The 70,736-nt window shown below is 43.6% G+C and overlaps 2 protein-coding genes across 3 annotated transcripts; both read left to right on the top strand.

The window, feature by feature from the left end:
* The first annotated feature begins 18,719 nt into the window (after nucleotides 1-18,719).
* Nucleotides 18,720-30,285, top strand: ZNF425 (zinc finger protein 425). The gene is made up of 4 exons (XM_003983195.5): nucleotides 18,720-18,847; nucleotides 20,213-20,339; nucleotides 23,283-23,438; nucleotides 26,099-30,285. Exons 1-4 carry the CDS (start codon nucleotides 18,830-18,832, stop codon nucleotides 28,051-28,053), a joined length of 2,256 nt encoding a protein of 751 aa, XP_003983244.4. The 5' UTR covers nucleotides 18,720-18,829; the 3' UTR covers nucleotides 28,054-30,285.
* On the top strand, nucleotides 29,462-55,837 carry ZNF786 (zinc finger protein 786). Of its 2 annotated transcripts, none has more exons than XM_011280661.4 (4): nucleotides 29,462-29,587; nucleotides 47,813-47,939; nucleotides 51,484-51,636; nucleotides 53,066-55,837. In XM_011280661.4, the coding sequence occupies exons 2-4, from the start codon at nucleotides 47,906-47,908 to the stop codon at nucleotides 55,126-55,128; spliced, it is 2,250 nt and encodes a 749-aa protein (XP_011278963.3). In that variant the 5' UTR covers nucleotides 29,462-29,587; nucleotides 47,813-47,905; the 3' UTR covers nucleotides 55,129-55,837. The 2 variants fall into 2 exon arrangements, with proteins under 2 accessions (XP_011278963.3, XP_023106468.2); XM_023250700.2 differs by lacking the exon at nucleotides 29,462-29,587 and adding an exon at nucleotides 39,818-39,972.
* The last annotated feature ends 14,899 nt before the right edge of the window (nucleotides 55,838-70,736 follow it).

Raw genomic sequence — 70,736 nt, 5'->3', positions numbered from 1 at the left:
GAGCAGAGGAGGAGTAGAAAGAGAGGGAGACATAGAATCTGCAGCAGGCTTCAGGATCCCATCTGTCAGCACAGAGCCCGACGCGGGGCTGGAACTCACAAACCGCGAGATCATGACCTGAGCCGAAGTCGGAGGTTTAACCAACTGAGCCACCCAGGCACCCCAAAATAAACATTTTTTAAAAATCTAATCATATGTACTTCAACTGACTGTTAGTACAACATATAAAGGACATCACCAAATTTAGCTTTCCAAGTTACCAAGAATTTAGAATACCTAAACTTGAAAGTAGATATTCAGATATTAACAATAAATACAAGTGACATGCCATATTCATGCTACTGAAGATCGAAGCACCAATGGGACATGATAGAAATCTACCCAATTGTACGGTCATGACTCAAGTACAGGTCTAAGAACACCAGCAATGACACTGAGCAAGTATTCAGCTATTCCACCTTGCAATGGCCAAGCCCGGATGGCAGAATTTGGTCAAGCTCTGAGTCCAAAACCAAAGGTCAGCACGCCTCTGGTACAAGTGCATGTAGCTCGCGTCTAGGCATACGTGAAAGATGGGGCAACTGTGCAGCGATCAGATTCCTGGAGTTGTAGATGAAAATTTCCGTAATTCCACCCACAAGAGATACAAACACGAAATGCTTGTACTACAGTAGCTGTAGTATTTCTGTGTTTCAGGGAGTTTCCGGGAAGGCTTCCTGGAGCAGGTGACCTGATAGCTGAGTCTTGAAGGAAAAACAGAAGTTACCAGATGTGCTGAGAAGGGAACACAGTCATTCCAGCAATGCAAAGTCCTGGAGGTGTGCTCGGCAAGGGAGGTCCAGAGAACTCCAAATGGGGCAGTGCTGCTAGATGTTAAAATTTGGGATCGTGGGGAGGAGAGCGCAGACGCACGTGATGAGAGAGGCTTGCAAGCTGTGAACTCACAGAAGCGACAAAAGAGGATGGAAAGAATTAAAAACGGCAATTACCAAACAGGAAGTAAACTAACATTGAGGGGCGCCTGGGTGGCTCAGTCGGTTAAGAGCCAGACTCTTGATTTTGGCTCAGGTCATGATCTCACGGTTTGTGAATTTGAGTCCTGCGTTGGGCTCTGCACTGACAGCATGGAGCCTGCTTGGGATTCTCTCTCTCTCTCTCTCTCTCTCTCTCTCTCTCTCTCTGTCTCTCTCTGCTCCTATCTCTCTCTCTCTCGCTCTCTCTCTCAAAATAAACTTTTCAAAAAGGGATATTTTTAAAAAACCTATCTGTAAAAACAAAAAACTAACATTGAACTGGTGATTCGTATTTATTGAGCACTTTAGACAATCATCTAATTGAATCCTTACATCAACCACATGAGGTAGATGTTGCCGTTGTTACACCTCAGTTTATGTGAAATTTTACGTGTCTCTACACGTGTTGTGACACCTTTTATCCCGGACAAGTTTTTCCAGGATATTTGTCTGGCAAATAATGGGTGAAACAGAGGTAGTGTCTTCCTCTGGGGGAGAAGGCATATTTGTTTCTTCATTAGGATAATAAAGACACTGTCTTCCCCCAGGTCAGAATTTGCACATGTAGGGGAACCTGGGTGGCTCAGGCAGTTGGGCATCCAACTTCAACTCAGGTCATGATCTCACGGTTCGTGGGTTTGAACCTCACGTTGGGCTTTATGCTGATCAAATTCTCTGTTTTCCTCTCTCCCCTCCCCTGCTGGTGTGCTCTCTCTCTCTCTCTCTCTCTCAAAACTAAATAAACACTTAAAAATTTAAAAATTAAAATTAAAATAAAAAAGTTGCACACGTATGCTAGTATCACCCTCATAAGATTAGGATAGGACTGCCAGGTGAAATATAGGATGCCCAGTTAAATTTGAATTTCAGATAAACAACAAGTGTGGACTGTGCGATACTTACACTAAAAATTATTTGTTGTTTATCTGAAATTCAAATTTAATGGACATCTGTATTTTTACTTGCTAACTCTGGCAACTCTACGTTGAGAATTTCCTAAGCTTGCTGTCCCCCTGCTGTGACACAGAACCACACTGTGTACAGCAGCCACCTGAGCCACCTGAGTTGTCCGTATGGGTGAACTGATGGGAACGTGAAGCTTATGCTCTCTGCTGCTCTGTGAGTAATGAAGTCCCTCGTCTCTGACCCAGGAGTCTCCTGTCTTCTCCACTGTCTCTGGAAACTATAGCAGGCTAACTTGTGAATTTACAAATCGGATAAACCCCAGAACCAACAGTGCCTTACTTGACAACAATCCCCTATGGAGAAACACTGAGGTTATTTCTGATCTAATTAGACAATATTACTAATGTAAGCAATACTGTCCCAAATATCCTGGAACATACTTCTCTGTGCATAGGTATAATAATGTCTGTTAGAAACTTTGCTAGAAGTGGAAATGTTTGTTAGGTCAAAAGGTATGTATACATAAAATGTTGAAGTATATCAACAACTTGTAGAGGTCATATCCATAAAGGTATATATCCATGAGGTATAAGAGTATCTGTTTCACTCCCCACGTGAATCCACTGTATCCTGACCTTTTTTGATCTCTGCCAACCTGATGAGTAAAAAGTGAGATCTCATTTAGTATTACTTGTATTTATTTCTCTTATTATGAGTAAAGCTGAACATCATCAGCTTAAAAGCCTTGTGAATTTCCTTTTCTCTGAACTGTTCACATTTTAAGCATTTTCCTGGCTTGTTGGTATTTTCTCTTTTTTCAAGTTTTTATTTTAATCACTCAGTGCTCATCATGACAAGCGCCCTCCTTAATCCTCATCACCTATTTCACATATCCTCCCACCCACCTACCCTCTGGTAAGCATGTTTGTTCTCTATATGTTTTTTTTGTTGTTATTCTCTATATAGTTAACAGTCTGTTTCTTGGCTTCTCTCTCTCTTTTTCCCCCTGTGCTCATTTGTTTTGTTTCTTAAATTTCACATATGAATGAAATCATTTGGTATTTGTATTTCTCTGTCTTACTTATTTTACTTAGCATTATAGCATTATACTCTCTAGCTCTGTCATTGCAAATGACAAGACTTCATTCTTTTTAAAGGCTGAATAATATTCCATTGTGCACACACACACACACACACACACAAACCTAGCTCACATCTTCTTTATCCATTCATCAACCAATGAACACTTGGGCTGCTTCCATATCTTGTCTATTATAAACAATGCAGCTATCAACATAGGGGTGCATGTATCTCTTTGAGGTACTGTTTTTGTATTCTTTGAGTAAATACCCAATACTGTGATTACTGGATCGTTAGGGTAGTTCTAGTTTTAACTTTTTGAGGAACCTCCATGATGTTTTCCAGAGAGGCTGCAACAGTTTGCATTCCCAACAAGCATGAAAGAGGGTTCTTTTTTTTCCCCACATCTTTGCCAACACCTGTCGTTTCCTGTGTTATTTTAGTCATTCTGACGGGTGTGAGGTGATATCTCCTTCTAGTTTTGATTGCCATTTCCCTGATGATAAGCAATGATGAATATCTTTTCATGTGTCTGTTGGCCATCTGTATTTCTTCTTCTTTTTTTAATGTTTATTTTTGAGAAGGGGGGGAGGGGAAGGGGCAGAGAGCCAGGGAGACACAGAATGTGAAACAGGCTCCAGGCTCTGAGTTGTCAGCACAGAGCCCAATGTGGGGCTCGAACTCACGAACTGCAAGATCATGACCTGAGCTGAAGTGGGACGCTTAACGAACTGAGCCACCCAGGCACCCCGATCTGTACTCCTTCTTTAAGGAAATCTCTGTTCATGTCTTCTGCCTATTTTTAAACTGGATTGTTTGTTTTTTGGCTGTTGAGTTTTTTAAGTTCTTTATATATTTTGGATACTAACCCGTTATCAAATATGTCATTTGCAGTATCTTCTCCCATTCCATAGGTTGCTTTGTAGTTTTATTGATTGTTTCCTTCGCTGTGTGGAAGCTTTTTATTTTGATGTCGTCCCAATAGTTTATTTTTGCTTTTGTTTCCCTTGCCTCAGGGGACCTATCTAGGAAAAAAGTTGCTAGGACTGATGTCAGAGAAGTTACTGCCTGCTCTCTTCTCCAATTTTTATGGTTTCAGGTCACACATTTAGGTCTTTCATCCATTCTGAATTTCTTTTTGTGTATGGCATAAGAAAGTGTTCCAGTTTCATTCTTTTGCACGTTGCTGTCCAATTTTCCCAACTAATTTCTCAATTAATTCACCATGTAGTTGAGGGTTTATTTCTGGGTTTTCTATTCTGTTCTGTTGATCTATGTGTCTATTTTTATGCGAGCACCATAATGTTTTGATTACTACACCTCTGTTAATGATTTGAAGACCGGAATTGTGATGCTTCCAGCTTTACTTTTCTTTTTCAAGATTGCTTTGGCTATTTGGGGTCTTATGTGTTTCCAAACAAATTTTAGGACTCTCTGTTACAGTTCTGTGAAAAATCTGTTGGTATTTTGATGGGCATTGCATTAAATCTGTAGATTGCTTTGGGTAATAGAGACATTTTAACAATATTGTTCTTCCAGTCCGTGAGCATAGAATATCTTTCCATTTCTTTGTGGATACTTCAGTCTCCTTCAACAGTGTTTTATAGTTTTCAGGGTACAGATCTTTCACCTCCCTGACTAGGTTTATTCCTAGGTTTCTTACTATTTTTGGTGCAGTTGTAAATGGGGTTGTTTTCTTAATTTTACTTTCTGCTCCTTCATTATTAGTGTATAGAAATGCAACAGATTTCTGTATATTTTGTATCCTGCAACTTTACTGAATTGTTTCTCAGTTCTAGTAGTATTTTGGTGGAGCCTTTTGTGTCTATATATAGTATCATGTCATCTGCATCTAGTGAGAGTTTTACTTTTCCTTACCAATTTGGATGCCTTTTATTTCTTTTTGTTGTCTGATTTCTGTGCCTGGGACTTTCAGTACTATGTTGAATGAAAGTGTTGAGAGTGGACATCCTTGTGCTATTCCTGACCTTAGAGGAAAGGCTCTGTTTTTCCCCATTGAGAATGATGTTAGCTGTGGGTTTTTCATAGATGGCCTTTATTATGTCGAGGCAGGTTTCCTCTAAACCTACTTTGCTGAGGGTTTTGACCATGAATGGATGCTATACTCTGTCAGATGCTTTTTGTGTCTATTGAAATGATCATATGGTTCTTATCCTTTCTCTTATTGATGTGATATATCATGATTGATTTGTGAATACTGGACCGCCCCTGCAACCCTAGAATAAATCCTACTTGATTATGGTGAATGATTTTTTAAATGTATTTTTTTAATTTGGTTTGTCGATACTTTGTTGAGGATTTTTACTTCCGTGTTCATCAGAGATATTGGCCTGAACTTCTCTTTTTTGTGTGTGCTGTCTTTATCTGGTTTTGGTATCAGGGTAATGCTGGCCTCATGGAATGAATCTGGAAGTTTTCCTTCCTTTTCTATTTTTTGGAATAGTTTGAGAAGCATAGGTAGTAACTCTTCTTTATTTTCTTTTTTTTTTTTTTTTGCATTTATTTATTTTTGAGAGACAGAGAGAGACAGTGTGAGCAGGGGAGGGGCAGAGAGAGGGAGACACAGAATCATAAGCAGGCTGCAGGCTCTGAGCTGTCAGCACAGAGCCGGACACGGGGCTCGAACCCATGAACCGTGAGATCATGACCTGAGCCAAAGTCGGACGCTTAACCGACTGAGCCACCCAGGCACCCCAGTATCTCTTCTTTAAATGCTTGGTAGGGGGCGCCTGGGTGGCGCAGTCGGTTAAGCGTCTGACTTCAGCCAGGTCACGATCTCGTGGTCCGTGAGTTCGAGCCCCGCGTCAGGCTCTGGGCTGATGGTTCAGAGCCTGGAGCCTGTTTCCGATTCTGTGTCTCCCTCTCTCTCTGCCCTTCCCCCATTCATGCTCTGTCTCTCTCTGTCCCAAAAATAAATAAACGTTGAAAATAAAATTTTAATAAATGCTTGGTAGAATTCGCCTGTGAAGCCATCTGGTCCTGGACTTTTGTTTGTTTGGAGTTTTTTGATGACTAATTCAATTTATTTCTTGGTTATTAGTCCATTCAAATTTTTTATTTCTTCCTGTTTCCATTTTGGTAGTTTTTATGTTTCTAACAAGTTATCCATTTCTTCTAGGTTGTGCAATTCATTAGCATATAGCTTTTCATAATACTCTTTTGTGATTGTTTGTATTTCTGTGGTGTTGATTGTTATTTCTCCTCTCTCATTTGTGATTTTATTTATTTGAGTCCTTTCTCTTTTTTTTCTTGGTAAGTCTGGCTAAATATTATTGATTTTTCCAATGAATCGGCTCCCGGTTTCATTCATCTGTTTTACTGGTTTTGTTTTTAGTTTCTATATCATTTATTTCTTCCCTAATCTTTATTATCTCCTTCCTTCTAGTTTTTTAGGTTTGTTGTTCTTTTTCTAGCTTCTTTAGGTATAAGGCTAGGTTGTTTATTTGAGATTTTCCCTGCTTCTTGACATAAAACTGTATTGCTATAAACCTCCCTCTTAAGACTACTTTTGCTACGTCCCAGAGGTTTTCAGCCATTGTGATTCCATTTTCATTTGTTTCCATGTATTTTTTTTTATTTCTTCTTTATTTCCTGGTTGACCCATTCACTTAGTAGCATGTTGTTTAATTTCCATGTATTTGTGGTCTTTCCAGATTTTTTCTTGTGGTTGACTTCTAGTTTCATGGCATTGTGGTCAGAAAAGATGCATGGTGTCACTTCAATCTTTTTGAATTTGTTGAGACTTGTTTTGTGGTGTAGTATGTGATCTATTCTGGAGAATGTTCCATGTGCACCAGAAAACAATGTGTATTCTGCTACTTTAGGACGGAATGTTTTGAATATATCTGTTAAGCCCATCTGGTCCATTGTGTCATTCAAAGCCATTGTTTCCTTGGAATGCCTGGGTGCCTCAGTCAGTTGAGCATCTGGCTTGATTTCGGCTCCAGTCATGGTCTCATGGCTTGTGAGCTTGCCCCCAACCCCTCATTGGGTTCTACGCTGACTGTGCAGAGCCTGCTTGGGATTCTCTGTCTCCCTCTCTCTATGCCCCTCCCCTGCTCTCTCTCTTACTCTCTCTCTCTCAAAATAAATAAATAAACATTTTTAAAAAACACATTGTTTCCTTGTTGATTTTCTGTTCAGATGCTCTGCCCATTAGGATTCCTGAGTGGCTCAGCCGGTAAAGCATCTGACTTTGGCTCAGGTCATGATCTTGAGTTTTATGAGTTCAAGACCCACATCAGGTGAGCTCAAGCCTCATTTTGGGTCAGCTCAAGTCCTGCATTGGGTGAGCCCCACTTTTCTCTCTCTCTCTCCCTCTCTCTCTCTCTCTCTCTGTCTGCCCTTCATGGGATTCTCTCTTTCTCCCTCTCTCTCTCTCTGCCCCTTGCTCACTTGTGCCCTCTCTGTTCCCAAAAAATTAAAAAAAAAAAAAAATGGAGTGCCTGGGTGGCTCAGTTGGTTAAGTATCTGACTTCGGTTCAGGTCATTATCTCGCAGTCAATCAGTTCGAGCCCCATTTCAGGCTCTGTGCTGACAGCTTAGAGCCTGAAGCCTGCTTTGGATTCTGTGTCTCCCTCTCTTTCTCTCTCTGCCCTTCTTCTACTCATGCTCTGTCTCTCTCTCAAAATAAATAAATAAATAAATAAATAAATAAATAAATAAATAAATAAACATAAAAATTTTTTTTCAAAAAAAGGAAAGAGATGATCTGTCCATTAATGTGAGGTGTTAAAGTTCCCTACTATTACTGTATTATTATCAATCAGTTCTTTTAGTTTTGTTACTAACATATATATTTGAGTGCCTCCAAGTTGAGTCATTATAGTGTTTACTTTTAAAAAAATGTTTTGTTTATTTATTTTTGAGAGAGAGACAGAGACAGAACGTGAGTGGGGAAGCGACACAGAGAGAGGGAGACACAGAATCCGAAGCAGACTCCTGACTCTGAGCTGTCAGCACAGAGCCTGATGTGGGGCCTTAACCCACAAACTAGGAGATCATGACCTGAGCCGAAGTTGGACGCTCAACACCTAGGTGCCCCACTAGTCTTTGTTTTAAAGTGCATTTTGTCCAACACGAGTACTGCTACTCCACCTTTCTTTTGACATCTATTTGCATGATAAATATTTCTCACTTTCAACTTGCAGGTATCTTTGGGTCTAAAATGATTCTTCTGTGGGCAGCATATAGATCGATCTTGTTTTTTAATCCATTCTGTCACCCTATGTCTTTTGATTGGAATGTTTATTCCTTTACATTCAAAGTGATTATTAATAGATATGTATTTACTGCCATTTTATTACTTGTTCTGTGGTTGTTTCTGAAGATTTTCTGTGAATGTTTTGCTGGTTTGCTGGTTTTCGTTAGTTATATGTTTGTATTTCTTTCTCTTTATTCTTCTATATGTATTAGTGGTTTTTGATTTGTGGTTACCATTAGGTTTGTATACAACATCTTCTACATATAGCAGTCTATATTAAGTTAATGGCCATTTAAGTTTGAACCTATTCTTTCCTCCTTTCCTCCCCATTTTTTGGGAATATGGTATCATATTTTGCATCCTTTTATTTTGTGAGTTCCTTGACTGATTTTTTTACAGAAATATTTTATTTCACTGCTTTTGTTTCCTACCTTCATACTGTCATTTTTGGTCCCTCCTTTCCACTCAAAGAGTCCCCTTTAATATTTTTTGTAGAGTGGTTTAGTGCTCATTAACTCCTTTAGTTTTTGTTTATCTGGGAAACTCTTTATCTCTCCTTCTGTTCTCAATGATAGCCTTGCTGAGGTAAGTATTCCTGGCTGCATGTTTTTCCCACTCAGCACTTTTAATATATCATGCCCGTCCTTTCTAGATTGGAAAGATTCTGCTGAAAAATCCACTGATAGCCTTTTGGGTTTCCTTTGTATGTAACTGTCCTCTCTGTCTTGCTGCTTTTAATAATTTTTTATTTATCACTACATTTTGCCACTGTAATTACAATATATTTTGGTGTGGATCTGCTTCTGTTGATTTTGTTGGGGCTTCTCTGTGCCTCCTAAATCTGGATATCTGTTTCCTTCCCCAGGTTAGGGAAGTTTTCAACTATTATTTCTTGAAATAAATTCTCTGCCCCCTTTCTCTCTCTCTTCTTCTGGGACTTCCATGATACATTATTGAGTTTCCCTGTCTATTCTCATTTTGCATAATTATTTTTTCTCTCTTTTGTCAGCTTGATTACTTTCCATTCCTCTGTCTTCTAGATCACTGATTTGTTCCTCTCCTTCTTCCAGCCTAGTGTTCATTCCATCAAGCATGTTTCTCCTTGCATTTATTGAGCCCTTTATCTCTGCTATGTTATTCCTTATCTCTGTGTTAACGGTCTCACTGATTTCTCCACTGTTTTCTCAAGTCCAGTGAGCATCCTTATGATCATTGCTTTAAATTCTCCATTAGGCATGTTACTTATATCCGTTTCCCTTAGATCTCTGTCATGGCCTTGTCATATTCTTTATTTGGGACAAATTCCTCTGTCTTCTCATTTTGTCTAAGTCTCTGTGTGTGTTTCTCTGTGTTAGGAAAGTCAGCTATGTCCCCCGTTCTTGAGGGTAATGCCTTTATTAGGAGAGGTCCTGTAGTGCCCTGCAGTGTAGTGTAGGGCTGGGAGTGTCTTCGCTATGTGCTACATGTGCTCTGCTGTTGTGTCCTGGCCGCTTGGTTCTTCAGGCCAGTCTGCAAAGGCTCTCTTTGCCTCTTGTGGGCAGTGTTTAGTCTGTGGCCTAAATGTGGCACATTTTAACTAGGTGTGCTCTTGTGAAATGAGACTTGTGATCACACCGCTGGAACCAAGCCTTGCAAAACTCCTGGGTCAGTAAGTGCAGTGTTGGCAGGGGTTTAGGCCTGTCTTCTGGGGGAGGGACCCACTGTGCTGGGAATGAGGCAAGTGTAAATCAGAAGGGTAGTTCCACCAGAGCATGAGGGGCCGGGGCTTGGTGTAAGCAAGTTAAGTAGTGAGTGTCAGCCACTGTGCTCTGTGCTTATGACGAGGAGCAGAAGATGTAAACTGTGCAGGCCTAGTTTCTTTGTTCCCAGAGCGCTTTCTCCATGAATGCTGCCTCTCTGGGATGCACTTCAAGATGAGCAACTAACCTCCCCACTGTGTGCCCCAGGTGCTCACTGACTGCTTCCATGTTGTATGTCTATGGGCTGTTTGTCCTGCCTTCTCTCCAAGAGCAGCCCCGTGTCCTCCAAGCTCATGGAGCCAATCACACTAACCTTTAAAACTCCAAGCTTTAAGCCCCACTGGTTGCAAGAACTCACAAAACTCAGGCCCTCTCGCTTTCCAAGCCAATTGCTATGGGGATTCGTGTGTTCCGTTGAGCGCTTATGTGTCTCTCACTCTTTTCCATGACTGTGGCTCCTTCCCCGCCACAATGGTCAGGATCTGTCTCTCTCCCAAGCCATGTCTCCACACTTCTGTGTGGCTTCGTCTCTACCTTTATTTGTGGAGATTCTTCTGTCAGACCTCAGATCAATTTCTGGGGTATTCAGGATGATTTGATAGTTATTTAGTTGTATTCGTGGGACGAGGTGAGCCTAGGCTCCTCCTACTCCACCAACGTCTTCCCCTCCACTATGAGTTGTTGATATTTTCTTATTGGGTTGCACAAATTATTTATATAAATTAAACACTTGTTTTTCTTGTTATATATACTTTACCTTGTAAAGACGTCTGCCATTTTGCATCTTGCCAAATAGAAATTTAAAATTTTTGTGTAAACGTTTTCAGTGTTTTGGTGAACACTTTGGTTTGGTTTTGATGCCTTGCTTGAAAAGGCCCTCCCCTCGGGGCGCCCAGGTGGCTCAGTTGGTTAAGTGTCCGACTTCAGCTCAGGTCACGATCTCACACTCCGTGAGTTCGAGCCCTGTGTTGGGCTCTGTGCTGACAGCTCAGAACCTGGAGGCTGCTTCGAATTCTGTGTCTCCCTCTCTCTGCCCCTCCCATGCTCATGCTCTGTCTCTCTCTGTCTCAAAAATAAATAAAAACATTAGAAGAAAATTTTTAAAAAGGCCCTCCCATCTCTCAGTTTTTTGGTTTTGTTTCTCCAATCCTTCACATTTAAAAAATATATATATATCTTTTTAATGTTTGTTTATTTTGAAAGAGAGAGAGAGAGTGAGCAGGAGAGGGGTAGGGAGAGAGAGGGAAACAGAATCCCAAGCAGGCTCCACACTGTCAACGTGAAGCCCAATACGGGGCTGAAACTCACCGACTGTGCGATCACGACCTGAGCCAAAATCAAGAGTCAGAGGTCCAATCGACTGAGCCACCCAGGTGCCCAAATCCTTCACATTTTTTGAAGAAGACTTGTGAAAGAAACAATGACTCAATACTTCAGCCTCCCTTTGGAAGCATTTTGTATCATCTCTGGGATCCTTGTGGATCACTGGCATTTTCACAGCACAAAGTATTTACTCAATTGGCACACTTGTGGGATTCTCAGCATTGGTACAGCACAGGCTACCATGAGATTTATCAGAGAAAACTCTTGATCATATCTGGGGTGCTGCAAGTCCCAAGGGACCTCTCTCTGTCCAAGTTTCATTATTCAGGAAACAGAAATTTTCACATCACCAAAGCAAAACACAGCCAGAACAACAAAAGTCATTTAATTCAACAAGATGATGAGGCAACCACAGGGTCCCAACGCTTCCACATGACCTCTTTCTCCAAATCCACATTTTGTAAATTCATATATGGATCTGAGGGAGTTATTTTGGGAACTCCCTATCTGTATTATTGTTACATTTTCTTCGACTATAACAGGTAGAGAGTCTTGAACTCACATATTTTTTTTTATGTTCACCACGACTCCCAGAAAAGCTTCCTCAATGTAAGATTAGCAGTGTCAGATCTTTAGAAAGGAAAGGGGGTCGCCTGAGTGGCTCAGTCGGTTGAGTGTGTGCCTTTGGCTCAGGTCATGATCTCACGGTTCGTGGGTTTGAGCCCCGCATCGGTCTCTGTGCTGACGGCTCGGAACCTGGAGCCTGCTTTGGATTCTGTGTCTCCCTTTCTCTCTGCCTCTCCCCTGCTTGTGCTCTCTCTCTGCCTCTCAAAAAATAAAGAAATGTAATAAAAAAATTTTAAAGAAAGGAAAGGGTAATTTGATTACCAGGTGATGCATTTTTGCCCCTTATGGCAAGTAAGGCATGGCTAATATGGTCTCCAAACAAAACACTACGACAGGGGTCTGTTAATGTGTGACTGAGGATCAGACTGTCACATTCACCCTGAATTTCTAGATTCAACACAGATTCCTCCATTCATTCCTGTTTGGAAAACAGGATTTTGCCTCCTGCTTATTAAGGAGAAAACAACCTTGTTTGCCTATAAGTGGCGATTCAACTCAGACTTCAAACTTGACAAATATAACATTACAATCTTAGCTGCAGTTTAGAGTGTGTTTTCTCCTTGGGGGTTAATGTACCCTGGCCACCTCATTTCTAGCACCTACTGGAAACAAGAACAGTCAATAGGGGTGCCTGGGTGGCTCAGTCAGTTAAGCGTCCGACTTCAGCTCAGGTCACGATCTCGCGGTCTGTGAGTTCGAGCCCCGCATCAGCTCTGGGCTGATGGCTCGGAGCCTGGAGCCTGTTTCCAATTCTGTGTCTCCCTCTCTCTCTGCCCCTCCCCTGTTCATGCTCTGTCTCTCTCTGTCTCTCAAAAATAAATAAACACTAAAAACAAAACAAAAAAAAACAAAACCCAGTGAACAGTGAATTCTAGTAACTTAAACAGATCCTGGCTTAGTAAGGCCTTCAAAAGAAAAAGTAGAAATAAAACATTAGAATAGTATAGGTAATTCTAGGTAAGATTCTTCCTCCTCTTGTGAGTATATGTATGATTTTTTGGAGTCTCTGGCTTCTCCTAACCACATATTTAAAAGGGACTCGTCATGTATTTTCATTTAAGTGTATATGATGCTTCTCAGTGAAATGAGAAAGACAGTTTTCCATCTGGTTCTGGGATTTTAGGTTCTTTATCTGAAGATTTTCAAGAAGATGATAAAAACAATTGCTAACTTATATTAAATGCTTACTATATGCCAAGCACTGTGTGAATAAGCACATACTTTGTAGCTTTTCGCCCTCATAATGCCCCCATGTGATAGATAATTCTTTTTTTTTAATTTTTTTTTTTTACATTTTATTTATCATTGAGAGACAGAGACAGAGCATGAGCGTGGGAGGGGCAGAGAGAGGTGGAGACACAGAATCCGAAGCGGGCTCCAGGCTCCGAGCTGTCAGCACAGAGCCCGATGTGGGGCTGGAACTCACAGACCATGAGATCATGACCTGAGCTGAAGTCGGACGTTCAACCGACTGAGCCACCCAGGCACCCCATGATAGATACTTCTTAAGTCACATCCCGTGTGCTTATAAGGTGGGGTAATCCTCTAACTAAACAAGTCTATTGACTCTGTTAAGGTTATAGAAATTTAATATTAATGTGGAATGGAGTAGGCCCAATAGGCAAGCAGCAACACTTTCATTTTTTCCATTTGTTGCTTCACTACCTCCAGAGATTTGATGATTATCTTAGAGGCAGAATGGTTTGAATGAATACACATCTATAAACGGGCTTTCCTTTCCTTCCTTCCCTTGATCTAAGTCAGTGGTTCTGAAACATCGGTGTATATAAGAAATGCTGTGCAGAACTGCATAAAGCCATTTATTCCGTACCTTAGAAGCAACTTAAGAAATGTCAAAGGCGACTTGAATCTGTAAGATTTTTTGCCTATTAGGTTGGCTTTATGCTGAATCATTCGTGGGGAAATAACACAGGACCAAGAGATTCAGGTTAGGGGAGAAAAGAAGACTCGAGAGAAGGGAACCGAGGAGACTTCCACGTAGGGTGAAAGAGGTGCCTATCAGCATACTAGACAATCTAAAGCTGAGGGAGATGGGAAGGGGGCAAGGCCAGGAGGAATAAATGCTAGATACTGTGGTGAAAGTGCTTTATCTATGTTATCTCACTTAATTATTTAAAAAAAAATTTTGGGGGGGGGCGCCTGGGTGGCGCAGTCGGTTAAGCGTCCGACTTCAGCCAGGTCACGATCTCGTGGTCCGTGAGTTCGAGCCCCGCGTCAAGCTCCGGGCTGATGGCTCAGAGCCTGGAGCTTGTTTCCGATTCTGTGTCTCCCTCTCTCTCTGCCCCTCCCCTGTTCATGCTCTGTCTCTCTCTGTCCCAAAAATAAATAAACGTTGAAAAAAAATTTAAAAAAAATAAATAAAATAAAAAAAATTTTTTAATGTTTATATTTATTTTTGAGACAGAGAGAGACAGAGCTTGAGCAGGGGAGGGGCAGAGAGAGAGACACACAGAATCCGAAGCAGGCTCCAGGCTCTGAGCTGTCAGTACAGAGCCCGATGCGGGGCTTGAACCCACAAACTGTGAGATCATGACCTGAGCCGAAAGTCGGAAGCTCAACCAACTGAGCCACTCAGGCGCCCCCCTTACTTAATTATTACAGCAACCCTTCAGATACGGAAACCAAAGTTACAGGTATTCAAATGACTTGCCTGATGTCACAAAGATGGCAAATGGTAAAGCCAACACCCAAACCCAGGTCTCACTCTAAAATTCAAGGTCTTTCCACCATAGCTGGCTTCTTTGTGGGTTAGGACCTCCTGAAGTCAGCCAGAAAGAACTCTGGGGAACGGAGATGTGTTGTCTTGGGATGGCCTAAAGCTTGGGGCGAGACTCTTGTCAGGCCATGTAGTGGAAAACCTTCATTCCTGGTGGAGAGCAGAGAGGCTGACCTGGAATGGATAGTTTAGGAAAGTAAGCAGAATTTTACAAAAATAGCTGCATCCATGCCTCTTCGTGATTTCTTTCCTTCTGAACACATGGAAGAGACATCAAGATACTGGGCTGTCATGTACACAGCAAGTGTGTAACACGTGGTGGTGTTCCTCAGGTGCTCACTTCTCCGGTCCCCTGGGAATATCATTTGAGTGTCCAGTAAAAGTCACAGTAAACCCAGAGGACAGACCTTACTTAGACTGAAAACTGTAATTGTTCCAGGAAAAAATATACATGCCCCTAACTTTGAGGACCTGGTAGCAGCTTTAGGAGAAATAGTCCTTGGCTATAATGACAACAGTAAAGATGTGGAGCTGACCCGGCCAAGCTCACCGGCAGCAGGGGAAGGCAGAAGGCTGGAGAAATAGAGGAACCACTAAGGAAGTCAGTGAGTGTCCTTGACATTCATAAAGAAGAAGGGGCTCCACTGGCTTAAAATTTTGTTTTTACTGTTTATTTATTTTTGAGAGAGAGAGAGAGAGAGAGAGAGAGAAGAGTGCAAGCAGGGAAGGGGCACAGAGACAGACACAGAATCCAAAGCAGACTCCAGGCCCAAGCTGTCGGCACAGAGCTCCACGTGGGGATCGAACTCACGAACCTGACCTGAGTCGAAGTTGGCTGCTTAACCGACTGAGCCACCCAGGTACCCCTCCATTGGCTTTAAAGGCTCATGAGCACTTCTAGTTAACCGGCATAAAGTGAATTTCACTAAAACAGGACAAAGGCTGTCCACGTGGTAAAAGTGGATATTAGAACGAATAAAAACTATTCCATATCCACATCTAACACCATATCCTTCAATAATTCCACATGGCCAATGAGTTTACTCAAAGAAAAAATTTCTTTCCGTAATTTGTTACCCTACCTTATATGTACAGAGTGTCTAAGACAATTCAAAGACAAATTCTTGTATAGAGAGAAATTCTAAGAAATTCAAAGACAAAAATGAATACATCTCAATATATACATTTTATAAAACCTAGTAAGTCAAGCTACTGAATCAAAAAAAATATGAGAAAAATCACTGGATTTTGTGATGTGACTGTGATGTGATAGGAAATTTATTTAAATAGGTAAAATCGTTTTCTAGGATCCACCAGTGAATTGCCAAATAGGAAATGAAGAGTTTACAGAGGAGGAAAAAGAAATTAGTGCACAGAAAAGCCTACAGCCTCATGAAACTAAACAAACGCACACATACAAATGCGTACCAGTAAAACATGGGATGTTTCTGTATTATTTCTTATACTCCCACGTGAATCTACAATTACGTGGGTAAATTTTTCTATTTAGAAAAGAACACAGCGTCAATCAATTTTTGTGAAATGAATGCAAATCAAAACAAAATTAAAATATGATTCCATGAAATGGATGTCAGAGCAAATGAAACATGTTGGCAGGGGTGCCTGGCTGGCTCCGTTGGTAGAGCATGTGACTCTTCATTTCCGGGTTGTGGGTTCCAGCCCCATGTTGGGTGCAGAGATTACTTAAAAATAAAATCTTGAAAACAATGTTGGCAAAAGGATGGGAGACATGTAATATTCTTATATTGATAATAACATTGCAAGTCAGTCCAATCAGCTCTGAGACAATCAGACTTTTAAATTTTCTACAGTTAGAATTTTATATAGGTCATTGTGCAGTTCTGTTTCCTTGGATTTTCTTAATCTTGAAAATCCTGCATGCTTGTTTTAATACGGGAAATCGAGGGAAGGTGGGGGACTAATGAGAACTCTGTATTTAACACTCATTTTTCTGTGAGTTTAAAACTGACTTTTAGGGGCGCCTGGGTGGCGCAGTCGGTTAAGCGTCTGACTTCAGCCAGGTCACGATCTCGCGGTCCGTGAGTTCGAGCCCCGCGTCAGGCTCTGGGCTGATGGCTCAGAGCCTGGAGCCTGTTTCCGATTCTGTGTCTCCCTCTCTCTCTGCCCCTCCCCCATTCATGCTCTGTCTCTTTCTGTCCCAAAAATAAATAAACGTTGAAAAAAAAATTAAAAAAAAAATAAAACTGACTTTTAAAAAGTCTATTATTTAAAAAAGAAAGAATAAAGGAAGAAGCTGTGAATAGACCAAAAGTCATTGAACTGTACTCTTTAAATGGAAAAATTGTATGGTATACTAATTATATCCGAATAAAGCTGCTCTTTTAACAAAGTAAAAGAAAATTAGGGGTGCCTGGGTGACTCAGTCGGTTAAGGGACTGATATGGTTTCAGCTCAGGTCATGATCTCACAGTTTCATGGGTCTGAGCCCCACATTGGGCTCTGCACATTGATGGCGTGTGGAGACTGCTTCTGACAGAGTGTGGATTCTCTCTCTGCCCCTCTCCTGCTTGTGCTCTTTTTGTCTCTCTTAAAATAAATGCACAAACTTTTAAAAACGGTAAAAGAAAATTAAATGCGTATTTTAGAGTTCCTAAAGCAACTACAAAATAGAATATAAAAAGATACAGTGAGGGGCACCTGGGTGGTTCAGTCAGTTAAACCCTAGACTCTGGAATTCGGATCAGGTCATGATGTCACGGTTTGTGAGTTTGAGCCCCACAGAGGGCTCTGCGCTGATAGTGTGAAGCATGCTTGGGATTCTCTCTCTCTCTCTCTCTCTCAAAATAAATAAATTAATTAAAAAAAATAAAAAGACACAGTGAAAATTATAAGTAAATTAAAATGCAATACTAAAACAAAGTCAAATAATCCAGAAGACTAACAATAAAAAAGATCTAAATCCAAGTACTTTAATAACTACGTTTTGTGTCGTTATTAACAATAAAAGAGAGATGATCAGAGTAGTCAAGCAAATTGCTAACAGCTCCACTGTAAGAGTGGGAACGCCATGGTTTGGGTTCCTCACCTGCAACACAAAGCCATCATGTGTGCAGGATCCACCTGGGCCACCCCATATCATTCCCATGGGACTTGAGGACAAGGTAATGAAAGATGTGAACATAAATCTCAAGCTGCCTATGACCCATGAATTTTGTCTATTGTCAACGCCTATGAAACTATGGCAGGCTGATTTGTCGGCTTGTGAGATGAGTAGCATTTCAACCCTCCACAGGTCTTCCCCGTAAGGTTTATGGCAGGAATGCAAGGCTGGTTCAACGTTCAGAAATCAATCTATCTAACCGACCGTATTAATTGTTTAAGAGAGAAAAACCACATAAAAATATAAATTGATGCAGAAAAGGCTTTGGGCCAAACAAAACACCCACTCACAATATCAATTCCCAGCAAACTCGGAATAGAAGAGCACGCCCTCAACCTGAGACGTATCTACAAAAACCTACTGTTAAATATGGGCTCGACGTGTGTCCAAGGTAGACCAGAAGTGGTTTCACTGAAGAAGCAGGATTTGGTGGATGACTTGCCTGCCTTCTGGCCCCTGGCGGGAGGATTCTGAGCGGGGGCGGGGGGTGGGGGGCTGCACACTCTCAGAATCCCTGGCAGGACGGACTCCCCATTGCCCATGACAGGGACCTGCTCGTTGACCCCCTGGGCCGGCTCACCTCCCTCGCTTCATTCCCGGGATGGCCTCACAGATGATCCTCCCCTCGCCTGGGGTCCGCTTGGGGGAGGAACCAGCCCCGCGTCCCCTCTCCGTCCGGGGCTCAGTGAAGAGCGAGCCTTCTCCCCACTTGCAGCTGAAGCCCCACGTCCGCCTTTCCCTCTCTCCAGCTCCTTTCAGTGCCTCTCGGTCTGTCTTCCTCGCTTGGAGACCCAGACCCAGCGCCAGGACCCGGGGACCGGGGGACTGCGCTGGCTCCTCCCGGCCGCAGGGGGCGCTGTGGGGCCGGGCCGGGCGCGAGTCCCAGCGTGCACCGCGCGGGGGCTGGGCCTAGCGGGGCTGGACGGGGGTGGGAGGCCGCGCGCCGTGGGCGGTGCCGGGGGGGGGGGGTGACCCGTCCGTTCGGCGTCTCCAGGTTAGCGGCGAAGGCAGGGGCAGAGGCGGGGGCCGTGAAGGGCCATGGCTGAGCTGGCTCCGGTAAGAGGGGACTTGGAGGATGCGGGCCCTGTCGAAACTCGTCCCTGTCGCGATTTGGTGTGGGGTCCCGATTCGGGCAGTGAGGCGGCGGGGGACTGTCCGTGCGTGACCCTGGACTGAGCTCGGAGCCCCCGGCGGGTAAAGGGACGGTTTTGGTGCTCAGGTTGCTTCTGCAATGGAATAGGAAGAGAAGGGGTCACTGGGAGAAATTCAGGGTCTAACCAAGCGTCCCCTCTTGTCACCCGCTGTTTCCGCCGTGTGTCGGAGTTCTTTGGTCTCTCTTGGGTTCTCGTTCTGTGCTCTGCTGATGGATGTAACCTCAGAGAAGCTCATCTGTATAAACGGATGAAAAAAAAGTTAGTGGAAGGAAGACTGGGAATGAAAGGAACTGGAGACTGCTCCCTCTAGGAAATGACAGAAAATTTGAAACCAGTTGGGGTGGTTAATGGGAAATTTCAACACCGGTTTTAGAGTTTAATAGGCATTTCCTGGTCTCAATCCAGGAAACTCTGTTAAATTCAACTAAGTATATAACCTGCCTACTTATGCAAGTTTTGCTTCTACCCTTACTGAGATTTTCATATCTAATAATCTTACTAATGTAATGCATTTTTTCCCCTCCCGCTTCTCACCTCCTCCCCCATCAGGTATAGGACACAGGGAACCTTTCTGTACTGTACTATCTTTGCAACTTCCTGAGTCTATATTTCAAAATAAAAAGTTTTTAAAAGTCTTGCATACCAATAATTGGTTGTTGCTAAGTAAAGGATCCCCCTTTAGGTGATGCATGTGTTCAAAGGCCTGCTGGTCATTAATTCACTATGTGGGTCAAATAGACTTCTGTGACCCCTTTATTACATTGTTCATGGCACCAGCCAGAGAGAATGATAGAATATATATATCACATATAATTATATATGTATATGATTTTCTTTTTTTACATTTTTTAACATTTATTCATTTTTGAGACAGCACGCGTGTGCACACACACAAGCAGGGGAGGGGCAGAGAAAGGGAAACAATCCAAAGCAGGCTCCAGGCTCTGAGTTGGTTGTCAGCACAGGGCCCAACGTGGGGCTCAAAGCAACAAACCACGAGATCACGACCTGAGCTGAAGTCCGAGTCTTAACCAACTGAGCCCACCCAGGTGCCCCTATATGATTTTATTTTTAAGTAATCTCTACACCCCCGTGGGGCTCAAAGTTACAACCCCGAAATCACGAGTTGCATGCTCCACCAGCTGAACCAGCCAGGCGCCCAAGAATGAGATTTTAATATAGTTTCTTCTCGTCTCTTAAAGACATGGGCATTGAAAGATGGTAGCCCGAAAGTGAAAATGTATGTATGTACTGTTTGTGATTCCAGGTAACAATGACATTTGATGATGTGGCCTTATATTTTTCGGAACAAGAGTGGGAGATCCTGGAGAAGTGGCAGAAGGAAATGTATCAGCAAGTGATGAAGACCAATTATGAGACTCTTGATTCCCTGGGTAGGATTGGCTTGAAAGAAATCATTTTTGGGGAACCAGCCTAATACTATTAGGCTTTCCACTCTGTGTTAGCTATCGAGTATGATTCTGTGGCCAGTTTCCACTTAGAATATCTTCTTAACTTCCTATTATGGCCTGGGAATATTTAACGGGTCATTATTTTATCTAGTGATATCTGCACCCCTCCCAGTCTTATTAATTCAGAATTCTCTTTCACCCCAAACCTCCCTTGTTTGTCCCACAGTTAGAATTACTAAATAACCTCATTGCCTCTCTCTCTCTCTCTCTCTTTTTTTTTAAGTGTATCCTTTTTTTAAAACTGATACTTTGGTGCCTACTTATGTTGCCTCAACAAGATGAGTTTTCTCTCCTCCTAAGAACTGGGGGAAAAGTTCCCTGGTAGAGGGAGAAGGGGCAGTGGGATGGGACACGTAGGTATACCCAGAGAAATACTCACGGGGTAGATTTGAAGAGAAAGTTGAGATTATACTTTGCCGTTTATCCAATTTGCTCTAACTCATCTTACATCATTAAAACCATTTCTACCGTTACCAATTTAACAGGTGATCTCAATATAGCCTGTAGGATTCTCTCCCTCCTTTGGGGTTTATAATCTCTTCTATCTGGGATAGGGATGACAAGATGAGTCAGTTGTGTGAAATCAGAGGGAAGAAAATTCTAAGCAGAGGGAAGATTAGTGCAGAAGTTTAAGGGTTGGAGTGCATGAGCTCATTGTGTGATGGGAACCACGCTAAGGCTGGTCACACATGCAGAGAAGGCTAGGAGATGAGAACTGTGATGCCAAGTCTGGAAGGGGCCTCTAGGTCAAGGTACAGAGTTCGATTTAGTTCTGTATACAAAGGGAAGGTGATGAGAGGATTTACACAGGACTAGTAAGACAAAATTTGTTGGAACAATTAATTACTTGGGTTGCCATGGGGAGAATGAATTGTAGCGCACAGCAGTGAAAGGAGAGACACCAGCCAAGAACCTCAGCAGTGCAGGTGAGGCTTCATGGCAGCTGAACGAGGTAGGTGGTGATAAAGGTAGAAGTAGACAGGCTCTGAATGTTTTTCGGAGGTAGCGTCCCGGATTTTGCTGGTGGGTTGGATGTCGAGCCTCAAAGTGAAAGAAGAATCAACTCCTAGATTTTTGGCTTGAGTATGTTGAAGCCAATGGCTTTATTCGATGACATCAGGAACGCTTGGGGAAAGGACCTTAAGTGTGAGATATTTATTAGACATTATATGGAAATATTTATAATTGGGTATGCAAGAGTGGAATTCCAAGTGAAGATCAGGGCTGGATTCACAAATTTGGAGTCACTATATAGATGGTGTTTAAAAAAAATTATCATGTTTATTTTTGAGAGAGACCATGACTGGGAGAGGAGCAGAAAGAGAGGGAGACACAGAATCCAAAGCAGGTTTCTGGCTCTGAGCTGTCAGCTCAAAGCCCCACGCAGGGCTCGAACCCACCAGCCGTGAGATCATGACCTGAGCCGAAGTCGGACGCTCAACCGACTTGAGCCACCCAGGTGGCCCAAGATGGTGTTTGAAATCTCAGGGCTAGGTGGAATCATCTAGGGAGAATATGTAGATAGGACAGAGCCCCGGGACACCTCAACATTTGGAGGTCAAGCAGAGCAGTCTCAGTCCAGTAACGTAGGAGAAACTCGAGCTACGTGCTTATCCAGGGTTGAGTTGGGAGTTATCACAACTAGTGTCCTTGTGCTTGGAAAATCCAGTCTGATTTTCCCACTTTTTAAAACCCGAAGGGCATTATTTACAAATGATTTTCTGGACGGGCATCCAGATATTAGCCCCAGAGATTAGGATTTAGCAGGTCCAGCCTCAGGCCCAGGAGTCCACATTTGTCACAAGCCCTTCAGGTGCTGCCAATGCTTGATCCAAGGTCTCAGCGGTAGGTGACACTACTACAGGGCATCCATTGGATCTTCTAAAATCATTCCTTTACTTTAGAACTGTCCTTCTTCCCTTCATGCTTATGTCATTAGACACATTACTCTCTCTCCCTTCATCATTGCCATCATTTAACAACTTCCTGGTTCCTTCACTGCACCTCAGTAGTTAGTGTCCTTGAATATGGGGAGTCTAGTCAGAAGTGTTTAGTGATCAGGCTCCCTTCTTGACCTCCTGTGATTTTGCTTTTTATTGCACTCACATTGTTCTCATAATGATCATTTTTTAAGACTTTCTGCCTGGGTCTGTTGGCCTTTTAAAAATCATTGTCCAGGGGCACCTGGGTGGCTCAGTTGGTTAAGGGTCTGACTTCGGCTCAGGTCATGATCTTACAGTTTGTGGGTTCAAGCCCCGCATCGGGCTCTGTGCTGACAGCTCAGAGCCTAGAGCCTGCTATGGATTCTGTGTCTCCCTCTCTCTCTCTGCCCCTACCCCATTTGGGCTCTGTCTCTCCCTCTCTCAAGAATAAATAACCATTAAAATAAAAGTAAAAATCATTGTCCTTAAGTTCCCCATTTCCTTTAGTTTTATGAAACATTGCAGAGAACATGCAACAAGCTAAGCAGTCTTGGTTAGGCTATATTTTGTTGTCATTCATGTAATTTCAAGGGTTTCAATTTTTTTTTTATCGCTTATTTATTTTAGAGAGAGAGAGAGAGAGGCAGAGCGCGAGTAGGAGAGGGGCAGAGAGAGAAGGAGACACAGAATATGAAGCAGGCTCCAGGCTCTCAGCTATCAGCACAGAGCCCGATGCGGGACTCGAACCCACGAACTGTGAGATCATGGCCTGAGCCGAAGTTGGACGCTTAACTGACTGAACCACCCAGGCGCCCCGGGTTTCCATTTTTTTTTAACTTAACTTTGATGTCCTGTCTTCAGGAATCAAAGTCAACTCTGATAATCATGTTCAGTGAAGAACTCAGATAAATCCAGATTGCGTCTATGTGGACTCTCTTTGCAGGTGGTGTTTTTTCCAAGCCAGATTTGATCACTTGGATGGAACAAGGGAGAACGCTGTTAATCAGAGACCAGGGACCCTTGGAGAAAAGAATGACACTTAGCCCTTCTGCTGATGAGCAGTGCAGCACGCAGAAGACTGGAAAGTTGCTGTATTTTGGTGAGTATGATGGATTTAGGGTCGTGACTGATTCCTTTTATCTTTGTGGATAGTCAGCTGGACGTTGTGAATAAGCATTGTTTTGATGGAGAGTATTCTTTTTTCCCTCAAGTGGGAAGCAAATACAAGAACGTATTACTTTGATAAGGAGGGAAATTGTGTATGTTTTGTTAAAAAAAAAAAAATTATGACCCTGGAAAGAAGAATTCCCTGTAAAAGAACAAGTTGGGGACCCACTTGTCAAGTCCTGAGGAACAGCCATCTTCCCCGTGACACCACTGTGTCCATTTGAGTATAGAGAAATGGAAAACCGTCCAATTTGGTATAACATACTATTTTTTTATTGTACAGATTTTTAGAACTTGAGTTCTAAAATCCTGTTGAAAGATTCCTTTTTTAAAAAAAAATTTTTTTTTAATGTTTATTTTTGAGAGAGACAGAGACAGAATTCAGTGGGGGAGGGGCAGAGAGAGAGGGAGACACAGAAGCAGGCTTCAGGCTCTGAGCTCTCAGCACAGGGCTCGACGCGGGGCTCAAACTCATGAGCTGTGAGATCATGACCTGAGCCGAAGTTGGACGCTCAACCAACTGAGTCACCCAGCTGCCCCAGAAGGATTCCTTTTTGAATTCCTTGTATCACAAGAAAAACGTTGGAAATACTTCAAATGCTTAAGGGAATATGTTATTTTTTAGACTACGCTAATGTTTTATTAAATGGAGATCTAAGTCCCTGGAAGTCTTAGGACTCCCCTTAAGAAGAAGGGATTTGAGCCCAGGGAACGTGTGGGCTAGCTCCATCAAAACAAAAAAAGAATTCCCAAAGACTTCATTTCATTGCCAATGTCTATTATTTCATTTATCTAACGAGCATTGAGTCCCTACCATGTTCATAGGACTGTGTTAGTTACTACTCAGGCTGGGGGTGGGAAGGAGACACGTACATATACCCATATATATGTTCCGCTGGAGGATTTGGTCTTCGTGCTCACCTGGGATGGCAGTTAAGTTAGTCGATCATATTGAACTGTTGGACTAGTCATCTATATAATGGGACTGTGTACAATTTAATAAAATAGTAAGTGGCAGTGGTAGTAGGAGTTGTATAGGGATTTAGAGGAGAGTGAGTGGAGTAGAGACAGCAGTTTCCCAGGAGGCCTTCTAAAGGAATTAGGATTTAAATAGCAAAGAATGGACGGATTTGGTTAGAGAAGATCAGCAGGGGTTATACATGAGCTGTCTCAAAGGTGGGAACAAGCCCATTGTGTTTAGAAAACGTATAGCTGAATGTGATTCTTGGGAGCGTATGGGAGGTGGAGAAGGGGAAACATGACATGATGTCAGATTAGCTGGGGCCAGAAATCCCAAGGAGGAAGTTTTACTTCATCCTTTAGAAAGGGAGGACCCAGAAAGGTTTTTGAGTACCAAAGCCAACTTTGGTGGCTGTCCCTAAAAATGAATGTTCCCTTCGTGCCAGGTGGTACTCACCCAATAATCACAACTGCTCCTCTGCCTGGAATAAATAGTAAGTGATAAGAAATAGAGTTCAAGGAGACAGGTAAGTACGCCTTTGCCATGATCTAGACGTTAGCTATGGAGTGCTAACTTAGTAAATGACATCATCCTGTTGTTGTTAACAGTGACCACAGAGCATAATCAGAGTTCTCTGGGGGCAGGCTCACCCTTCCTGACAGGAGAGGTTTCCTCCTGTGTTAAGAGATTTTAAAAAAGGAGAGGCCTAGGACCCAGTTCAACAGGCGGGAGAAAAAGCGGTTCTGAAATACATCAGCTCAGGCCAGCATCTGGAATTGACCGCTCCAGTTTTTGTGGGTGAGAATACGGTGCGAGCTCAGCTCCCCATTTCCTGTCATCATGGTTTTTGCTCTGGGAACAGCAGTGACTATGCGTCTATTAATATCTTTCTTACAATGCAAAGTTCCTTGGAAAAGGGCATTATTTCCATAGTGTTCTTTGTGAAATTTAGTAAATTGTCATTTTGACATTCTTAAGAAAGATACTTTCTTTTTTTTTTTATGTTTATTTCTGAGAGAGGGAGCACAAGCGGGGGAGGGGCAGAGAGAGGGGGACAGAGGATCTGAAGTGGGTTCTGCACTCACAGCAGAGAACCCAATGTGGGACTCGAACTCGTGAACTGTGAGATCATGACCTGGTCTGAAGTTGGACACTTAACTGACTGAGCCACCCAGGCGCCAAGAAAGATATTTTTTATTAGCATTTCTTCCAGAAAGCTTTTCCTGAAATCTGTGGTAGAAGGGGCAAGAATATGACCCAAAGCCTTTATACGTCAGTATTACGTGATTTACTTCACAGATTTAAGGAACTAGAATAGAATGGTCATATTCTCAGACTAGCTCATTTTTATTTTCTTTCAACTTCTGCTTATTCTCTGAGGATAATCCATTGGTTCACAAGATGTATTTGCCTGCAATTTTTTTTCCACACGCAGCCATTTCTTAACACTTGATGGAAGAATTTGCACGTCACAGCTAGATACACTTGGCCTGTGGCAAGCAGATACACAAGGTCATCAAGATCAATGGGATTCCTTTTCCCGTGCTGGTAGTGACGTGAAGACCATTCTTGACCCCATCGTAGCACAGACGCGTCATTGGTAAGGGTGGGTCTTCTTTTTTTCTCTCCAGGTGACCAAGGAAATCTTGGGGCAGAAGAGGAGGAATGCCGTTCAAATGGCCTCCAAAAGCAGGGTTCGTGTGCTACCTTCCCAGGGGAGGAAAGAAAGATCTTACCAAATCAAAGAGCCACCTTACGGCACCCAAGTCTCCAAGAAATAGGGATTCCACATGAAAACCTTGACAGCATATCCTCTAATTGGGATAAGAACGATCCATGGCCTACGCGGGTAGGTACCCCAGGTCACTTGGAAATTCCACCGGGGCCAAGATTTTATTCCTGTTTTGTCTGTAGGAAGGTCTTCCAGGTAAAGAGAGACTTGGTAAAGCACAAAAGAAACCACGCCAAGAGCCAGCTCTGTAAATATCCACAGCACAAAAATGAATCCAGAGGGAGCTCTGAACTCCGGTGGAACCGGCCGGTCCTGTGTAAGAAGAAGCGTTTCCAGTGTGGCAAGTGCGAGAAGAGCTACTATCTGAAGTGCAGCCTGATCATTCACCAGGTTGTTCACATGGGCCAGCGCCCCCTCCCATGCCCCCAGTGTGACCAGACCTTCCAGTTTAGAGCCACTCTGAAGAAGCATCTGTGTTTGCACAAAAGGGAGAGTCCATTTTCCTGTGAGCGGTGCGGCAAGGGTTTCGTCTCGCGGCGCAAGCTCACGGAACACCTCAGGGTGCACACTGGGGAGAAGGCTTTCCGGTGTCCAGAGTGTGACAGAAGTTTCCGCCTGCGGAGAAGTTTGAAGGCCCACGTTTGCCGACACAATGGGAAGAAGCCTTTCCGTTGCCCGGAGTGTGGCAGAAGCTTTTCCCGAAAGGCTGCCGTGAAGGCCCACCAGAGGATCCACGGTGGAGAGAAGCCGTTTTCTTGCGACGAATGTGGTCGGAAATTCACGCACAAGACGAAACTCACTGAACATATCAGAGTTCATACGGGAGAGAAGCCCTTCCAGTGTCCTGAGTGTGAGAAGAGCTTCCGCCTGAAGAGAAGCCTCAAAGCCCATCTATTTCAGCACAGTGGGAAGAAGCCCTTCCAGTGTCCCGAGTGTGACAGGAGCTTCTCTTGGAAGAACGCCATGAAGGCCCACCAGCGTTTACACAGCGAGGAGAAGCCGTTCTCCTGCGGGGAGTGTGGCAAGAGGTTTACCCGGCCCTCGAAGCTCGCTCGCCATAGCAGAGTCCACAACAGGCAGAGGGAATTCTCCTGCGATGAGTGCAAAAAGACGTTCCCTCGGCAGTCGAGGCTCACGGAGCACCTCAAGGTCCACGCCAAAGAAAAGCCGTTCTCCTGTCCCGAGTGCAACCGGAGCTTCAGCCGACACTCGCACCTCGCCGAGCACAGGAGGCTTCACGGTGGGGAGGAGCCTTTCCGGTGTCCTGAGTGTGATAAGAGCTTCTTCTGGAAGGCCTCTCTGAAGTTCCACCAGCGGATACACAGGGGCGAGAAGCCGTTTGCGTGCAGCGAGTGCGGGAAGACCTACACCCAGCAGTCTCAGCTCACCGAACATCAGAGACTCCACAGTGGAGAGAAACCCTTCCGGTGTCCTGAGTGCAATAAAAGCTTCCGTCTCAAAGGGAATTTGAAAAGCCACCTGCTCCAGCACAGTGACAAAAAGCCGTTCTCCTGCGTTAAGTGCGGCAAAAGTTTCACTCAGCGGTACAGGCTCACCGAACACGTTCGAGTCCATAGTGGTGAGAAGCCCTTCCGGTGTCCCGAGTGTGACAAGAGCTACTGCATACGGGGAAGCCTGAAGGTCCACTTGCACACGCATAGTCGAGAGAAGCCCTTCGGGTGTCCGGAATGTGGCAAAGGCTTCCTCCAGAAGAGAAGTCTGAAGACCCACCTGCACCATCACAGAGGGGAGAGGCCTTTTTCTTGTGACGAGTGTGGAAGGAGCTTTACGTACATGGGAGCACTCAACACCCATATGGCCGTACATGCCAGGGCAAAGCCCCTCAGTGTCTAGGCCAAGCCACACAGAAAGGCAGCAGTGACAGCTCTTAGGTGGCGTTAGCAGCTCTGTCGGATCCACGGTAGAAGGGGGATAAGGGATTCACGGGACACCGGCCTCACATACGCTGGCCGGATGCACAGCAGGCAGGGCGTGACAGCTCCTTGACAAAGGTCCCCAGTTATCCAGGCACAAGAGGCGTCTCTGTGATTCCCGTGGACCACGCCTGCCGGTTCTGGAAGAAACACTCGACTCTGCCGCCATTCCGGCAGTTTTTAGCAGCGTCATCCAAGAGCACGGTAATACCTGTATTAAATTCTGAAACCTTGGGGCACCTGGGTGGCTCGGCTGAGTGGTTGATTTCAGCTCAAGTCATGATCCCGGGGTCGTGGCATCGAGCCCCGCGTCAGGCTCTGCGCCGAGCTTAAAGCCTGCTTAAGATTCCCTCTCTCTTTCCCTCTGCCCCTCTCCCCCACTCGCGCGCGCGCTCTCTCTCGAATATCAATAAAAGAAATTCCGAAACCACAGCTCGATTGAAGAAATGTTACAGACTGAAATGTTTCCCCTCAGACGCCTCAGTCTGCTTTCTATTATCAGGCCTCCTTATTTAAATTTGTACTGAGACTTTCAGTTTTTTCTCATATAGTGAATTTTCATTTTCTCTCACATGGTGAGAGCATCTGTGTCGCGGGGGAATTTCTCTATATTACCAAAAATAAGTGTTGTCTACCATCTCCTTTGTTAACGATGGTGCACATAAATTTTTGTTTCCCTCTGGTTTAATTTAAATCACCGAAAAATCCACCATTGTTGGTAACAAGCAATGATGTAACTAACCCCTCTGCATTTTCAGTAGTATACGTCAATTCTCCAGGAGACATACTTGCCTTAATATTGGGGCTTTTGGGTAAATACCAAAGGAAAAAATATTGCCAGTCCAAGACATCACTCCATTTTTTTGTTCTGTGGCCCAATCGATCATTCTAAGGCGATTTTCCAGCCTGTTCTAGCGAACCTTCATCTGTCTCACGGACTGTCAGTCTTTTAACATCATTCCTACAAAAATGTACGGCTGTGCTTCCTTAGGGAATCTTTGGGGCCTATGGAAAATTCCACTGCTGTAGTACACGGTGGTTGCTGATCACCTGAGTCAGAATCAGCTGGAATCAAGGACACCCTACAAGTCACAGTGTCTCTACGAGAACCAACGTCTGGTTGGTACACTCCTGTAGGTGCAAGCCTCTTGGCGAGTCAGTGGTGTCTTTGTGCAAAGAAAAATGCGCTTCCTCTAACCTGTGCCAGGGCGCGTGTGGGCTGGATGTCAGCCTCGGCGGCCTCTTCACCAGCACACCTCAGGACAACGCCGTGCCTTCGCCTGGGATACGTGTGGAAAACGCAGGCCCCAGGGACCCTTCCCACACCTACTGAGTGACAGTCTGTTCAAGTGAACTTGTTGGAAAAGCTCCAGAACATTTGTTCTAGTGAGTGGAGAGACTGGAGGAAGGAAAACTCTTTGAAAGCATTCTAGTCATCCTGCCGTGAAATTCAGGTTAGACCTTTTCCTTTAAGCCTTTCTCTCCTCCATTTTGTAATCAAGCTCCTTGGGATAAAAGTTTCTTACGTTATGTGTGTGTTAGGTCAGGCTGCCATAACAAAACACCGCAGACTGGGGGGCTTAAGGCACAGAAATTTGTTTTCTTACAGATCTAAAGGCTAGAAGTCCAAGACCAAGGGGCCAGCAGGATTGGTGTCTGGTGAGAGCTGGCTTCCTGTGTCCTTATGTTGTTTTTTTTCCTCTGTGCACAGGGCGGGAGTGGGGGATCGCCGGTGTTTCTTCTTTTTGTTAGAAGGATACCAGCCCTATTGGATTAGGGCCCCAATCCTATGGCCTCATTTAACCTTAACTAGTAGACCTGAGCAAAGCTAATAAGGAGGCGCGGAGATTAAGAATGCTGTGTGTTCCTAAATGGAAAGAAATACCAAGAATGGGGAGGAAGTACTTCCTCCTCTGCCGCTGCCACCACCACCACCACCACCACCACCACCGCCAGCCACTGCTAGCTGTGCGTGTTTGTCATCGGTTCCTCTACTGAGCCACCACTTGTGCAGTAATGTCTTATCTCCTAGGTGCTGATGACTTTCAGATCTGTACATCCATCTCCCTAGTTCACCTTCCCCCTGAGTATTTCTGATTTCCACAGGCATCTCAAACACAAAAGGCCCAAGATAAGACTTTGCATCCAGGGGCGCCTAGGTGGCTCAGTTGGTTAAGCATCCATCATCGGGTCAGGTCGTGATCTCATGGCTCGGGAGTTCGAGCCCCACCTTGGGCTCTGTGCTGACAGTGTGGAACCTGGAGCCTGCTTTGGATTCTGTATCTCCCTCCCTCTCTGCCCCTCACTCACATTCTCTCTCTCTCAAAAAATAAGTAAAAAATTTAAAAAAAAGACTGTATCCATATCAACCCTCACTCTGCACTCTTCCTTACATTCTTGTATTTCCCACCTCTAAAATTATACTAACTAATCCCAAAGCTGTAAATCTGATAATGATCCTAGGTTTTCCTCCACCCAATCTGTCTCCTAAATTCCTCCCAAACAAATGCCCTTCTTTATCTCTACCATCACCACTGACTGAAGCCAACTTTTAAAAAAATTATTGTTTAAGTTTGTTTATTTCTTTTAGAGAGAACACAAGTGGGGGAAGAACAGAGAGGGGGAGAGAGAGAATCCCAAGCAGGCTCCATGCTGTCAGCGCAGAGCCTGATGCAGGGCTCGAACTCACAAACCATGAGATCATGACCTGAGCTGAAATCAAGAGTCTGATGCTTAACGGACTGAGCCACCCAGCTGCCTCCTCCCAAAGCCAACTTTAAAAAAAATTTAGTGTTTTTATGGGCAGATTTTCCTTTCTCCTGCAGTGCATTCATTACCCTTATAACAGGTTGATTTCCCTAATATCCAACTCTAATGTTATTCTCAAAAAATATTTTTTATAAGCTTCCAATTTTATTACAAACGTAAACTCCCTAACATGACATCAGAAAGAAACCTTTGAGCTGACCCAGACCTGCCTTTTCAGCTTAATCTTGTTACCTATTCACAATATGAACCTCACTCTCACCAAATGACTCTGGTCTTTCCCAAGTGTGTCATACCCTCATGACCACTCCCTCATCTTCCCGACTCCTGCACATTCCACCTTCAGTTTCCACACCAGCAGCATTTTAGATATGTGCACAATGCCACAGCACCCTTTCTCTAATAGCACTCTTAGTGTTCAACTGTAACCTCCCTGCTTCCCTCAGAGACTGCACTCTGGCCAGGGCAGGGGTTTAATCTTGTTTTTGCATTTTCCCACCCAGATCAAGCCATTGTCTGGCTTAATGCCTGGATCTGTGATGTACCCACTAACAGGGTGGGGTAGGGGAGCACTGAACTACATAGGACTTGATTATGGACCTGAGGGCCCCAGGGAATCAGGCAGACGCAGTCGCAGGACAGCTAAACAAGAATGGTTGGAGGTGCATACATTCTCACACAGACACAAACCCTACCCCTCCCCATTCACGATGATCCTGCAATCCGTAATTCCAAAACCCATAAAGAGATGTAAGTTTAAGTGAGCCAATAAAACAAAATCAGAAGATGAATTCACTCCGTAGACATTTAAATAGAGATACCTGGAAGATACCTGAAAACCAGTGCACTTGATTCACCAAAATATGAACGAATTATAACATTTAAAAATACTAGGAAATAAAAAATAAGCAGAAGTGATAAACAGGTGGATATGAAAAAAGACCTTGGAAATGAGAAAGTAAAGTTACTGATTGAACGAAAATCTCGAATAGAAAACAAGCTTTAGGAATTTACCCAGAATGAAGTAGATAGGTAAATACAAATAATAAAAGTATGAAAGCAGTGAAGATCCATAGAGAATCGACTGAGAGCTTCTGATATATACCTAACAATTCCAGAAGGAAAAAATAAATAAAAGGGAGTGGCTGAGAAGCAATACTTGAAAATGGCTGAGAGGTTTCCAAAATCTTCAAATGAAAAGTGCACTACCAGGCACTTGGGTGGCTCAGTCTGTTGAGCATCTGACTTCAGCTCAGGTCATGATCTCGGGGTTCATGAGTTCCAGCCTTACATTGGGCTCGCTCCTGTCAGCACAGAGCCTCCTCTTTCCCCCTCTCTCTACCCCTTCCCAGCTTGTGCTCTCAAAAATAAACAATGGGGTGCCTGGGTGGCTCAGTCGGGTGAGCATCCGACTTCGGCTCAGGTCATGATCTCGTGGTTTGTGGGTTCAAATCCCATGTCAGGCTCTGTGCTGACAGCTCAGAGCCTGGAGCCTGCTTCAGATTCTGTGTCTCCCTCTCTCTCTCTGCTCCTCCCCCACTCACATTCTGTCTCTCTCTCAAAAATAAATAAGCATTAGGGGCGCCTGGGTGGCGCAGTCGGTTAAGCGTCCGACTTCAGCCAGGTCACGATCTCGCGGTCCGTGAGTTCGAGCCCCGCGTCAGGCTCTGGGCTGATGACTCAGAGCCTGGAGCCTGTTTCCGATTCTGTGTCTCCCTCTCTCTCTGCCCCTCCCCCATTCATGCTCTGTCTCTCTCTGTCCCAAAAATAAATAAACGTTGAAAAAAAAAATTTAAAAATAAATAAATAAATAAATAAATAAGCATTAAAAAAATTAAATAAATAGACATTAAAAAAAAAGGAAAAGTGCACTTCCATTACATGAGAGGATGGTAAAAATCCACACCTAGCAATGATGGTAAAACTAGCATCAAGAATAAGGAGAAAAACATAAGGGCATGGACAATTTGGGGGGATTATGGGTCTGTTTATTATCTTGATTTTGAGGATGGTTTCACCATCTTATACATATGTCAAAACTTACCAAATTGTAAGGTTTAAATATATACAGTTTATAGTGTGTCAATTGTACCTCAATAAAATGGTTAAAAAATCAACAGCAATCACTAAGATGTTATATATAATTTCTAAAACAGCTGAAGAAAAAAGGAATATAGTAAAGTACCAATTCAGGGGCGCCTGGGTTCCTCAGTCAGTTGAGCTTCCGACTTTGGCTTAGGTCACGATCTCGCAGTTTGTGTGTTCGAGCCCCACATCAGGCTCACTGCTGTCAGCGCGGAGCCTGCTTCAGATCCTCTGTCCCTCCCCCGCTTGTGCTCTCTCTCAAAAATAAATAAAACACAGAAAGAAAGAAAGAAAGAAAGAAAGAAAGAAAGAAAGAAAGAAAGAAAGAAAGAAAGAAAGAAAGAAAGGAGTACCAATCCATCTGAAGGCAGAAAAAGAAAATGATGAAAATAATAAAATAGTGAATTAAGTACACAATCAGAAGACTGTCAGATATTTTAAAAGTTCATACTATACAAAGTTTACAAGAGACATGACTACAAACACTAAACAATGAAAATAAAGTGATGGAAAAAGATTTGTCAAATGAAGCCTAGTGAAATAAACTATACGTGAGAACAAGTTAGAATTTATAGCAAAATCCATAAAAAGAATCAACTAAGAAGAGTTAAGAATCACGAACTTGTAAACACCTAACAATGTAGGCTTGTGCTATGAAAAGCAAAAGTTACCCAAATGACCAAAATAAATATACCATATTTTAGATGGGTAGTTAGCACATCTTTCATAAATGTATTCATCTAGCAGACAATAATAAGCATTAATAATTTGATGTGAACAGCAAAAAATTTCTAAGTTTTACTCAACAGAAAACCTTGTATGAGAAATAACCTCAGTTTTTTGTTTTTTGGTTTTTTTTTTAACAACGTTTATTTCTTTTTGAGACAGACAGAGTGTGAGTCAGAGAGAGAGGGAGACACAGAAGCCAAAGCAGGCCCCAGACTCTGAGCTGTCAGCACAGAGCCTGACACGGGGCTCGAACTCACGAATCCCGAGATCGTGACCTGAGCCAAAGTCGGACGCTTAACCGACTGAGCCAGCCAGGCACCCCAGAAATAACATCAGTTTTAAACACAGAGCATTTACAAAAATTAACTATGTAATAGGGCACAATGAAGTCTCCACATATTTTTTAAAGTTCATTTCATTGTGATCCAACTTCTACCATGAAATATTAACTTAGAAATAAAAAAGAAAACTTTAAACAACAAACAAAACTTCCTAGGCTTGGAAACTTTAAAAATACATGAAAGAACTCTGGTTAAAGAGGAAATCACAATGCAATATTAGAACTAAACATTCTAGGTTCTATATACCAAGTTTGTGAGATGAAGTTTAGACATAAATCGTGTGTGTGTGTGTGTGTGTGTACATAAATATTTTTTAAAATTTTGTGAGTTAGTTTCATAGTCAAAAAGCTAGGAGTTCTCAATGAACTCTACCTCTGGAGATAGCCAGCTAATCCCTTGTCTGATGCTCCCACAGCACTTTGTACTTTGCTGATAGTATTGGATATTATTTTCACATTGTTCTTTACAAGCCTGTGTCCCTCCCTTGGAGATGGCAAATACTCTGATGGCTTGATTCATTTATTTAAATGTTCCTTATAGTGTTAAAGATATTCAGAAGGTGTAAAGAATGTTCACCTGTGAGCAGTTGGCTCCTCTTGAATAAGTCATTTGCAGTACAGACCTGTGACTTAAAATGGGATTGCAACCTGATAAAACCATTGCATGCTGAAAATACTGTTTAAAACACCTAACCTAATGAGCATCATAGCTTAGCCCAGCCTACCTTGCACGTGCTAAAAGCACTTACATTAGCCTACAGTTGGGCAAAATCACTGAATACAAAGTTTATTTTATAATGAAGTGTTGCATAGCTCGTGTAATGTATGAATACTGTAGCGAAAGTGACAAACAACCGGTGTGTGGGTGATGGTTGTAAGCACATCAGTTTTGTGCCCCTTGTGACGGTGTGGCTGACTGCAAGCTGCAGCTGCCCAGCATCACAAGAGAGGATCCTCCAACAAATCGCAAGCCCAGGAAAGATCAAAATGCAAAGTGTTAAAAAAAAAAAAATGCAAAGCGTAGTTTCTACGGAATGCGTATTGCTTTCGTACCATTGTAAAACTGAGAAATCGTAAGTGGTACCATCACAAATCGGGGACCATCTATACTGATGGAGCACCTGTGTAACCTTGGTTTCCATCCTCTCCTGCCCACCCCTTCCCCATCCCAGCTCCCAGCGATGGCTACTATCCCAAACTGGGTATTTATTCCTGTACATGTCAGTATACTTTGCCTACATGCGTGTTACTTCTAAATAATACATAGTACTGTTTTATATGTCCTAAAATTTCTGTAAGGGCTACCATATTGTACGTAACCTACAACGTGCCTTTTCAGTCATCCTTATGTTAATGTCATTCACGTATGCTCTTTTCAGCTGTAGCTCAATAGTTTTTGCTGCTACTTTTCAGGGTATGGGGGAAAAAACCCACAAGAGATCCATCCTCTGGGTGATAGACACTTAAATTGTTCTCCTGTTTTTGCTCTTAAAACAATGTTGCTATGGAGATTCTTGAACGTGGCTCCTATGTAAATGTGCAAAAACAGCGCCAAGGTTAAGACTTGCTGGATGTAGGATGGGCGCATCTTCAAAAGCAGATACTGCCATTTTCCTAACAGTAAGAGAGAACACCTTTGTGTATTTTGTGCCTATTCATGTTCCCCCCTTTCCTGAATTCACTATTCATAATTTTGCACATTATCCTCCTGAGTAGTCTTTTGATTTTTAGAAGTTATTTATATTCTCTAGATGTTGTTCCTTACTGCAAATATCTTTCCCCAGTCTGACTTAGTTTTGGTGAGGCTATTGTGGTTTTTGATGGGGAAAAAAAAGTTTTATTTTTTATTTTATTTTTTTCTTGAAAAAAAAGTTTTATTTTATTTTTTCAACGTTTATTTATTTTTTTGGGACAGAGAGAGACAGAGCATGAACGGGGGAGGGGCAGAGAGAGAGGGAGACACAGAATCGGAAACAGGCTCCAGGCTCTGAGCCGTCAGCCCAGAGCCCGACGCGGGGCTCGAGCTCACGGACCGCGAGATTGTGACCTGGCTGAAGTCGGACGCTTAACCGACTGCGCCACCCAGGCGCCCCGAAAAAAAAGTTTTAAATCTAATTTCATGTATTTGTCTGTCCTTTGCACTTTGTACTTTTTGTGTTTTAAGATTATACACATGGAAATATTCAAGGAGCATTATTTATGGCCACATTTTTTTTTAATGGCCCCTGAATATTTTACACTACCCTACCTACTATGTACTGGTATTCTCCAAAAATTCATATGTTGGAAGTCCTAACCCCCAGTATGTCAAAACAGGACTTTATTTATTTATTTATTTATTTAAGATGGCGGGGGAGGGGCACAGAGAAAGGGACACACAGAATCCAAAGCAGGCTCCAGCCTCTGAGCTGTCAGCACAGAACCCGACAGACAACCCGATGCAGGGCTTGAACTCGAGAACCAGGAGATCATGACCTGAGCCGCAGTCAGATCCTTAATGGACTGAACCACCCAGGTGCCCAGAACAGTATTATATTTAGACACAGGGCCTTGAAAGAGGTAAGTAAGGTAAAATGAGGTCATTATGGGTGGGCCCTAGTCCAATAAGATTGGTATCCTGATAAGAAGAGATTGGGATACAGAACACCCAGAGAGAGGAACATCCTTGGGAGGACACAGGAAGAAGGCATCCATCTGCAAACCAAGGAGAGTCTTCAGAGGAAACCAACTCTGCTGATACCTCAATCTCAGACTTTGGGCTTCCAGAACTGTGAGAGAGTTCATTTCTGTCTTTAACGTGCCCAGTCCGTGCAGATTAATGCATTGCCTTGCATTACATCCATTTAAGAGTAGAACTGTAAGATTATGAGAAACATGGAAAACTCTGATGTGGTAAATGAAAAACAAGAGAAACAAAGTGACGCATGTCTCAGAACCATATAATAAGTACATGTCTGCGGGCAGAGACTGGAAGTTTATGTGAAAATCTTGGGGCACCCGGGTGGCTCGGTTGGTTGAGTGTCCGATTTCGGCTCAAGTTATGATCTCCCGGTTGGTGAGTCTGAGCCCCACACTGGGCTTGCTGCAGTCAGCACAGAGCCCGCTCCGGATCCTCAGTCCCCCTCTCTCTCTGCCCCTCCCCCGCTCTCTCCATCTCTCTCAAAAATAAAAACATTTAAAAAAATAGACCATTTACATTGGAGTGCCAGAATTATAAACAAATTTTACACTTATTTCTTTATTTATTTTGCAAAACTGATTTTATTAAAGCATGGGGACAGGCCCCATGGAGTGACTGATAATACACTTGGGAGTTGGGGGAGGTAAAAGCTAGAGGAAGTTTCCCAAAGGATTTTCATATGCTAAAGACACTGGATCCTGGAGGCCTAGCTATTATCAAGCTAAGGCGGTTTTCCCCTCTGGCAAAGCATTTACATTAAGACAGTAGGGAGTTCCTGCAGGAAAGTTATATACTCTGCTGGCCTCAAGTATTTGTCAATGGGCTGCAGGCCATAAGGAAATTCAATGTTATCCGCTATCTCCTTCTGCCTTTGTTTCCCACATCACTCTGATAGTTAATCAGAACTTTCCTCAAAGTCCTTCATTGTTGTTTGAAGAGCAATTTGAGGTTTCCACAGGTTCACAGGAATAAGAAGCCGTGTCAGCTGACATACCAGACTCCTGGTAAGGCTGCTGGAAACTCTAAGCAAGGTACCAGGCTGATGAGGGAGCGTGGGGCAAGCTGAAGGCAAAGTACAGGCTAACAGCACCCCCCCCCCCCCAGGTGGAATATGTGTGATATTCCTCGGACACTCCTGCCTACCCAAGAACAAAGGAAAGAGGTTTACGTGCTTGCCATGCTTAATGTGGGAAACTAAGGCAAATGAAAAATTAAATTCCCTTACTGCCTTACAGCCCATAGGTAAGTTCCTGAAACAGGCAGTGACCTCCCTGTAAGGAGCTCAGCTGCCTAGATGATGACACTTTGCTACAGGCAAAAGAGAATCTTCGCGTAACATTACCTCAACCTCGAGGATCCTGTAATTCTACTTCATTTCAACCACCCCGAGATATATACTGGCAATCTTACTCCAAGCTTAAGCCCCTCACCCCCCATATACATCTGAAGGGTCTCATGACTGAGGTTTTCTTAAATGGTAATAAATGTTTCCCTAGCAACAGGTAGTCCCTCAAGGTCCTGGAAACCTTGCTTCCAAGATACCTTCGAGACTTACTCTACCCCTAACTCCCTCCCAACCTGAGGGTATATAATGAGTTACCTGTCAGGAACCCAGTGCAGCTCTTCCTGCCCATGGGTCCTGTCCCCACGCTTTAATAAAATCACCTTTTTTGCACCAAAGACATTTTCAAGGATTTTTTTTCTCGGTTGTTGGCTCTGGACCGCCCGGCCCCACCATCACCCCAAAACGTCATCAAGGTCAATAGTTCCAAGGGGTCTATTGGCTTCATTCTTCGACAAGTCAACCTTAGTTCCTTAAAGCTGTGGCCATCTAGCTGAGTCTATGCATGGGTCTCAAATGACATTCCAGCCAAAGTCTTGGTAATATAAACAGTATTTCGAATGGCGTCCAACTTTGGACTAAGCCTCAGAATCATTACGATGCCAAATGATGTGGTTTGAAGTGTCAGGGTTCAGAGCCAATGGCCAAGAAATAATTCTTGAGATGTCTGTCTTCAGTGTAAAAATGTGGTTTTACTAAAGCACCGGACCGACCCACGGGCAGAAAGAGCTGCCTACTTCTTTTTAAATTTGCTTTATTGTTGTTAAATTTCAAATTTTTTTAAATTTATTTTTTTATTTAAAAAATTTTTTTAATGTTTTCTTTTTGAAGGGGGGAGAGAGAGAGAGAGAGAGAGGGAGAGAGAGAGAGACACGGAGCATGAGCGGGGGAGGGGCAGAGAGAGAGGGAGACACAGAATCTGAAACAGGCTCCAGGCTCTGAGCTGTCAGCACAGAGCCCGACGTGGGGCTCGAACTCACAGACCGCGAGATCATGACCTGAGCCAAAGTTGGACGCTCAACCGACCGAGCCACCCAGGCGCCCCCCAATTTTTTTTTTTTTTTTTAAAGAAAACCTTTCAGGTAGGGGGAAGCAATGACATATATCCCAGCACTTCAATCACACTGGGTACTTAAGAGTGAAAGACGAAGTAAACTGAAGATCCATTTCACATTTAGGTTATAAGACCATTTCTTGGATTTTATAGACTGTAAGTCACGTTCTAATTTAAGTCCACGGGGTCAGCGATGCCATGTGTCTGCCTGACTCCCTGAAGATGAATTCCCAGCCTCCTGGTCCCTGGTGGGAGGATTCTGATGCGGATAGGGGGGTATTGCACACTCTTAGAATCGCCGGACGGACTCCCCATTGCCCATGACAGGGACCTGCTCGTTGACCCCCTGGGCCGGCTCACCTCCCTCGCTTCATTCCCGGGATGGCCTCACAGATGATCCTCCCCTCTCCTGGGGTCCGCTTCGGGGAGGAACCAGCCCCGCGCCCCTTCTCCGTCCGGGGCTCAGTGAAGAGCGAGTCGTCTCCCCACTTGCAGCTGAAGCCCCACGTCCGCCTTTCCGTCTTCCTCTCTCCAGCTCCTTTCAGTGCCTCTCAGTCTGTCTTCCTGAGAGGCACTGAAAGAGTTTGTCTTCCTTGCTTGGAGACCCAGACCCAGCGCCAGGACCCGGGGACGGCGCTGGCTCCTCCCGGCCGCAGGGGGCGCTGTGGGGCCGGGCCGGGCGCGAGTCCCAGCGTGCACCGCGCGGGGGCTGGGCCTGCGGGGCTGGGCGGAGCTGGAGGCCGCGCGCCCGAGGAGGTGCCGCGGGGCCGCCCGGGAACTTAGCGTCCCCGCGGGGCCGCGGGCCGGGAGGGACCGTGAAGGGCCATGGCCGAGCCGGCTCCGGTAAGAAAGGCTCCGTGCGCGGACGCCCAGTTTCGGGGCTCGGGGCGGGTCTTCGGGCTCCGGCATGGCGGGCCTCCATCCGGGGTCCTCGCGGGGTGGCAGCGGAGGACGGGTGGAGCGGCGTCTGTCCGGGTGTAAGGTCCGGACCGTGGACGGAGCCGGTGGCCGCACTCCCGAACAAGCCGAGCGTGGACCAGGCCCACTCAGCAGCGGGCCCTGCCTGGCCGGGGGCGCCCGGGCGTGGCGGGGGCTGACAAGGGAAAGGAGAGAAATGGGTCCGGTTCCCTTGTGGGTGTCACAGCTCAGCCAGTTTTACATGGCAGTTACTGAATTCAGAACAAGTGTTTAAAAAATTTAAGACTCTGAGTGATTGAAATGATGGCTGGCAGCGGCTTGAATACGATAATTCACCTGCTAACGTTTGAGTGTAAGAAGGAAGGAAGACAGGTCGGAAGGAATAGAATAGGATATAAAAATCTAAGCAGAATACACACTATTGGTTTAATGTTTTGTTGCAATCGAGGTTTAGAAGGAATGACCACTTATGTTTTTTTTTAATACCTTACAAACTTTCATATTGAGCATTTTTTCTTTTTTTTAATTTTTTTTTAATGTTATTAAGAGACAGACACAGAACGTGAGCAGGGGAGGGGTGGAGAGAGGGAGAGACATAGAATCTGAAGTAGGCTCCAGGCTCTGAGCTGTCAGCACAGAGCCTGACGCGGGACTTGAACTCACAAACTGAGAGATCATGACCTGAGCCAAAGTTGGTCGCTTAACCAACTGAGCCACCCAGGCGCCCCGAGCATTTTTTCTGATCACTAAATGAATTCATGAGGTTATTTCAAAGTAGCGTTAATAGTCTCAGCTAAGAAAGCATAATTCCTAGGATTAAATATTCAAAAGATATGCAACACTTTTATGGAGAAATTATAAATAAATGGGAGATAGCGAGGCCCATAGATGGAAAGACTAAATACAGTAAAGATGATACTTTTCTTCCAAGTTAATGTGTAAATTTACCGCAGTTTTATCAAAATGGCAGTAAGATTTTTGTGAATGTAAACAGATTTTATTTTTTGTTTAAAAAAATTTTTTTAGGGGCGCCTGGGTGGCTCAGTCAGTTAAGCGTCCGACTTCAGCTCAGGTCATGATCTCATGGTTTGTGAGTTTGAGCCCTGTGTAGGGCTCTCTGCTGTCAACACAGAACCTGCTTTGGATCCTCTGCCCTTCCATGCTCGTTCTCTCTCTCTCCCCCCCTCCAAATAAACTTTAAAAAATAAAAAAAATAACAGAGAAGACATACACAAGGAGAAAGTATTTGTAACCTACTTTAGTCAACAATTAATCAATATACAAGTTATATAAAGAAATTGTAGAAATGAGCACCTGGGTGGCTCAGTCAGCTGAGCATCTGACTCTTGGTTTTGGCTCAGGTCATGATCTCAGTTTGTGGGATCGAGCCCTGCATCAGGCTCTGCGCTGATGACGTGGAGCCTGCTTGGGAATCTCCCTCTCCTCTCTCTGTCCCTCCCCTATTTGTGCTGTCCCTCTCTCTCTCAAAATAAGTATACCTAAAAAAAAAGAAATCCTAGAAATGAAAGCATAAGTCACCCAGTAAAAAATATAGGTAAAAGATCTGAACAGTCAGTTCAGAAAACTGAAAACAAATGGTCAGTGGATAAAAGAATGGATTAAAAATTGTGACATATTCAGATAATAGAACACGACACAAAATTAAATCAATTCTGTATATATCAATATGGACAGATCTCAAAATATTGAATGAAAAATCCAAGCTGCAGTATAATAAAGCATTTGTGCATAAAAATTAAAGTAATACTTATTTATAGATACTTATGTGTATTTAAAAATTAAAAAAACATGAATTGAAAAGTTACTACATGCACATAATGTTCTCTTCTTGGAAGAGAGAATAGGACTGAGTATAAGATATATTGAAGGGGCACCTGGGTGGCTCGATTTGTTGAGCTTACAGCTCTTGATTTTAGCTCGGGTCATGATCTCACGGTTTGTGAGATCGAGCCCCAAGTCGGGCTCAGTGCTGACAGCATGGAGCCTGCTTGGAATTTTCTCTGTGCCCCTTCCCAGTGCCCATGCCCTCTCTCTCAAAATAAATAAACATTTAAAAAAAACAATAGGACACCTGGGTGTCTCAGTCGGTTAAGCAGCTGACTCTTGATTTCAGCTCAGGTCATGATCTCATGGTTTGGGAGACTGAGCCCCACGTTGGGCTCTGCACTGACAGTTGGGAACCTGCTTGAGATTCTCTTTCCCTCTCTACCCCTCCCCCACTCACACATTCCCTCCCTCCCTCCCTCCCTCCCTCTCAAAGTAAATAAACTTTAATAAATTTTAGAAAGATTTTAAAAATATTGAAGAGGGACTAAAGAGGACTTGAGTTTCATCTGTCATATTCTATTTCATTAAAAGGAAGTCTGAAGAAAAATGTTGAATTCTTAAATCAGTAGTATACTGATAACAACCCAGGATACTTGTTATAATGTTCTAATTTTCTCAATCTTTAACTTCTGAAAATTAAAGTAATAATGAAGGCTTTTTGAGCATTTCTTGAAAACATTTTTTTTTTAATGTTTATTTATTTTTGAGACAGAGAGAGACAGAGCATGAACAGGGGAGGGGCAGAGAGAGAGGGAGACACAGAATCTGAAACAGGCTCCAGGCTCTGAGCGGTCAGCACAGAGCCCGACGCGGGGCTCAAACTCACGGACTGTGAGATCATGACCTGAGCCAAAGTCGGATGCTTAACCGACCGAGCCACCCAGGCGCCCCGAAAACATTTTTAAAGTAAGGAATTTAATCAGAGGAGAATAAGTATATTTTAAACAAAAACATGCATTCATTTCTGCTATAACACATCACATGCATTTCTAAAAATCACAGTGCAATGCAAAATCATGTAGTAAAAACCATAGTTTACCGGAGGAATGGTGTTTAGATACACAACATTCAAAAAGTTTGTCAGTGACATGTTGAAAAGATAGGAACCTAGTAAAAACACACTTTTATGCATGTTGAATTATTAACAAAATAAACTAGCTTAAAAACTACCTGAAATTTGCTTATGGAAGTGGGTGTAAGAAGGGGCAGTGAGGTGGAAGGACCATTATCCGAAATCAGACAGAAAGTTTCAATACCAGGTTTGGAGAGGTTGGGCTCATAAAACAGGGTAATCTGAGGAAGCTGGCGGATTCTTCTCGAAGGGTATGCGCGGGCGTGTTTTGTATATTCCTTCTCATCTCTCTGTGGCAGCCTGGCACGGTTCCTTCCCCCGCCACTGCTGACATTCTGTAACTGGCTAGTTTGTGTTGTAGGGGGCTGTCTCGTGCTCTGTGGGCTGTTTACCAGTATCCACTGCATGCAAGTAGCAGCTTGCCCAGTCCTGACAAAAGCGTCCCCAGACATTGCCAAACGTCCTCTGGGGTGTAAAATTGTCCTCATGTGGAACTGACCTAGAGTTTCTCACTGACAAACTTGCATATAAGCAAGTGTAAAATTTTGTGACAAATTATTTTTGTTTCAATTTTTTTTTAATGTTTATTTTTGAGAGAGAAAGCGTGAGCAGGGGAGGGGCAGAGAGACAGAGACAGAGACAAGAGACAGAATCCGAAGCAGGCTCCAGTTCCGTGCTGTCAGCACAGAGCCTGACTTGGGGCTCGGACTCACGAGCTGTGAGATCATGACCTGAGCTGAAGTCAAACGCCCAGCCTACTGAGCCACCCAGGCACCCAATATCAATCATGTTAGGACAAATTCACATTTTAAAAACATAGCAGAAATGACTGTTTCATTAAACTTAATGAATTGCTGATATAAATGTAAAGGAATAATTAGATTTTTTTAAAAACGTAAATCTAAGCTTCATATTCCATATAACGAAAAGATGAATAAAAATAAAAGTTGAAACAAACTGTACTTTAATACCCATAGGAAGTAAACACATATGGCAAAATATTGGGAGTTAAAACTGATGTAAAGAAGACAATAGGGGGCGCCTTGGTGGCCCAGTTGGTTGAGTCTCTGACTCTTGGTTTCACCTCAGGTCATGATCTTGCAATTTTGTGAGTTCCAGCCCCACGTCAGGCTCTGTGCTGACAGTGGGGAGCTATTTGGGATTCTCCCTCCCTCTGCCCCTTCCCTGCTTGCATTCTCTCTGTCTCTCTCAAAATAGATAAATTTTTAAAAAACTTAAAAAAGAAAGCAGTAGGGGCTCCTGGCTGGCTCAGTCAGTGGGGCATGTGACTCTTGATCTCAGGGTTGTGGCTCAAGCCCCACGTTGGGTGTAGAGATTACCTAAAAAGAAAAAAAAAATCTTAAATATAATTTGAAAAAGAGAGAAAAGGAAACCATAAAAGAATGTGCATTTAATGTAAATTACTTTAACAAATATATAATTTACATGCTTCTAGTTATAAACCTTAGACAGATGCATGCTATCACCACTCTTATTCAACATCATTCCAGCCAATACAGTAAGAAAAATAAGAAATGATAGGCTTAAATGGTTAAAAGAAATGTTAATTTGCAGATCTCGTTCTCAACACAGACACTCCAAGGCAGTCAACTAAAGTGTTAGCCAACAAGGGAATTCATTTCCAGAATAAACACAAAAATTAGCTTCCCAACCTTTCATAATTAGAAATTTTAGTGGGGGGAAAAAAGAACCCAAAACATGGTAGCAACAAAAACTACCATCCCTAGAAATGAACCTGTTGAGAATTATGTAAAATCTACATGAAGAAAACTAATTTTACTAAAGCACATAAAATGTCTAGAAAAATGAGAGAGATGTTTCTGCGTGGAAAGAACCCATATTTTAGAGGTCCATTTCTCCCCAAATTAATATATTAAGCATATTCGTATCAGAATCCCATGAGAATTTGTATAAATTTGACAAAATATCTTTACTATTTATGTAGAAGAGAAAACAGACAAGAAAAGCCAAGACGTTTTCCTATGGGAAATGATGGAGGTTAGTGGTGGATGGCCATGCCCCCTTAAAAAGCAAAATATCTAGGGGCGCCTGGGTGGCTCAGTCGGTTAAGCGTCCGACTTGGCTCAGGTCATGATCTGACGGTCCGTGAGTTCGAGCCCCGTGTCTGGCTCTGTGCTGACAGCTCGGAGCCTGGAGCCTGTTTCAGATTCTGTGTCTCCCTCTCTCTGACCCTTCCCCGTTCATGCTCTGTGTCTCTCTGTCTCAAAAATAAATAAAGGTTAAAAAAAATTTTTTTTAAATAAAGCAAAATATCTGATAAAACTATAAGAATTATACTGCAGTATTGGAGCAAAAAAGGATAAATGGAAGTATAAATGGAGTATAAATGCCAAGTATAAATGGAAGCCTAATTAATGAAAAACAATCTCAAATCAATGGTGAAAGAATAGACTGTTGAGTAAGTTTTGTGATAACTGAAAATCCACTTGGAAAAAGAATTATATTCCTTCCTGTTATGTTACACATAAATAAGTTCCAGATGGAAAACGGTCTAAGTCTAATAAAAGTTATAAGAATGTTAAGAAGAATTTAAGAGAATATTTTATAATTTTAGAATAGGAAAAGTCTTCCAAATCAAGATACTAAACCCTAAAGCCACAAAAGAGGTTCTCCTGAAAACTATAATAATATGAGAGAAAAGCAGTGTAGAAGATGGAGAAATTATCTTTATTTGAGAATTTTTATTGTATCCCACCATAAACTTAATAGGATTGATAAATAATATGGCACATTAATTGGATACACAGTAAGTTTACAAAAATCAGTAACTTTTTAAAAAACTATTAATGATAATTTGAAATGGCACCCCAAAAGGGGTGGTCTCATTTACAATTGTTGGAAAGACCACAGAATACCAGAAATAAAGTTAATAAAAAAGACTCAGAACATTTATGAAGAAAATAATTAATTTTATTAAGGATAGCAAGCTGGACCAAATGAATGTAGAACATGTTTCTAGATGAGATCAATCTTTCCTAAATACATATATACAGTTAATGCAGTCCAGACTGGAATTCCAATGCACTTTTTTGTTGTTGTTGGACTAAATAATTTTGGAGTTTATAAGGAAGGATACATATCTACGAATTCACAGCAGTAACTTTGAAAAGAATGTGAGGAGAGGGTAAGACTTACCATCCCATTATTACAATATTGCATAGGTACTGTAATCAGACACATATAGAAAGTGTAAGAGAATATATAGATTCACATATTTATGAAAATCTAATACATGCAAAGATTAAAGGTTGGCATTCCAATCTAAGGAGAAAGGATAGTATACTTATTGGTGTGTGATTGGCTCTCCATATGTATCTATTAAAGATGCCAATCTCATCTGTAGAATTTTCTTTGATTTTTACTAAAAATATTAACTTATTTTGAGAGAGAAAGAGGTTATGTGAGCAGGGGAGGGGCAGAGAGAGAGGGAGAGAGAGAATCCCAAGCAGGCTCCCCACTGTCAGCAGTGAGCCTGATGCAGGGCTCCATCTTGCAAACTGTGAGATCATGACCTGAGCCAAAATCAAGAGCCAGAAGCTCAACTGACTGAGCCACCCAGGTGCCCCTCATCTATAGAATTAAATTGCAAATCTAAGGGCAAAAAATATTAGTAGAATATTTGTATAACTTTTTGGTGTGGGGGACACTTAAAAAGCTGGAAACTATGGGGGCACCTGGGTGGCTCAGTCTCACGTCTCTCTCTCAAAATAAACCTTTAAAAAATTAAAAAACAAACCTGGAAACCATGGAAAGGACTGACAGATCAAATTAAAGACTCAAAATGCTCTATTTGGCAGAAGATAAAATCAAAATACAAACGACTGGGGGAGAAAATGTTTGCTAGTCAATCAAAGGATGATTCACCCTGATATAAAGAAGTTCATTCAAATTATAGGAGTCCATGAGAATGTTGAGCAAAGGATGTGAACAGACATGTACAAAGATACTGGAACATCCTCCACACCCGAAAAGTATGAAAAGGATGTTAAGCCTCACAAATGAATGCAAATTAAAACAATGAAACTTTTTACCCATTGCACTGGCAAAAAAAAAAATAATAAAGGTTTAAAACCATGCTGTGCTGATGAAGGTGCAAAGAAATAAGTCATCTTATTAGCAAGAGGGCAAAAGTGCTGGATTTTTTTTGGAAGGCAGTCTAGTGGTATTTATTAAACTGAACATTTTTATACCTTTTGATTTAGTAGTTCTCCTTTTTAGGCTTTATCTTACAGTGGTAAAAGCACTAGTATATCAGGAAGCATATCAGAGCATTGTTTGTAATTTATAAAGGAAATGGAAACTATGTGTCCCATTCATGGGGTATGGGTGCCCATGCAATGGAATATAATGCAGTTTGCAAAAACCTGGTTTTGCCTGTACACACTGACCTGGAAAAACACCTGACATATTAAGTGAATGAAATTACACAGTGCTTTATTCCCTCTTTTGTTTTTAAAAGAAGAAAAATATCCTATACAAATGCATATGTAGTTTGAACAACCATAACGAACCACGGTTAACAAAACCACATGGTTGGAGTAGGGGGAGGAGCAGTTCTCAAGGAGGAAGCTGCTGAATACACAAGAACAGGATCCTCTAAAAAAGTCTTTAAATTGATGAAAAGGAGGGGCACCTGGTTGGCCAGTGGGTAAAGCGGGTGATTCTTGATCTCAGGGTTGTGAGTTTGAGCTCCACGTTGAGGGTAGAGTTTACTTAAGAAAGAAAATAAATACATTGATGAGAAGGAGCCGAAATCATTTTGAAGCAATAATGACTGTGTATGTATTATGTCTGTAATTTCAGTTACCTCTGACTTTTGAAGATGTTGCCATTTATTTCTCTGAACAAGAATGGCAGAATCTGGACGCATGGCAGAAGGAGCTTTACAAGCATGTAATGAGAACCAATTATGAGATTCTTGTTTCTCTAGGTAAGAAGTGCTTGATTTTGTGGGTAGATCCTGGAAATGGGCCTGAAAGAGGTCTTGGCCACTTGAGTTTCCTGTTTGTTAGGTGGCCAGATTTCTCAGAATTTAACTCAGAAAGGTATTTTTGTTTTACCCTAGAGTCATATGTTAAATACACCAGGACTCGGGACTTTTAGTCGCTACACAGTCATAGGGTGCCATGATTTCCATATTGGAGCACTCCTAGCTCCTATCCATAATGTACCCATATTATCTTTAATATGGGTAGTGTCCCTACTTGTCAGCTTTTACAGTGGGGTCTGTATAACTCAGAAAAGCTATAATATTTCCCTGCAGTGAGATTTTGTAAGGCTATACCCTGAGATGTTTAACAGGAGCTGTCTCTGCTTGGTTATAGTAACGTGTTCTTTTTAGTCTTTTTCCTTACTTGGTCTTCATATGTTTTTTTTTTTTTTTTAATTTATCAAATGTGATTTTTAAGAATCAGTCTGTTCAGAGAAGTGTCGAATGATAAAGTCTCTGCTTCATCCTCACTCCTGCACTCAGTTCATTTCCCAAGGCAACCACGTTTAACCTTTTCTGTTTTAGTTCTTACTGTGGTTTCCTCCAATCTTACTATCATGATTGTGTCTCAGTTTCTTGATTTATCACGTCTAGACAGCATTAACTCATTACTATGAAAAATGAGGGATTAACTCACTTACAGGATCTTCTGTCTCCTTTTTTCCCTTTCCCCCGAATTTTGAGGTTTTTTTTTTTTTCAGGCCTCTATGGGCTAACTATATAATTTAAATAATAAACTTCTAGATCATGTTCTGTGAACTTCATATTACATCTCGATTACTTCAGTGTATGAAGATAAGGTGATTAGTTCTCCTGTACTTCCTGTCACCTCTTCTGCCAGCTCCTAACAGCCATACCACTTCTTTATATCATAAGGTTTCTAATACTTCATATTCTATTCTTTTACCATAATTAAGTTTTCTAGGCTTTACATAGAGAGTGTTGTTTCTAAAACATATAATCTAAGATATTGCATATTTTTATTTTTACTGAAGAACCAATTAAAGTAATTGAATCTATAGAGAAAGAAAGATAATCTTATTATCATCCATCCTGTTCTACCCAGAAAGAATGTTCCAAACATCAGGATTAAATGGATGTGAAGTGGTATATTGTTGTGGTTTTGATTTGAATTTCCTTAACAGCTAATCGTGTTGAGCATCTTTTCATTTGTATACCTTCTTAGGAGAAATGTCTGTTCAAATACTTTGCTCATTTTTAAATTTATTTCTTTGTCTTTTCATTGTTGAGTTTTAAGAGTTCTCCATTTGTAGGGCGCCTGGTGGCTCAGTCTGTTAAGCATCTGACTCTTGATCTCATCTCAGGTCTTGATCTCAGGGTCATGAGTTCAAGCCCTGTGTTGCATTCAAAGCCTGTTAAAAACAAATTCCCTATTTGTTTTGGATACTGGACCCTTATCAGATACATAATTTGCAGATAATTTTCTCCCATTCTGTGGTTGTCTGTTCACTTTCTTTATTTTTTAAATTTGGGGGGGGGGTGAGAGAGAGATAGAGAGAGAGGAGAGAGAAAATATGAGTGGGGGAGGGGCAGAGAGGGGGAAGGACAGGATCCTAAGCTGGCTTGGTGCTGTTTTTTGACATCTCTTCTCACAGACTGAGATCACGACCTGAGCCGAAGTTGGATGCTTAACCGACTGAGCCACCCAGGTGCCCCTGTTCACTTTCTTGATACTATCCTTTGAAGCACAAAAGTTGTCAATTTTCATGAAGCCCAACTTCTTTTTCTTGCGTTGCTTGAGCTTTTGGTGTCATATCTAAGAAACCATTGCTTAATCCAAAGTCACACAGATTCACTCCTATGTTTTCTTCTGAGAGGTTTAGAGTTTCATTGCTTACATTTAGGTCTTTGATCCCTTTTGAGTTAATTTTTGTATACAGTGTGAAGTAGGGATCAACTTCTTTTGCATATGGATATCCAATTGTCCCAACACCATTTGTTGAAAAGTCTTTCCCCATTGAATTCTCTTGGCACCCTTTTGGAAAATCAGTTTACCATAAATGTAGAGTTTTATTTGTGGATTCTCAGTACTGTTTCATTGATGTATATATGTTTGTCTTTTTGATTACCATTACTTTTAGGATCAGTTTGTCAAAAAACAAGGCAGATTGGATTCGGGGAATATTGTCATTTTAACAATATCAAGGCTTCCTTTTCATGAACATGGGATATCTTCCTATTCATTTATGACAAAATTTCTTTGAACAATATTTTATAGTTTTTATTGTATAAGTCTTGGATTTCTTTTATTAAATTTATTCCTAAATGTTTTATTATTTTTTGTGTTATTATAAATTGAATTGTTTTCTTGGTTTTGTTTTTTTAATTTATTTTTTAATTTTTAAGTTTATTCACTCAGAGAGAGAGAGAGAGCGAGCAAGCACAAGCTTGGGAGGGGCAAAGAGAGAGGGAGAGAGAATACCAAGCAGGCTCTGCACCATCAACTCAAAGCCTGATGTGGAGCTTGAACTCACAAACTGTGAGATCATGACCTGAGCCAACGTTGGACACTTAACTGACTGAGCCACCCAGGCTTTACTTTTGGAAAAATACTTTTATTTTAAAAGATGCTGGGATTTCAACAGATGAAGATTGAGAATAGGTATATGGATTTAAATAAAAGATAGGGATTCCTTTTCTCATGAAAGAAGTCTTAGAATTCTTTTGGGATTGAAGTCAGATTTCAGAGGACAAGGAGGAATCTAGAACAGTGATCTGTCTCCACATGTACTACACCAGTCTGACATTTTCTTCCTGAGGCAGGCATTGCCCAGCGTACCCTCTTTCTCTTATTTGAACCATACACTGATCTCCCTTTAGCAACCTATGAAGCATACTTTAGATTCTGTTAAATATATTTTATTGAAAGAAAATTTTACTTGAAAATAAATAAACATTTCTTTTGGGAAATGGGGGTCATATATTAAAGAATCTTGTAACTATTTTCATCTGTTTATTTCATTGCTTACAACCCTTTTTCTTCTAGCAGAACTCCACTGTGTTTGGAGTCATGATTAGCACCGTCACCAGAGAACTTCTGAGAATATTTTAGCTGGAGCTACCTACTTTGAAATTGCCTAGGACAGGCATTCGAATTATTTTTCCATCTCCCCCTCTTCTCATGATATCTGTCCAGCTGTCTCCAGGGCTGTCCCACCATTCTCAGAGCACCCTACTAGTGAGTTTTATGAAACCCATGGCTAAATATATATTGCTAGACATATGGGGACCAAGACAGGATTTAAACAGCATAACTGATCTAACAGGTCCAGAAAGATTAGGAAGAACTTTTAGGATGTGTGGGCAGTTTTACTCCTCTTTGTGCAAACCTATAATCTATTTTTTGACATCTCTTCTCATACGTTATCCCAGGAATACATTTAAAAAATTTAAAAACAACTCCGCATGCTTTAAATTTAGTGCTCAAAGAAACCAAACTACCCTGTCTAACTTCTTTGTACAGATGATGGACTTCCCAAACCAGAACTAATATCACGGATTGAACAGGGGAAAGAGTTCTTCAAGAACTGGGGAGAATCACAGAAATCAGGAAACATAATTTGCTCTTCAGCTGATCTGCATTTTGATCCAGTTATTGAGGGACATCGGTTTTGGCGTGAGTATTAAGAAATTAGGGCCCTTTCCTGAGGACATCACATTCAGATATCTTTGTTCCAGTTCTCTGATCATGTCTTCCTGTTTGGCTAGGCTGAGGCTTGATGTCTGGCATATTCTAGAAAAAGGCAGTAGAGCACAGTGGTTAGGAGTATGGGTCCTGGACTCTGAGTCTGGATCTTGCTTTTCTGGGTCGCCTTGGGCAAGTTATTCAACCTCTCGATATTTCAATTTCCTGGCCTATGAAATGAAGATAATAAAAGCACCTACATTATAGGTTTAAGTAGGTTAGTATACATAAAGTGTTAAAATGATACATGGCACACAGTAAGAGCTCAGTAAGTAGGCACTATTGTTAGTAGGCAGGGCTGGTGTGGGGCGGGGTGGTAGCGAAACTGGTTATCTAAATCCTAGTGACCAAAATTGCTTCCTTCCTATCTGGGAACTGTTGTCTCTACTTGAATACCTAAAACTTAGCTCTCCTCTGTTGTTTCTTGTTATCATAGGAGAGTCTGAAATTTTTGCATTCTTAAAAGGCAGCATTAAAATACGGAATGAGAAAGCCAACGGGAGCATCATTCCCAGAAATTTGTTTAGTTTGCTTAGTTTGTGGCTGCTGCTTTCTGGACAGTAAAGGAGTTTTGCTTCACAAATTCTTTCACTTTTTACCATCTGTTATCAATTCTTCCAAGAAACCTTTTTAAAAGGTTGGTGGAAATAGGGGCGAGGAGTGGGGAACAGAGCCCAAGCCCTGCTGCCTGGCCTGAGGGACATCCCCTGGGTGACATGGGACCATGGTGTTAGGGTCTAATAGTGACACCGTCATCATCCTGACTCCAGAAATGCCTCCACATCAAAACGGCACAAGTTGGATGGTCCTGTAGTCATGGCGGTGAGCACATGGGGTGTGCAGTCACTGTAACTGCAGGAACTCAATAATCATGACAATCAAATGTCCTGTTGTTTCCCTGTTTCTACGGGAGAAGGAACCAAAGCCAAGAGAGATTCACTTGACAGAGGCTAGACAGCGGAAAGGTGGGATTTGAACCCAGACGGTCTCATTTCAGAGCATAGGCCCTATTAAGACCTATATTTTCCTTTTTTTTTTTTTTTAAGTTTATTTATGTAATCTCTATACCCAACATGAGGCTCGAACTGATGACGCTGAGATCAAGAGTGGCATGCTATTCCGACTGAGCCAGACAAGCGCTCCTAGATTTTCCTCTTTTAAGAAAAGTTTTTTTCGGTTTAATTTTAGCACACTCTCACCAAACTCCTGGTCATTAAATGGAACCATACTGAAATGTCCTTGGTTGTGGAGCTCCGTGGGAGCTGGGTTCCCAGAGGTCACTGTTACTGCTCCCTTTCCTGGTGATATAAGCCTTTAGTCATGACAGGAATATGGACTGAAGTTTTGTTTTCCATTTCAGGAAGTCAACAAGCTGTGAATTCAGGAGAGGCTCAATGCGGGTTCCAAGTAGATCTACAGGGCCAGTGCCCCTCTGAACCCTCACTAGGAGGAAGGGCAGATGCTTCCTTCAGGCCTGACGGGAGGATCGCTCTCGTGAATCCACACAGACATGTCGCATGGGCTCCAATTCCAGTAGTCTCCAGCTGCAGGGAACCTACCCGGAGAGAAGGAATCCCAAGTCCCAGAACTCTGGCTCCCCCTGCCTTTCAGGAGGTCCCCTCCTGGGAGGGCACCCAGCACCCAAGCGCTGTCAGTGAGGAAAGCTTTTGGAAGAAGAATCACTTAGAGAAGCACCAGAGCCACCTGAGTGACCAGCCGTGTAGGCCCTGGAAGAAATTCAGCAAACAAGCCGATCCACAGCAACAGCGCAGCATCCCTCAGGGTCGGAAGCATTTCCGGTGTCACGACTGCGGGCGGAGCTTCCACCGGAAGCGGTATTTGCTCAGGCATCTGGCTGCACCGGCGGGGACGAGCCCTCCGCAGGGCCCTGGATGTAAACGGTGCGGCCCGTGCAAGCAGAGCCTTCTCGGCCACCGCCTCCGGCGCAGGGGGGAGAGGCCTTCCCAGTGCCCCAGGTGCGACCGGAACGCTCTCCCGAAGAACAGCCTGGCGGCTCCCCAGAGCCAGCCCAGCAGGGGGAGGCTGGTCTCCCGTGGCGAAGGCGACCTGGCCCTCCCAGGGAAGGCACGGCGGGCCAGCTTGCGCTCGGGAGGGAAGCCAGGCCCGTGGCCGGGGGCCGCGGAGACTGTCCGGCACCGCCCCGCCGGGGAGCGGCCGTTGTCTTGCCCCGAGGGTGGGGAGCGCTTCGCTGCCGGGTCCCAGCTCGCCAGCCACAAACGGGTGCACGCGGGAGAGCGGCCCTTCCGGTGCCAGGAGTGCGGCGACAGCTTCCGCCCGGGTGGCTCGCTGGAGGTCCACCGGCGCGCGCACGGCGGCGGCAGACCCTTCTCCTGCGCCAAGTGCGGCAAGGGCTTCGCCAAGCGGTGTAAGCTCACGGAGCACGTCCGAGTGCACAGCGGGGAGAGGCCCTTCGGGTGCGCCGACTGCGGCCGGAGCTTCCGCCAGAGGGGACAGCTGCTGCGGCACCGGCGCCTGCACACGGACGAGAAGCCCTTCCAGTGCCCGGAGTGCGGGCTGAGCTTCCGCCTCCAGAGCATGCTGAGAGCACACCGGCTCCGGCACGGCGGGGAGAGGCCGTTCTCCTGCGGCGAGTGCGGCAGGGGCTTCGCGCACCGCTGCAAGCTCCGGGAGCACCTGCGAGTGCACAGCGGGGAGAGGCCCTTCCGGTGCCCCGAGTGCGGCAAGAGCTTCCGCCTCAAGGGCATCCTGAAGGCCCACCAGCGCACCCACAGCAAGGAGAGGCCCTTCTCGTGCGGGGAGTGCGGCAAGGGCTTCACCCGGCAGTCCAAGCTCGCCGAGCACTTCCGCGTGCACAGCGGCGAGAGGCCCTTCCGCTGCTCCAGCTGCGACCGGAGTTTCCGCCTCAAAGGGCAGCTGCTTAGTCACCAGCGCCTGCACACGGGCGAGAGACCCTTCCAGTGCCCCGAGTGCGGCAAGAGCTACCGCGTCAAGGCCGACATGAAGGCCCACCAGCTGCTGCACGGCGGGCAGATGCCCTTCTCTTGCGAGTGCGGCAAAGGCTTCGCCAAGCAGTCCAAGCTCATCGAACACGTCCGGACGCACACGGGGGAGAAGCCCTTCCAGTGCCCCACGTGCGACAAGAGTTTCCGCCTGAAGGCGCAGCTGCTCAGCCACCAAGGCCTGCACACAGGCGAGAGGCCCTTCCACTGTCCCGAGTGTGATAAGAACTTCCGGGAGAAGGGACACATGCTGAGGCACCAGCGCATACACAGACCCGAGAGGCCGTTCGCCTGCGGCGACTGTGGCAAGGGCTTCATCTACAAGTCCAAACTTGCCGAACACATCCGCGTGCACGCCAAATCCTGCAGTGCCCCCAGCGAGCCTGACGTCAAGAAGAGGCTCAGCCAGCTGTTCGCGATGATCGAGGCTGACTGGAGTTGAGGCCGGGAAGGGCGTCCAGAGCCTTCGGCAGGCTTGACGTTCCATGGGAATCCACGGCAGCCATAGCGAAACCCGCCGGGAGACAGATTTTAGGAACAGGGGCCCTTTTTTGACCAAGAATGGAACCAAGTTAGGAGTATGAGAAGCCACAAAGGATTTTCTCGGCTAAAACATCACCAGGAAGGGGCGCCTGGGTGGCCCAGTCACTTGAGCATCCGACTCCTGATTTCGGCTCAGGTCATGATCTCAGGTTGGTGGGTTCCAGCCCCAGATCTGGATCCCTGCTGACAGCCCGATCCTGCTTGGGATTCTCTCTTACCCTTTGTCTCTGTCCTTCCCCCGCTCAGGCGCGGGCGCTCTCTTTCTCTCTCTAAAATAAACATTTAAAACATCACCAGTTCTATTTCCTATCCATTGATAAGAGAGATATCTGTTCTTCTTACCATCTTAAGTGGTAATTTCCCCCCAAATGTTCAGCTAGCTCTGAAATCCCAGCTTGAATTAAGACAAAAGGAAATCCTTCCAGTACTGTTCCCAAAGTTGAGGAGATGAGGTGGCTATTAAATGTCTACTGTTCTCCCTTTCCACAGTATGATTCTAAAGTGGGGGTTCAGGTATGTGTGAATTTTGTTGCAGCCCTGATATAATGTTGAATTTGGTTTTGATTCATTTATTTTGAAACTGTGAGCAATAAAACAAGTTCTCTGAATCCTGGTCTGTTTACGTGAATGCTGAGGCTTCACGGTATGTTTCGTGGTGGTGATGTATATAGTTCCCCCTAAAGAAAACTGATAATTTCATCAAAGTTTGGTAATCTGAGTTGAAGAAATGTAAAAGCAAGGGTACTAAGGGGAGCCTGGGTGGCTTAGTTGGTTAAGCGCCAGCTCAGGTCATGATCTCACAGTTCGTGAGTTCGAGTCCTGCATCCGGCCCTGTGCTGACAGCTCGGAGCCTGGAGCCTGCTTCAGATTCTGTGTCTGCCCCTCCCCTGCTCGCACTCTGTTTCTCTCAAAAACAAATGAACATTAAAACAATTTTTTTTTTTTTTAAAGCGAGGATGCTAAGATGTATAGGGCTAGAATTTAGATGAGAGATGGATTGGGACAGGAGATACAGGTTTAGGAGTTGCAGAACAGAGAAGCTGTTTGCAGCCAAGACAGTGAAGGAGATTACCAAGAGTGCCTATCTAAGCAGTGACTAAATCTGAGTAAAGACAAAATAAAGCCAAGGGGCACCAGGCTGGCTCAGTGAGCAGAGCATGCGACCTATCTCGGGGTTGTGAGTTCTAGCCCCACACTGGGTGTGGAGATTACTTAAAATCTTCAGGAAAAAAATAAATAAAGCTAGACAGCTTTGTCATGCAGCAGTACAGGCAACAACAATTCAGTGTGGAGTTTGAAAGCAAATGTTAAAAGTAAACAGAAGTCCAGGAGATTACCCCACTTGTTACATGAGGTGAAGACGGCAGGAGCACAGAATGTTTGTACATTAGGGACAGAATTGCACTCCAGACGAAGAATTCCTGACTTTCAGAGGGTTCATGTTTCGTGTAAAGAATGGCTGACCTGAAATTTGGAGGGATGACAGAAAATGAGACTGCAACTAACCTATAACAAACACTTACTATTAAAACAATATTTCACAGATGTGCTCTGGAACACTGGCTCCAGAGGTATACTTTTTTTTTTTTTAATTGTTTATTTTTGGGAGACAGAAAGAGCATGAGTGGGGGAAGAGCAGAGAGAGAGGGAGACACAGAATCCAAAGCAGGCTCCAGGCTCTGAACTATCAGCACAGAGCCCGACATGGGGCTTGAACCCACGAACTGTGAAATCATGACTTGAGCCGAAGTCGGGCACTTAACCAACTGAGCCGCCCAGGCACCCCTCCAAAGGTGTACTTTTAAAAAAAGAGAAAAGCACCACATGGCCAATTGAGGTAAAAACAGTTTTCCTCCATTCCCTCCACCCCACCACACACACATGCAGTCTACTAGGAATACCTAATGTATAGTATATTCTTAAATTGTGAATATATTTGACCTCGGGATTCTTTCTTTTTCAAAAACATTTACTATGACCTTGGGGACATAGAGTTCTGCAGGATTCATTTTGGAAAACATTACTGAAGAGCCCTTTTGGCTCCAGCAAAGCAGCCCTATGTCCATTAAGAAGGATGAGAATCCGGGGAGCCTGGGTGGTGTAGTCAGTTGAGCATTGGCGTCTTGGTTTCGACTCAGGTCATGAGTTCACTGTTCCGTGGGTTTGAGTCCTGTGTTGGGCTCTGCGCTGACAGCGCAGAGCCTGCTTGGGATGCTCACTCCCTCTCGCTCTACTCCTCCCCCACTCAAGCTGTCTCTGTCTCTGTCAGGATAAATAAGTCAATTAAAAAAAAATTTTTTTTTTTAAAGCATGAGAATCCAAGGAAAAGAGGTCTTAGGTTTTATGGGGCAAAGAAAACAGACCTTTAAGTCAGAATAAATTCTTATGTGGTTTAAGAGTACCCTCTTTCCTCAAGTGGTGGGACACCAGCAAAGGTCACTGACAACGTTAAAAGATTACATCATTCAGGCAGGTTTACAATCACTCAGAGCCACGGTGATGTCTGTTGTGTTCACAGAGTAGCCAACCTCGACGTGTGGAGCTAGACTCAATGTAAGCAGAGAAGGTGGATACCCGTGGTGGGGACCCTGCCAGCGGGATGTGATCAGGAACCCAGCAGAGGTTTCATGGGAGACCGAAGGCCAGAGCCTCTAGTTTGCTGTTCTCACTTATTGCCTGTTACCCTTGCAGGATTTCACAGATGTAAAAGATCCAGAGGGTTCAAAATATTGTTAAAAACTAGAGGTGCCTTGGAGAAAGTCAAGAAGAAAGGTAAGATCCAACGAAACCCAAGTACTCCTTTCAATTCTTTTTAGACTTTATATAGATATAAATATATAAGGAATATAATAAATATATAGAATAATTTATAATTCTAAATTCCGAATTTTAGCATTATAAGGAGCAGGAAGGTTTTTTATTCCAATCTCTAATGTTACAGAGGAGGAAACCAAAGGTATAGTAAATGTCTCACCCATAGTTAGTGGCTGGGTTGGGACTCTTTGTGGGTCCCCATGTACGAGGGCAGGGATCCTTCCACCAAACTTAATTGGAAACTCAGGGAATTCATATTCTGTGCATGAGAAATACCAAGTGCTTAAAGTAATAAAACCAGTACAGTTACTAAGCCAATTAATTTGTTGCAGAAGAGAGGGGAAAACGTTTTCAAAATATGAAAGAAGATTACAAAGAAAGAGAAGAGAAAAAAAAAACACCAACTACTGAGGACAACATCACACAGGCCTAAGGAGATTATTAGCATCTGGAAGAGACCAAAAGAGTAATGAAAGGTATTTTTTTTAATAGGGAAGAAAAGCAGAGAATTAATGGAAACCCTTTATGATTATAAGAACAAAATGATTAGGGATAAAACACAAACATGTTTCAGACTGAATGTAATTCACTGCCTTACTCTTTACCAAGCAAGTTTGCAGGGGAGGTTTTCATCAACTTAACAAGGGCAGTTTGGAGTGATTAAATAACTACAGATCCAGAAACTTTTAGGTATAATTGACAAAATAAAGGACAGTTTGTTATCAGAAATTTTTTTTAACGTTAAAAAAAATTTTTTTTAATGTTTATTTGGTTTTGAGAAAGAGACAGAGCATGAGCGAGGAGGGGCAGAGAGAGAGGGAGACACAGAATCCGAAGCAGGCTCCAGGCTCTGAACTATCAGCTCAGAGCCCCAATGTGAGGCTTGGACTCATGAGCTGTGAGATCATGACCTGAGCCGAAGTTGGATGCTTAACTGACTGAGCCACCCAGGTGCCCCTGTCATCAGAAGTTTTAAAATGAAATGGAACGGAGCATCTGGGTGGCCCAGTACGTTGAGCGTCTGACTTTGGCTCAGGCCATGATCTCATGGTTCATGAATTAGAGCCCCACATTGGCCTTGCTGCTGTCAGCATAGAGCCCTCTTTGGATCCTCTGTCTTCCTTTCTCTCTGCCCCTCCCTGACTCTTTCTCTCTCTCTCAAAATAAATAAAAAATAACAGCCTCCACATTACATCCTTAACTTACAAACACTCCTGCTGGTGAGTGCTAGCTGGGTCATCTGACCATTGAATAGTAGCAGAATATGCCACCCTCAAATATGCCACTTTGGCATAAGGAAAGCAATGGAAAGGAAGCAGATACAAGTTTCCTGCCTCCCCCCCCCCCCCACCCCCAATTTGCCTAAAAGCAGGACGTCAATTTCCAAAGCTGTGCCTCGGAAATCGCCCATTGGTTTCTACCGATGCCTACTTATCAGGAAGGACAAAAGTTAATCCAGAGACAACGTTAGACTCTAGCGGCCTGGAGACAGCACCAGAGAAATCTACATAACGAACATTACTAACTAGCCTTTACTCATCGTTAGAGTACCTTCCTCAGTTTGCCTCCCTTATCACCTCCGCCCACCCCCAAGCTCCTCATAGAAGCTAAAGGACTTGTTCTGAGCCCAAGGCAGTCCAGACCTTTCCTGAAACGACGGAACTGTGAAAAACACCATGGTGAGTACGTGAGTCGCGGAGAGGTGGGTGGAGTGGTGCAATGACTCACAATTTCATTTTGAAGAGGGGCAATTTGGATCAGGAAAAATTGAAGCAGAAAAAGGAACGTTATGCATGGTCCAATTCCATGACTTATATGCCGGCCAATCTTGGATCTAACCTTGTGTAGCCTCCAAAGGAGGAAGGGTCAGAGCTGTGGAGTGCAATTCCAGTTCTCCCAGTTCGGAGAGCAGGGGAGATCCGGATGCTGTTAAAGGATGCACAGAGCTGCCGATGCTCCCGGAGCAATCTGCTCCTCCTGCCCGCAGGCGGCACTGTGGGAGCCGAGTTCAGGCGCAGGAAAGGCAACATTTCCAGGATGCCTTGCGTATCTCCAGGGCGACAGGCGCCGCCCCCAGAGCTCGACCGCCCAGGCTTCCTGGTGGCAGTGTGCGGGGTGGGTGGGGATGGGGGCTGCCGCAGTGACTGGGCATCAGGAAGGGGCGGCTGGTGCCGGACGGAAGCGAGACTCCGGCTGGAACCAGCCTGGGGTGTTGGATCACGCAGATGCTTTAGGTGCAGCATCAGGTGTGAGCCGTGACATCTCGGCGGGGCAGAGAGGTTGGCCCTCGGTCCCAGGGTGGCCTGCTGGTGCGGTTCCGGCCAGTAGGAGGCGACGGTGGAATCTGCAGCCCTCCAACCTGAGCTTGTGTTGTGGGATCCGGAGAGGGCCGTGCAGGCAAATCCGTGCGCTCAGCCCTGAACTGAGTTCCTTGAAGCAGAGACTGATTTTTTTCTCTTCTTACCCATCCAGTGTATGGCCCCAGTGGGCGCTCTCCGAACGCTTGTTGAATCAATGAATTAATGAACGTAGAGCCCTACACATAGCTACTGAATCTACAGTCAGCCCTGGGCTGAGAGTTCTAGTTTCCCTGAAGCTGAGTTTGCGTGTTGGTAAGGTGCAAAATAGGAGAAAGAACAGAGGAAATGATGGCTGAGAAAAGGAAAGAAGCCCTACAGGGGGACGGGGGGACGTATGATAGATAGTACAACTCTAAATTGCAGTGATAGGGACCGTCACTCTAGTAGTTCTTAAGAAAATGGTAATGATGGTCCTAAGTCTTATTTTAGTTTCAAGGTTTTCAAAGACCCCCAGGGTGACAGTAACTCAATTTCCCATACTTAGCCTAATTTGAAACAATGTTTCCCAAGAAACATGGCAATTAATTTCTTACTGCCTTTTTCACTAATGCAAAAAAGAAAGAAAGAAAAAAAAAGTATTAAAAATAGAATCCTTAGTGATTGTAATCTAACTCACTCATTTTATGGGTGAGTAAAGCGAGTTACAGAGATTGAAGTGACTTCCTCCACGTGACAGATAATACGACTTTGGTTTCCTGAGTTCCAGTTCTATGCCTGCCTGCCTTCCTTCCTTCCTTCCTTCCTTCCTTCCTTCCTTCCTTCCTTCCTTCCCTTCAACAAATACCTATTAGGACTTGTTTCCTTTAACAAATATTAATAAAATTCACAATATTGCTTCTCTTGGGTTGTGACTGCCTAATTAGCTTCTGTTCCACGTTTTCCAGGTTATCAGACATATCCAGCTTTCAGACATTTTCCTTGTTCCCCTTTGTCACTTTCTTCTAGGTAAAGTGACTATCTGATTTTATGGTGCTAAAGATAATTGGTGTTCTGACACTTGTAATGTGTTCTTGGGCCAAATAATCAGTGTTCAGTTTAAATTTCATTTTAGTGGAGCAACACAGTACCAAATGTAGAAACCTCTGCAGATGTAACTTTCTGTATTTCTTTCTCCTAAACGCATGAGTGTTTGAATCACACAAAATGTTGAAGGCAGTTCTGTGCATACTTCATCACGCACTACCACGTTGACATGACTGTGTCCTGTGGTATGTGCTCAAATGCTCATTTAATTGATTCAAACTACTCATTTCAAGTTGTGTTTCTCTAGTTACAAATGAGTGTCTGTGGCATTTCCAATGACTGCTTTACGAGTCGCCCCATGACACACAGATCCTTCTTCTAAAACAAGAACCTATGTATTCAATATTCTACCTCTGCCAGGGGGCAAATCTGGTTTGGGTGAAGAATAGGTTAACTTGCAGAAAAAGGACCAGCAAAATCGTTGCAAGCCGTGCCTGTCGTACATATTGAAAAGTGTGGCTTCTCAAGATCCACGAACTCCTTATCTGAGACGAACAAAGGTAGAAGGTGTCTAAATATTTCTGATGAGGACAGGTGTGGAGCCATCCTGCGACAAAGGCAAGTGTGTTTGTGGGGCCAGGCGGCAGGGTCCTTTGATGATGTAGTCGTCTGTTTCTGAGCACAGGAGGAAGATCTGGATGAGCATCCGAAGGAACCCTTCACGCATGTTATAAAGAGTATCTATGATACTGATCTTTCTAGGCATGATGGGGCTTTGTTGAAAAATTGAGAGTAATTCATGAAATCAAAGACTAGGCAAATCTCAGCAATTCATTCCTTCTTTATGTTTGCTGACTGGCCAGGCTTTCATGAGATGGCAACCTTCTTTATCAGTAGGATTTCCTGACCTACCCATCCAATGACTTTTGAAGTCACATATATTTATTTTGAAGCCACTTCCTGTTGAAGATTCAGCAGCGATTCAGAAAGTCTTCCACATAGGAGTGAAAGAGTGTAACTGTATGGGAAAATCATTCCGTTTCTCCGTTCTCTTAGAATGTTCAGGCAGGGAGAAGAGAAAACCTCCCGCAATTTTACTATTTGCAAACCATGTCATAACTCCTTTATTCTTTGAGAGTGACTTACATGGGGGAAAACACCCTCCTTCCTGCTGGATCAGAACGAGGAAGGATGTGGCCCTAAGAACTGCTCAGCCAACACATGGAAGCAGAACTGAGAGACAGGGAAACCTCTTCCTGTTAACATCATTTGAGCCCTGGCGTGAGCTGTGCCTGAACTTATACTACCCCTGGCTCCTCAGTTATGTGAACCAGAAACATTTACTTCTTGTTTAAAATGTTTCGGGTTGAGTTTTCTTTTACAAAATAAAGAATCCTAATTGGGGCACCTGGGTGGCTCCGTCCGGTAAGCGTCAGACTTCGGCTTAGGTCACAATCTCATGGTTCATGAGTTCGAGCCCCGCGTCAGGATCGGCACTGACAGCTCAGAGTCTATGGCCTGCTTAGATTCTGTATCTCCCTCTCTCTCTGCTACTCCCCTACTCACACTCTGTCTCTCTCTTTCTAAAAAAAAATAATAATAATAAATAAATAAATAAATAAATAAATAAATAAAACATTAAAAAAATAAAGACATAGAGATAGCTAACAGAAAGGGGGGGGTTGCAAGTAATAGAGACTAAAGCCTGGAATTGGCTGCTTAGAGAAAGTAGAATGGAGAAAAGCAGTGAGTGTTTTGGTCTGAGAAGTTGACAGTCTTCGTTAATAGTAACTGTCACCTGTTGAATCTTGGGGCTCGGACCGTGTACATACTAGCATGTAGCACTGTGGACTTGGCAGGTAGAAAAAAATATTCAGGTGTTGCAGCTTGCTTGTTTCAGCCCTCGGTACGTTTCTAGAAAAAAGAGACAGCTTCAGGCTGTCAGGACCTTCATACCTTTCAAGAATGCAGGACAGTTGCTTTGTAGAATGTCCCGCAGTTTGAGTGTGTCTGATGAGTCTTCAGGATTAAGTTCAGGTTATTTCCCTTCAGAAGGATGGACAAGAAGTGATGCTGTGTTCTCATCACATCTTGTTGGGTAGCACAGGATTTCAATTTGTTCTGTTACTGATGATGTTCACCTTAATCAGTTGACCCAGTTCGTGTCTGCCAGACTTCTCCACTGTGAAGTTGCTTTTTTTCTTCTCTGTGATTATTAACTATGTGGTGATTTCGTGGGGATGTATTTGAAGCCATGTAAATATCCCATTCCTCATCGAATTCTCCATTGATTAAGGTATAAATTTTATATCTCTGTGGCCCCATAGGTTCTTTTATTCTTATTTTATCCAGTGGTTTATAATTCCTTTCTGTCAGTATTTATTTTAATGCTCCAATTTTCCCAAGTTTGGCCCACAAGGGGGCCCCTACACAGGCTTCTTTCTGTGTCTTTTTGACATGTTCCCATCATTCCTGAGCAACTTCCTTTGTTCTCTGGCACAGTTATTCCAGGCTCATCTTCCGTTTTTCCCTGTCCTAGTGCTGGAGCTGACATTTCAACAGGGATCCCTGGTACCTTTTAGTGGGCAGTGGATCAGAAGCCAAGATCTGCCACCAGCAGTGTTCATTGTTACTCTGGGGCCCTCTCAGTGCCTAGAGTGCGGACGTACATACACATAACACATACATGTTTACATTTACACATTTCCCTTTCTCTTTTTTAAAAATGACTCCCCAGCAATACTGCCGATTTCAATCCAACACCACAGGGTCCATTCAAGTTTGTCTCTTCCCATATTTGTAACTCTGTCTCTGACAACGAGAAGCCTTGCTCCCACTATCCTTAATATAGTTATGTATCTGACCACTCCCCTTGTATGTAACCCATCTCACCTGGCCACTGCCACTCCCTGCCCTTAGCAGATGCCCTCCTTGCCCCACTGTGGGTGTGACACTGAGCTCTGGACTGACCTCCCCCCACGCTTGAATCTACCGCTGGTGTGGATGCCCACCACACCATTAAATGGCTCCACTTAATGATTTTGGAACTGAATTGTTCAGGAAAGGAAGAGAAGAGAAAGAGGAAGGAAAGGAAAAGGTGGCGACACAGTTCACGGAAAGGGTTTAGTTGACAAAACGAATCGGCGTAGAAGCAGAAAAGATCAAAAGGAGATCATGTAATATGCAAGAGGATATATGACTGAAATTAACCCCAAAAGTGAGTCTATAGAATTATAGATCTGGGAATCGTTTAAATAAATGTGATCTAGTGCTATAGTATTAGGAGTAGTTCACTGAGATCATAAACATCAACGGCAAAGTGTGACAGCCACGGCTGAGGTTTGGAAATCACACCCAGTCAAAGGGCAGCACCAGAAAGAAAAGCAGTCCTGTGCGTTTGCCCAGCACTGAGATGGCCAGGTACTGTCCTGCCCTCGGGAGACTCACAGTCTAGTGGGCAGAAAGAGGAGTAAACGGGCAGATATGGTGAAGTGGAAAAAGCGCCAGGCTAGAGGGAAACCGGCAGTGTGAGGGTAACACACAGGAAGGTCACTTGACCCAACCTGGAGGGACCAGGGAAGCGGTCCTGGAGAAACAGTCATCTCAGCTGAGTCCCGACACACGACGAGTGGGTGGCTGCTGCCCGAGTAGACTAGAAGCTGATAGAAGCGCAGACTGGACAGGCTAACAGAGCCAGGGAGGAAAGGAATGCGCATTTTCGACAAAGCGGTCCACGTGTGGTCTATGAAAGAAGGCAGATTCCGGTCCCTGGAAGGAGGCAGTGTAGACTCAACCTCAGACCGCTGCGCTCCCTCGCCGGCCCCGCCCCCCGCCGGCGCCGGCCCCGCCCCCCGCCGGCGCCGGCCCCGCCCCCCGCCGGCGCCGGCCCCGCCCCCCGCCGGCGCCGGCCCCGCCCCCGCCCCGACCGCGCTGTCTCCTGGCATCTGCTGCCTAAGCTGCAGCCAGTCATTTCCTCCGCTCCTTCCTGGCACCGTGTTGTCCAGCCTCTTAGAGAACGGTTGGAACGGCCTGTTCTGAACACAACAGTCCTAATACTTGGGTTAGAGGCTACCATCTGCGCATGCCTGACAGCGTTTCTCCTGGGGTAGTATCTCCCCTACTACCACAAAATGTTACCACCCCGGGCTTTTTCGCCACGTGACAGGTGTACCAAAACCGGCGCCTCAAATCCAAGTAAAGGTTACATCCTTGGAGTGCTGACCGTTTTATTTTCCCTTCCCGGCACCACAGGGTCGTCAGGGGGTTAGGTTTTTGTTTGTATTTCCTCTCGCCCGGTTATCTTGTGCCTTTCGTGAAACATGGGAATTGTAGCACCACTGAATGCGCTTTTGGACGTAAAGTTGGAGGAAACTAATCCACCTCTCGGTGACCTCTCTTCAGACGGTGATAGTCCCAAACCAGTCGCGATACCCCAGACTGAAATGGGCAAGAACCACTTGCTCTTTGGGGATCCAGGGGAAAGGAGACAGAAAAGACAGTTAACTCCCATGCTGGTGAGCTTGTGGATTTGAAGAGATCAGAGCGTGGCTGTTTTGGGGCAATCGCACTGGCTTTTGAGACTCTGTACTGAGATTATACAAATCCCTTCTCTTAGTCTCCTTGGTATGGGGGGGTGGGGGGGTCGGGGAATGGAAGTGACTGAACTAGAAAAGAGGGCTCATTGCTCTTCTAGAAAGGAATAAGAGATGTTGGTTTATTCACTGTTTGATTTATAAAGCTGATATCAAAAACAGGACAAAAACCCTAAGAGGTGACCAAGATGTCATCTCTGCCCCCCAGATAAATAAATAAACTTGGGGAGGGGGGATAAAGGCCTGGGAAGCCATTCTTTAAAAATAAATAAATATAAGTTTCTGCTTTTATAGAATGAGCCTTATCCCAAAGTCTCCCTTTGACACCAGTCATAAGCTGAAAATGTGACTGTAACATAGTTGAGAGGATCTGAGGCATCTGGGTCCATTTCCTCTCTGTTCTTTATGGGGAATCTGCCCAAGTCCTGGCATCCTTATTTTGATCGCCATATACCTTGGTATATCATGTATTCAGGGTCAATGCCAATAATAATCTGGGGACGAAATTAACAACCTCCCTGAAGTTCAAGAAGTCACTTTCTCCTCCACAAGATGCTTTGGAGAAGGTCAGATAGCCATAGTCCATAGGACACAGATTTTCAAAGTCGGAATTCAAAGGCAAGGGAAGAGTTCTGTGCAAAGACTGGCCGAGCAACCACTCAGGTTGCTTAAGCCTATGAGGATACGCATAGATTCATCTCCAGAGTTGCACGCGCAGGGATTCTACCCAGAGACCCTGCGCACAAAACCTACAGCAACCTGGATCAAAAGGTAGCAGCTTAAAATACTCTCTGTGTCTTGCTGGTGTTTCAGGGCCATTGGCAAAAAGTCATTAAAAAATACAAAACTGTACAAAACAAAAACCGAACTTTTCTCTCTCAAGTTATAGTAAAGCTTTTTAACATTTTTTTAATGTCTTATTTATTTTTGAGAGAGAGAGACAGAGTGTGAGTAGGGGAGGGGCAAGGAGAGAGGGAGACACTGAATCCAAAGCAGGCTACACACTCTGAGCTGTCAGCACAGAGCTGGACGTGGGCCTTGAACTCACAAACCATGAGATCATGACCTGAGCCAAAATCGGACACTGAACCGACTGAGCCACCCAGGTACCCCACAAAGCTTTTTGAAGTATGTAGGTTGTCCCATTGTGTTATGCTTTATGGAACATTATCATTTTTTTTAGTGTTTATTTTTAAGAGAGACAGAGACAGAGTGCAAGCGGGGGAGGGGCAGAGAGAGAGAGGGAGACACAGAATCCAAAGGAGGCTCCAGGCTCTGAGCTGTCAGCACAGAGCCTGACACTGGGCTCGAACTCACGGACTGCAAGATAATGACCTGAGCAGAAGTAGGACGCTCAACTGACTGGGTCACCCAGATACTCCTTTAAAACATTATTAGTTTAATAACAGATGTTTGATAACCTTTATCTGTTCATTGAAATGTTTCAGCTTTACATTGGCTGATAATAATTTCCTTATGTACAAGACATAGATATCCAACTTAGAATTTAAATCTCATTTTGTTTACAAAAAAGTTACTTTCATGGATACATCCAAGTGCTGTGAAAATGGAAGAGGGCTTATTGTTTTATGATCCCTACATAGTTATACAACAGATACAATATGGCTTATCCAAATGCCTCCAAGCAATTTCAGAATATTTTGATTAACCAAATGGAGAAGCCATAGCTCATTCATGAAATTAAAGCCTACAGAATATGTTTCTCTTTAGAGTTTTCATACAATGGCAATGAGATCAGCATTTATAGCAATTTAATGTAATTCACCTAAATGCAACTGCAGCTTTTTTTAGAGGATCAAAACATGATGCTGATTTTTACAAATTACCAACTATTCTATGCTGCTTAAAATCATGTAAGTGAACTATCTCTAGGACTTAAATCACCATAATGTTTTTGTGTGAGTTTTATTTTATTTATTTATTTATAAAGTGTATTTATTTTGAGAGAGTGCATGAGCAGGGGAGGGACAAAGACAGAAGGAGAGAGAGAATCCCACTCAGGGCTCTGTGCTGTCAGCACAGAGACCAGTGTGGGGCTTGAATGAACAAACCATGAGATCAGGCTAAACCAAGAGTTGGCCGCTTAACCAAATGAGCCACCCAGGTTCTCCTTTTCTTTCATTAAAGTATAGTTGACACACAATGTTACATTAGTTTCAGATGTACAAGCTTCTGTGGTTTTTTTTTTAAAGCCACAGTAAATCATTCCATATTAAAATATCAGTGAACATAAGACTTATGAAATCAACTTTCTCATTCACCAGTGGCCAAAGACTTCCCTCATTGGAAATGACTGTATGTTCCAATGGGTTTTCTTTTTCTTTTTTTTTTTTTTAATGTTTTAAATGTTTATTTATTTTTGAGAGAGAGAGAAAGAGAAACAGAGTGTAAATAGGGGAGGGGCAGAGAGAGAGAGAGGGAGACACTGAATCTGAAGCAGGCTCCAGGCTCTGAGCCATCAGCACAGAGCCCAATGCGGGGCTGGAACCCACAGACTATAAGATCATGACCTAAGCCAAAGCCGGGCACCACCACTCCCCATCCCCCCTTGGCTTTTCTTTATTGCCTATCAGTAGCTTGTTAGCTCAACTGGACATCTCACCAGAGCAGTGAGAACAAGGTGATGGACAAAATCCCTGAGTGGGTCAATTTAATGTATCAAGTCTACTGCCATAGACTTATTTTTTTCAACAGAATTCCTTAGAGATTATGTCAAAATACCATCTACAGAGTGTGTATTAGGTTTGAGCACTAGATGGCAAGACTGCAAAATCAGTTCCTTTCACAGGGAGCTTTGCTTTTTCTACTGTGCTTCAGCAAAAACAGGGCCATGGACTGCCCAACTCAAGGGAGTATGTCATTGACTGAATGTCTGTGTCCCCGTCCACCCTCTCCCACCATTTCATATGTTAAATCCTAATGCCCAATGTGATGGTATTAGGAAGCGGAGCCTTTGAGAGGTGATTAGGTCATGGCTTATCATCTCCTCTTCTTGAACATTTGTAAAGACATCATAAAGAAACCTCAGGGCCACCCTGCACACAACTGAGGAAGTACTGTTAACATTGGAATGTAAGTGAATGTAAATGCTGGATCACAACCGACAGGGAATACAATGTGAATCGTGTCCTGTCTTGGTCCATTCGGGCGACCATCACAGGATTCCACAGACTGGGTGGATTATGAAAAACAGAAGCTTATTTCTCACAGTTCAGAGGCTACAAGTCCAAGACCAAGGCATCAGCAGATTCCACATCTGGTGAGGACCGCTTCCTGATCCCTAGATGTCAGTCTGTCACTGGGGCCTCGAGGTTAGGGTCTGGGATCTCTTTTATAAGGAGACTAATCTCATTCCCAAGGGAAGTTTATTTATTTTGAGAGAGGAGAGAGAGAGAGAGAGAACGCATGCATGAAGGGCAGAGACAGAGGGAGAGAGAATCCCAAGCAGGCTCAACACTGGCACCTCAGAGCCTGGCATGGGGCTTGAAATCGTGAACTGTGAGATCATCAATGAAGCTGATACAAGAGTCGGATGCTTAACCGACTGAGCCACCCAGGCGCCCCAAGACCACCTTCTATCTGGTGTTTCTGACTCTGTGTGCTTCTCTACTTCCACATGATCACCGGAGTATCTTTATAAAATGCAAACATTATCATGCTACTCCCCTGCTTAAAATTCTTTACTCACTCTTCATTGTCATCAGGCCAGGGCCTTTTTTTTTTTTCTTTCCTTTTTTACAGTTTCTTTATTTATTTTGAGAGAAACAGAGACAGCACAAATAGGGAAGGGCAGAGAGAGAATGAGAGACACAGAATCCCAAGCAGGCTCTGCACTATCAGCGCACAGCCAGACATGGGGCTCTAACCCACGAAACTGAGATTGTGACCTGAGCCCAAACCAGTCAGGTGCTAACTGACTGAGGCACCCAGGTGCCCCCAAAGCCTTTTATTATCTGGCTCTGTCTTCTTCAGCTTCATCCCTTGCTGTACCTCCTGTCGCTATATCTCAACTGTACTAAATAACCTGCTTTTCTCCAAATTCTCCATGTTCCAGTTCTTTGCATGGGCTCCCCTTACATGGAATGCCTCTCACTATGCATCCAAGTTGTGTTATGTTTCCCATCCTTTGTGTTCTAATTCCTTGTGTAGACTCTCCTATATCCACCATCACCACCTGCCTGATTCATGGTCTAAAGCTATAATTAGAGGGAAGTTTGTAGCACAAAATGCCTATATTAGAAAAGAAGAAAGGCCACCAAGCCATGACCTTAGCTTCCACCTTAAGAAACTGGAGGGAAGAAAAAAAGGTAAATGAAACCTGAAGTAAGCTGAAGAAAAGAAATAAATATTAGAGCTGAAATCAGTGGAACAGAAAAGAAAAATCGATGCAACCAAAAACTGATTCTTTGAGAAGCCCAATAAAATTTATAAATCTCTAGCCAGACTAATAAAAAAAGAGAGAAGACAAAAATTATCAACATAGCACTGAGAGGTGACCTCACTACAGATTCTATAGTTACTTAACATATAAGAAAAGAATATTATGTACTTTATGCCAATAAATTTGATAACTTATGTGAAATGGGGAAATTCCCATTAACTATCAAAGCTCACCCAAGAAGAAATAGAAAACCTGAATAGCCCTATGTCTATTAAGGAATTGAATTTATGCTTACAATCTTTCCCACAAAGAAAACTTCACTAGAGAATTTTATCAAACATTTAAGAAAGAAAAATATATCAAAACTCTTCCAAAA

Source organism: Felis catus, chromosome A2 (genome assembly GCF_018350175.1).
Source record: "Felis catus isolate Fca126 chromosome A2, F.catus_Fca126_mat1.0, whole genome shotgun sequence".
In the NCBI taxonomy this organism is placed as follows: Eukaryota; Metazoa; Chordata; class Mammalia; order Carnivora; family Felidae; genus Felis; species Felis catus.
Note: the sequence above shows the minus strand (reverse complement) of the source record. Positions and strands in the feature narration are given on the sequence as shown.

What these genes read in the sequence shown, in the direction of transcription:
- ZNF425 (XM_003983195.5), top strand. An exon ending in TGAGACTCTTGATTCCCTGG is followed by an intron (nt 20,340 to 23,282) that starts GTAGGATTGGCT and finishes CTCTCTTTGCAG; the next exon opens with GTGGTGTTTTTTCCAAGCCA. An exon ending in TGGAAAGTTGCTGTATTTTG is followed by an intron (nt 23,439 to 26,098) that starts GTGAGTATGATG and finishes TTTTCTCTCCAG; the next exon opens with GTGACCAAGGAAATCTTGGG.
- ZNF786 (XM_023250700.2), top strand. An exon ending in TGAGATTCTTGTTTCTCTAG is followed by an intron (nt 47,940 to 51,483) that starts GTAAGAAGTGCT and finishes TTCTTTGTACAG; the next exon opens with ATGATGGACTTCCCAAACCA. An exon ending in TGAGGGACATCGGTTTTGGC is followed by an intron (nt 51,637 to 53,065) that starts GTGAGTATTAAG and finishes TTTCCATTTCAG; the next exon opens with GAAGTCAACAAGCTGTGAAT.